Genomic DNA, 61,398 nt, shown 5'->3' on the forward strand with positions numbered 1-61,398 from the left:
AGCCTTAGTGTCTTGGAGTCAGAATCTGGTGATGGCTTCCAGACCACCTGTGTGGGAGGAACAACGGTAAAACCTCACGGTGGCCGGTCGTTTTCCGCGAAGTGCGGGGAGAAGTAAACACAAAAATAATGAGCCATTCGATCGCAGAGGAAGTTTCCACTTTACACCTCCCACCACAAGAGTGTGACAGGGCATTTTTGTTCTGACACAATCAAAACTACTTCCTGTGCGACTCTCTCTAGTGACAATGACGACATACATAATGCACGAATTATGAAAAAGCGAACCAGCATATACAGAGAAGACCACTTGCAGAAATTCGGGGTCCAACAAACATGCACAATATAAAAGACCGCCTCACACTAACCTAGAGAGCGCGTCGTCTTCATTTGCGTGTTTTTCTCCCCTCCGGTTCATAACGGTAGGGTTGTCACTTTTTGCTTTCCACCGTTTCCTACGGCGGTGTTGGGACCTCGGCAGTACTTCTATACTGCTGTGTGGGCTCCGCTCCACCATGGGCATTTCTCTCTCGGAATGTTCGAGTAGGGCGTCCGATACCCAAGTATCAGTGCTTTGTTTCTCCGCCCGCCCTTTTATGACGGCCTGCAGAGGTACAGGCCGCCGCCTGCTCTCCCTGCAGCCCACCCCGCCGTCTGTCACTTCTAAGTTATGACTTTTGTGTCTCTCGTGCCCCCTCATGGCTGTGGTTTTAGAGTTGTTTCCCTTTGTTTGTCCGAACAACCCGTATTTGACCGTGCGTGGTTTTGCTTCCGTCGCCTCCTGTGTGGCTACGTCCGACTCTGCGACCTTTATCCCTACTTTGAAGCATGTTTTGTCCCCTTGGACATTAGGAGTATCAGCGTCTATTGCTGTGCTGGCTCCTGCTTCAGTCATCGTACCTGAGGTCAGGAGTTCCCATGCTCCTCCTGAAAGAAGGCAGTCCGTACCCGCGGCTAGTTCATCTGTAAAAGCGCAGAGTATGGATCCTGATCCTTCGGCGCCGCGGTGGCTGTTTTCCTTTCTGGGTATGCTAAGCGACAATGTTCCTGATTTCGCTTTGACCTTTTGACCGAATGCCGACACAAGCGTTACAGTTTCCGTGGCTTCCGCGCTTTCATTTGGAAACAAACTGGACCTCATTACTGTTAGCTCGGTTCCTGTATCCACGACAGCTTGTACTATTGTGCTCCCACTACGCAGTTCGACAGTCTGCAATGCAGATACCTGTGCCGCCCCTTTCGCGGTTGCGTAGTTAGCCCTGTATTCATTAATTTCATGGTTCAACGTATCGCCAGCTACGTTAAATCCAGCGTGATCCGGCGCGGCCGGCACGGTAGCCACATTCACGGCAGCCTGTACGAGCCTGTCCTCTGACTGTCTCTGAGTGCAGTCTCGCGCAAAATGTGGCCCTCCACGAATAAAGCATCGTACGGCATTTTGGCTTCGATTGCCATCCGTTTTCTCTGCGCGTTGCGGTGGTCGTCCCGCCGCCTGTAACGTACGGTCTCTACTCGCCGTACCAATACCCCTCGCTTCTTCGAAGGCGTCCACCATTTCTGCAATTTCTGCCGCGTTGACCCATTCGCTCCCCTCCTGAATCTTGACGTATTCGTACGCCGCGGGAGAGATCACGGTTTTCAACTGATCGGCTACTACCAGCTCGATTAAGTCACCGAAGTTGTCGACGTCACGCGACCTAGCGTAGTACATGAGGTAACTCTTGAGTCTAGACGCGAAGTGTGACCACCCCTCATCCCTCAATTTCGTCGACGTCAGAAACTGTTTCCGGTACTCCGCCGGTGCCAACCTCAGTTCTTTTAGTACGGCGTCCTTTACCGCCTTGTAACTGTCTAGCTCTCCAGTAGAGAGCTTGGAATAGAGGTGCTTTACTCGCTTAGTGACCAAAGGAAGCACTAGATGGCTTTGGATTTCGTCCGGTACTTTATAGGATCGAAAAATCCCCTCTATCCCCTCAAACCACACCGGCACTTCAAGATCGGATGGCAACGGCAAAAGCACGCTTTTCAGTTTTTTAGCGTAGCGCTCAAGTGTATCCTCCAGGGATACCGGTGGGGGTGATGAGCTTCCGGACAACCTCTCGCTGTTTGCGCGTGATATTTCTAACTCAATGCGCCGCGCCCGTTGCTTTTCAAGTTCAGTTTCAAGTCTCAGCCGCTCGAGTGATACGTCCGAAAGATCGCTCCCCGCCGGCGTGATACCATCCTGACTGTCTGTTGGTGTGTCACCCTGACCCCATGCCATGTTAGCCGCTACCAACCCCCCGTCGTTAACAGTGTAAACCGTACCACTGCGCGTGGGCATGCGCCAGCTAACTCTATTCTTGTCACTGACCACACTGGACCCTGAGGAGTGCAAGTAATCTCCTACCTGTTAGCTGCGCTCCAACGCTGTCCACTCCCAGTTGGCTGTCCGAAGTTCCTGTTGCTGCCCGTTGCGTGTACGGTGACTCTCGCTGCAGTCCGTCGCAGTTGTGCCTTGAGTGTCGCTGTCCGTCGCGATGATGCCGTATCTTCGGCGCTGACCGTTGCCTGTAGAATCTTGCTCACTGCAGTCCGTCGCAGTTGCTTGGGTGCCGCTGTGCGTTGCGGCGGTCCCGTGCGCCGTTGTCTACGCTGGCCGTCGCGGAGAAATCTCACTTACTGCAGTCCGTCGCAGTCGTGCTTCTGATTCCGCTGTCCGTCGCGGTGGTTTGGGACCTTCCTGTGTTGTTGAACGTTGTCGATTGGGAGTATCGCACTATACTGCAGTCCGTCGCAGACGTGCTTCCGATTCCGCTGTCCGTCGCGGTATTTGGGGACGTCGCCGTGCTGCTGAATGTTGTCGGGAGAATCGCACTTACTGCAGTCCGTCGCAGGTGCGCTTCCGAATCCGCTAGCCGTCGCGGTGCTTCTTCCTACTCAGCTGTCACGGCTCGTCGTCACCAGCAGCCCATACTGCTGTCCTTGGCTGCGGTTATGAGTGACTTGCCTGTCCGTTTCCTGTTGATACTCGCTGCTGCTCCTCTGGCCAACATGGGGATCCTGTCGACTGCGCCAGTAAAGGTGGTTCTTTTCTCCTCTCACTTGAATCCCCGAGGCTGGCCAGTTGTCGGTGATGATGACGGTTGAGTTGCAGGTACTCGACAGCAGACGATCTTCAATGCTTGGTAACAGGTTTATTTACAGCAATGGATTTTAAGTGGACAAAAGTTACATCATATGGCAAAGTCACTCCGAGCCTCCGAGCAGGTCCGTTTGCTGCGGAGTCCGCAGCCCAAGTCCCTCTCATTTCCCAAACCCCCCCCCCGCTCTCTGGGTTGTTTTTCGTCCCCCAGATGTCCTCCTTTCGCGCTATTCAAACGAAACACTCAGCAAAAATATCACAAGACAACACCCCTCGCACAACCGTTAGCTCGACTGACCCAATGTCTTCGAACTCAAAATTTATTACCTCTTCTCGTCGGCTACGGACATGTGCGAGGCGCGGCTCACAGAAACCCGATCCTTAGTGTCTTGGAGTCAGAATCTGGCGATGGCTTCCAGACCACGTGTGTGGGAGGAACAACGGTAAAACCTCACGGTGGCCGGTCGTTTTCCGCGAAGTGCGGGGAGAAGTAAACACAAAAATAATGAGCCATTCGATCGAAGAGGAAGTTTCCACTTTACAGTGCTTCTTGGTGTTTTGTTGTCCAGGAGAATTCGGCGTCCCTGTGTGTCAGGCTTCTCAGGGACTCTACGAGTTCGGTCAGGCGAGGGATGAATCTGCCGCAGTAGTTAACCATTCCGAGAAGGCTCCTGACTTCTGTCGGGTTTCTCGGCGGTGTCATTTCAGCTACTGCTGCTACTTTGTCTGGGTCTACACTCACTCCCTCGGCCGAAAACACGTGTCCGAAGAATTTGAGGACTCGAGCACCGATGACACATTTTTTCTTGTTGAGTGTGAGTCCTGCATCTTCAAAACGTTTCAGCACTAAGCGCAGACGGCGGTCGTGCTCTTGAATTGTGCGCCCTGACATTAGGATGTCGTCGCTTACGTTGATGACGCCATCTTCATCTGGCAGGACTTGTCTGAATGCGTCCTGGAATATTTCTGCTGCGGCATTCACGCCAAAGAGTAATCGTTTATATCTTCTGAGACCGCAGTGTGTGGCGAAAGTGGTTATGACTCTTGTCTCTTCGTTTAATTCAAGCTGGTGGTAGCCCTCATTGAGGTCAAGCTTCGAGAAGTATGCAGCTCCGTTTAGTATGTTTACTATGTCTTCTGCGGTAGGCATAACATGACGAACGCGCGTGATTGTTGTGTTGGGTTCTCGCATGTCGATGCACATTCTCACCGCTCCGTCGTTCCGAGGCTTGGGAACTAGGACGACAGGGGAAACCCATGGTGTCGGTCCTGTCATTGACTCGATGATGTCGAGTTCCTCCAGCCGTGACAGCTCAGCTTCTAGCGCTTTTCTTAACCGAAAGGGAATCCGCCGGTGCTGACGGGCGACGGACTGCACGTCTTTCGAAATCTCTAGTTTCACTTGGAAGTCCTTGAGCTTACCGAGTCCATCAAACAGCTTTGGAAATTCCTTTACGGCGTCGACGGAAGACTTCTCGGCAATGTTCTGCACAACGCTGACGAGTTGTAGTTCTGTGGCTGTCTGGTAGCTCAAAAGGGATGTCTGTGACCCTTTTACAACGTACACTGGTGTTCTCGTTTTCGTTTCTCGGGCACTGAACTCAGCAACGAATGTTCCCAGCACAGGTATCTCGGTAACACCGTATGGTACGAGACGCGTTGCTGTAGCGTCTAACGGTGTTCGGAGCTGTTTACGCCAGGTTTGCTCTCCTACAACGTTGACCCCAGCTCCAGTGCCCAGGTAAAAGTCTATTGACGTATCGTTAACCTTGACGGTGACAACTGGAAGCTTGCTCGTGTTGGTTCGCACATGAAACAGTGACTCATCTGAGCCCGGGGCTTGCAGAGGGTCTGCTGTGGCGGTCGATGCAGCTAGGGATCGCACTGTTTCCTTTGTCTCTCTAGGGCCTCTGCACCATTTAGCGAAGTGGTTTTTCTTCTGACACTTATGACAGGTCTGTCCCCAGGCTGGGCAGTTTGTCTTGCCACCTTTGTGGGGCCAGGTCCTTCCACATGCTGAGCACTTCTCTGCTTGGATGTCTTCAGTGTGGTTTTGTTTCGGACGATTTCGTTGGTGATTTTTCTTCGGAGGCGGACCCTCATGCGGCTGCTTCTTTGGTGTGATCTTCTGCACAGGTTGGGCTGACGTTGGGCTCTCTTTGCTGCTAGCTTGCACTTCGGAGATCTCGATGCTACGTCCCGTGCTAAGAAGTTTCTCCAGCGTGATGTCCGTCTCGCGAAGTGCAGCCCTGCGCAGTTTCTGCGACGATGTGCCTTCTATGATCTGCGAGACTATCTCGCCCTCAATGGCGGTGAACTCACACGTTGCACCCAATCTTCTGAGTCGGACTCGAAACTGGTCCAACGTCTCTCCAGGCTCTTGTCTGGCCTGTCGAAACACATGTCGCTCGAGAACTGTATTCTTCTTAGGGGCCAAGTGCTCTGTCAGGCATTTGACGGCAGTCTTGTAATCCGTTCCCGTGTTAGAGAGCGATAGGAATATGTCGTACACTGCTTCGCCGGCATAGTGGAGCAGCATTGCACGTTTGCGCTCTGCATCTTTGACATCGGCCGCCAAAATGAAGTTCTCGAACCGAGCTAACCACTTGGTCCAACGCCGAGCGAGCGAGGACACTTCTGAGTGCGGGTCGAACGGTGGAAGGGCTGGTAGGGAGCTCGTCATATCGGTTACTTGACGCGGCTCCGCGGCGTCTGTCGAACCTGCTTCTTGGCTTTGTTGTCCCGTTGCTTCGGACATGGGCTTCTCCGACGGTGGATTAACATCCCATCCTCGTCGCCAGTTTTTTGTAGTGTCTTGCCAGGATTTTCTGTATCGTGCCCAACGTTGAATAGAACAACGACAGAGGCTCCTTTCCGTCCGTACACTTCAATGCCTTATTTTCGACCCCCTCATACATCTAGGTACATTTTGTCCCATCGTATCTGTTTACAGACATCGTGTGGGATCGACGCGCCTACGTGGCGGTGTGTATCACGTTACTTCGATGCCATCCGTGCATGTGATATTATATGTTCGGTTATACGAACACTACAGTTAGGTTCCTCTGGCTGCCTGGCACTTTCTCGTGCGTATTTGCTACTGTGCTTCACGTGTGCATTAGTTTGTTATAATCTGTGTCAATATAGAGCATTGAGCGCAGTTAATTTGTGAGTTGCTCTCCAATGTTGGTAAGACTGCGTACTTCTTTCGCACACTTTCAGTTCTTTGTTTTGCTTAACGTTAGATAGCTTTGTCTTGCCGCTACTTTCTCATCCACATATGTTACGATGCTTCTTGTGTGCATTGTTTGTCTATAATGTATGAAAATAATGTGTATAGCGCAGTTAATTTACAGGTTGCTGGTAGAATGTTGGTAAGAGTGCGTACTTCTTTCACCGACTTTCAATTCTTTGTTTTGCTGAGCGTTAGATAACTTTGGCTTACTGGTACTTTCTCATAGGTGGTTATTACTGTGCTTCAGTGTGCATTGGCTGCTTAATATGTGTACCAGTAGATCGTTGAACACTGTTAATTTACAGGTCGCTCACGAATGTTGGTAAGAGTGCGTACTTCTTTCACACACTTTCAGTTCCTTGTCTTGCTTAGCGTTAGATAGCTTTGCCTCGCTGGTACTTTCTCATCCATATATGTTATGGTGCTTCTTGTGTGCATTGTTTGTCTATAATGTATGAAAATAACGTGTATAGCGCAGTTAATTTACAGGTTGCTGGTAGAATGTTGGTAAGAGTGCGTACTTCTTTCACCGACTTTCAATTCTTTGTTTTGCTGAGCGTTAGATAACTTTGGCGTACTGGTACTTTCTCATAGGTGGTTATTACTGTGCTTCAGTGTGCATTGGCTGCTTAATATGTGTACCAGTAGATCGTTGAACACTGTTAATTTACAGGTCGCTCACGATTGTTGGTAAGAGTGCGTACTTCTTTCACACACTTTCAGTTCCTTGTCTTGCTTAGCGTTAGATAGCTTTGTCTCGCTGGTACTTTCTGATCCATATATGTTATGATGCTTCTTGTGTGCATTGGTTGTCTATGATGTATGAAAATAGTGTATATAACACAGTTAATTTTCACGTTGGTCTAGAATGTTGGTAAGAGATCGTCGTACTTCTTTCGTCCACGTTCTATGCTTTGTTTTACTTAGCGTTAAATTGCTTGGTGTGCTGCTACTTTCTCACGTATATTTATTACTGTGCTTCTGGATTTACGTTCATTGGTCAATATGTGTGCCTAATATATATATATATATGTTTGTAACTCAAACGTCGCCATGCCAGTACTGGACAGCTGCTTCGGCCTTGTTGGGCCTCATCAACAGTACGCAGGCAGGCAACGTTTGAGTGGATGGCGTCAGAAGGTCACGTAACACGTGATTCCTCCTGTCAGGGTGAGAGGTGAGAGTTACAAACATATATATATATATATACGTTTGTTTGTTTGACACGAGAAACAGACACTGCGTGCAGCCATAGAAGCCATGTTAATCTGTAAGTTTGAATTTCAAACACGTCTAGTATCATTTCTTTCTTTCTTTAATGTTTTTTTCCTGCATTATATATATATATATATATATATAAGTGAAATAATAAGACTTGGACTACAGATTACAGGAACGTTAACAAAAACTAATTTATTTAATGGGGAATTTAACACATAGATTAAAAAAAGAATGGTCGACGTTTCGACAGTGGCACTGTCTTCGTCAGGACAAAAGAGGTACAAGGGTTGCATATTGCTTAAATAGGTTTCCTGAGTGACGTCACAATCGGTGCAAGTATGCCACGTGGCAGTTGTCTGAGTCATATTCTGGAATATTCCACAAGGTCACGTCCGTGTGGTGATGTCATCTTTCTTGGGCAGCCAGCTCAGGGTGAGCTGTACTGAGGCCATAGCTGAAAAGAAAAAAAAGGAAAATAAAAGGAAAAAAATGGGAAAGTATATCCCATCTAGACGATCAGATTCCTTACTGTTGAAAGTACAGGGGATCTTCGTTAATGATTGATTGGAATTTGTATATGAGGTAAGACTCGCGTTGTTCCCTGCCTCTATCGGAGCTAAAGTCTGATTGAAGAATAAAAAGGGCGACGTCATTTATTGAATGACCAGGCTGGTTGAAATGACGACAAACAGAAAGATTTGGCTTTTTATTAACGTCCGACCGGTGGTTGTTGAACCTGATCCGAAAAGATGTTTTGGCTTGACCTACGTATTGTGCTTGACACGCGTTGCACTGAATGGCATAAATGACGTTGGATGAATTGCAGTCCAAGTCACCATGAATTTTGACGAAGAAATTAGAATTTGTGCTGTTAAGGACGTGGGCACTTCGCATTAGTTTGCATATTTGACATCTGCGACCATTGCACGGATGGCAGCCTGCCGTCGGACTTGTTGGTCAGGACAAAAGACCTCTTTTGTCCTGACGAAGACAGTGCCACTGTCGAAACGTCGACCCCGTTTCTCATTCAACTTTTAATTTCTGCCCATTAAATGAACTAGTGTTTCTAACTTCCCTAAAATCTGTTGTCCGCGTCTTTTTCCTTCCACAACTGTAAAACTTGGTGGCCGTTTGACTTTTGTACTTCCCTCGACCTATATATATATATATACATATGTATATATGTTTGTAACTCAAACGTCGCCATGCCAGTACTGGACAGCTGTTTCGGCCTTGTTGGGCCTCATCAACAGTACGCAGGCAGGCAACGTTTGAGTGGATGGCGTCAGAAGGTCACGTAACACGTGATTCCTCCCGTCAGGGTGAGATAACTCACTCACTGAAAGTCCAGTGCAAAGCCAGTGAAGTATAAAATGAAAAAAAAATAGCCGGAGCTCTTTGGCTGCACGTATAGCGTGTGTTTGTAACTCAAATGTCGCCATGCCAGTACTGGACAGCTGTTGGCATGGCGACGTTTGAGTTACAAACATACGCTATACGTGCAGCCAAAGAGCTCCGGCTATTTTTTCATTATATATATATATATATATATAGGGTGAGGTAAAAGGATTATCAAACGGCCACGAAGTTTTACAGAAGTTCAAAAAAAGACGCGGAAACAGATTTTAGGGAAGTTAAAAACACTAGTTTATTACATGGGGAGACGTTAAAAAGAAAAATGGGCAAGGGGTCGACGTTTCGACAGTGGCACTGTCTTCGTCAGGACAAAAGGTCCTTTTGTCCTGACGAAGACAGTGCCACTGTCGAAACGTCGACCCCTTGCCCATTTTTCTTTTTAACGTCTCCCCATGTAATAAACTAGTGTTTTTAACTTCCCTAAAATCTGTTTCCGCGTCTATATATATATATATATATAAAAGGCAATTGAATTGGAAGAATCAGACGGCCACGAATATGTATATATGAATAGATGAATAAATCAACGAACCTTAAGACGGAAACGAATAGGAATAAGTTAAGATTAAGATTTATTATTATACAAAATAGGGATAAAATTTAGCTATTACAAAATCGACGTTTCGGCGGAAACTCCGCCTGCTTCAGGAATGAAGGGGACGACCAGCGTCTGTCCATTTTAAAGCGATGGGACTGTTCGTGACGTCAGACGCGCCTGAGGCGGATGTGGCGGTACTAAAGCATGGAAACTTTCAGTAGGTGTGTCCCAGGGTCTCTGATTTCGGTGTCTGTAGTGTTGGAGTAGGTCATCGTCGGTCGGGAGTCTGGCTTTTGTGTTCGTCGGCGGTTGCCTTCTATGTCCGTGGGGATATTCCGGGAATGACCTTTTTTAGGGATCTAAAAAAGGTCATTCCTGGGCCTGGGTCAAAAGGGCCTGGCCGAAAAGCCCAGGTTCATACATGCGCTTTTTGTCAAATTAAGGCAGGCCCCGAGCTAGCGCCATACGTGACAAAGTCTTCTAAGACAGCGTCAAGCTCCTCAGGTCGCTCAAGGAACAACGTAAGATCGTCCGCATACGCAGAGATCTTCCATCGACTTGTGCCGGGCAACGGTAGACACTGAACTAAAGGGTCATTCTCCACCATACGAAGAAAGGGATCTATATGGCTAGCGTGAAAAGAATCGGTGAGAGCGGGCAGCCTTGCCTCACACCCTTTAGAATGGGGAACGCCGGTCCAACTTCTCCATTAAATATGAGGCAACTCGACTGGGCTTTGTAGATGTTGCACAACAAAGCAATGACATTATGAGGTACACAATAATGCCGAAGTAGGGAGAACAGAAAATCGTGACGCACATGGTCAAACGCCTGCTTCTGGTCCAGAGAAACGACATAACCTGAGGCACGCCGTTTGGTTGTGTAGGCAATAAGCTGGGTGATGCCCAGAAGTGTTGAATACATGTTTCGGTCAGGTACTGCGTAACACTGGCCGGGGTGCACCAACGTAGGGAGGCAGTCGCGTAAGCGGATTGCAATGACAGAGGTCAAATGCTTGTAGTCGTAATTAAGCAAGGTAATGGGGCGCCATGAATCAGGGCGTTGTAGATCTGACCGTGGTTTGGGTATCAGTACTACATGCCCATTGTAAATTCTGGCTCAACTGCACCACCGAGCAGCAGATTGTTAAAAAGGCTCACAAAGTACGAATGTAACTGTGGCCAAAACGTCGCATAAAATTCGGCTGGAAGACCGTCCGGACCAGGGGGGTGGTGGTGGTGGTGATGGTGAAAGGGCTTGCCGTTGTCGGCCTCACGTATGTGGGCAACGTCACGACCGACGCCCTGGGGAAATGTGCGTCCTGGACCGACTTCTAGGGGAACTGTGCCGACATATGTCTGAAAGCGTCTGAGGAAAACCCAGGAAAAACCCCAGACAGCACAGGCGGCACGGGGATTCGAACCCGGGTACCTCCCGGACCAGGGCATTTACCCGGATCAAGTTCTTCGGGTATAAAATCCCTTTGAAGGGCGGAAATCTCAGGTGTGCTGAGCATTGGACAGTGGTTAAAAGCAGTGAAACTGGACGGTGGAACCGCACGCGTGTCCTCCTGGATGAAAACATGCTGCTGCATTATCTGGCGAATGGTTCTGGCGAATGGCGCGCCGGTTCTGACGTTAAAGTCGCATCTGGTAAAAAACAGCGGGACATCATTTGCTGATTTTGGCGAACTTGTGAGCTGTGTAGGTAACGCAGTGTTTCTGGCCCAGCTACTGCATTAGAATGCGAAAATACGATTTGAGACGCGAAAGACGAACGACGCATAAGTTCAAGGTGTCTGGTTTCTAACCAACCAAGATACTCTGTCATAAGAGGAGTCAAAGGAACACCGCGCCTTACCACCAGGGCTTTCTCGGCGAGGTAGTTAAGTTGTGTAGTACGTTCTCGAGCATGTACTTTGCCCCAGTGAATGAAGAGTCTTTGTAGCTCAAGTTTTAAGCGCAGCCAATGCGATAGTGACGCCTTACTTCCGTCAAGATGGACTTTGAGGAAATCAGCTATCACCTGTCTCACACCTGGTGAGGCCAGGAATGTAGTGTCCAGCCGCCAGCGTGGGGTGGACTTCTGAATGTTACCAGGGACTTCAAGTGTCAGGAGCACGGGGGGAACGATCACAGAGACGAGGAAGCGGCAAGCTGAGCACTTCACATCGCGAAAGCTGAGGTCTGAGCACTGAACTCAGGTAAAAACGGTCTAGTCGCGATGCCGAAGTAGACCTATGCCATGTCATGCCGCACATACAAGGATGCAGAGTAGGCCAGGCATCAATTAAATCATACTGCCGAACTAAATTGGACAGACTTGTGACAGCACGAGACGAGTTCGCGCGGCGATCAGGCCTCGCGGAATTTTCCCCACGTAACCACTAACCTCCTTATCTTTTGCTATGCTTGACAATTCTTGCCTGTTGTCCCGTTTCGTCCACGTGTTCGTGAACCTTCCATTTTTCTGTAACCGGTCTGTAGCCTAGATCACTACGTTCACATAATCCCCTCCACACTCTAACAAAGCAGCCATTCACTCCGGCCGTAGAAGCCCGTACGGGCCCTTTCTTCCCTCTGGGCTGTTGACCCACAATTCGCATGAACCTTTAAACACGTCACACCTAACCCTTTAAATAACATGCCAATGATGAGGACGGTGCCCAGAAGAAGAACAGTCTCTGTTCGAAATATCGGCGGCTTCTGTCCTGAGGCAACTCCCTTCCTACATCTCTACCGGTTCGCTGGATTTCTACCCATCTAATTTTTAACGTACACATACAAGAAAGCCTCCAGGAGATATATCTGAATCATTGCATTTGCGTCAGGATTCTATTTTCTGATCACACCAGCTACTGTCGCTGATGCTGAAAGAAGCCTCAGCACAATGAAACTGACCGATCAAGAAAATCCTGCGCTCAACCATAAGAGATGTCAGGCTTTCTGAGTTCGTAGTCAAACGAAAACATGATTATCATATCTCTAGACTATGACGCATTGATTAACCAACTTGCTAAGAACATGGCTCGAAAGAAGGGTTTTGCGCAAAAGTTCACTGCAGGCCTATGTATGCATAATATAAACCCTATATAAATATTGTATTCCAGCTTCTGCATTGTAAGTGAACCCGGACATATGATGATGATGATGATGATACAAAGAAAAAAACCCGGACATATGTTCGGAGGGGACCACGCTCTTTGTTGCTACAGCCCGGGGAGCCGAGTGCCTTTCGAGCTAGAATCAAGTCTTTTGTCCTAGGCTGCCTCCATGTCTATGAAAATAAAGCTCAAATTGAATTCCATAAACGAGAAGGTGCTATTCGTTCTGGCTACATACAAGCAGGACCAAGCTGTTACATACACTTTTAACTGACACATTAAGCGGCCTTGGTAGTCGCCATTCATTCCACCTTTCTCACCCAATGACCTTGTTCCAAATGCGGGAGAGGAAGACCCGGCCTTTGTGGTCGCCCGCCTTTCGGTGCATATGAGCATTCGGATGTTCTGGAGTCGACGTTTGGTGCTTATGAGCAGCTTCTCCCCTCCTGCTCATTTCCACCAAACGCTCAAAACCACCAACTTTTTTTCGGTGCATATGAGCGTTTGGAGGTTATGAGCATTTGGTGCATATGAGGCACAACCACGACTTTCATGTGCCTTTATGAAACTTTTAAGATGCACTTTAAGAAAAGAAATGGGTTGTATACGCCTCCGACTAACGGCTCCTTCCAGGTAGATGGTAGTGTGTTACCATGACGTAATATAAACATGAAGAACAGCTTGGAGTGACCGGCCGTCAAGGTTTCGCAGTGGAGCATAAGTGATGTTATCTGGTCCCAGAGATCAGCCCACATTCACAAGTTTCAAAGCCGTCTTTAGCTCGGTTAGAGTGCAGTTGTAGTCCATAACCTTCGGTGGATGGGGCTAGTCTTGGTGAATTTCGGCCGTCAAGCTTTGGACGAAGTGCTGTATACCGCAGTCGTCGAGGCAGCTGCCAGATGGATGTCGTTCGGACGACGGAAAAATCTGTCGCTCGCGTGTTTTCATCCACACCCTTAACGATAGCCAATGTTGAGAGAGGATTCTTTTGTGGGGACACGCCCTTCAGAGCTCGACGGAATTTGAGGAAATCGTATGTGCCATCCGATTCCGTATCGCTGTCATCAGCAACGTGGTGTCACCCACTGCGAAGGAATCATGCAGTTGGGTTATAATATGTTTTGTGGAAACGTTATGGTGAAACTTCTACGTTTTCCTGAAACTCTCCATTAGGCCGGTTTCATACTAACGTTCTTTTCTTTTTTTTCTTAGGCAGAACGCACCCATTGGAACCTACAATGTTGCCCTTAGGTTCTATGTTTGAAGCAAACGGACTAAAAGCACCGTAGTATGAAATGGGCCTAAGAGCGAGTTTTAGTACATCGGAAGGCGTTCACGATATCAGTTATAGAAACATGATAAGTCAGTTACCCTGTTCCTTTGAAGCACCTCGCAGCTGCCAGGTGGGTGTCGTTCGGACGACGGAAAAATCTGTCGCTAGCGTGTTTTCATCCACACCCTTAACGATAGCCAATGTTGAGAAAGGATTCTTTTGTGGGGACACGCCCTTCAGAGCTCGACGGAATTTGAGGAAATCGTATCCTAAGCAGCACAATGTACTGAAAGTCGAGTGCAATAGGGGTGGACGGTATGTGTCTTATCAATGTTCTTTAGCTCCACGACTCTGTTCTAGACCTCCCATCTACCCGTCCAGCCCCATTGCACTCGACTTTTAGTACATTGTGCTGCTAGGGATGTGCCATCCGATTTTGTATCGCTGTCATCAGCAACGTGGTGTCACCCACTGCGAAGGAATCATGCAGTTGGGTTATCATGTTTTGTGAAAACGTTATGGTGAAACTTCTACGTTTTCCTGAAACTGTTCATTTGGCCGTTTTCATACTAACTTTATTTTTTGCTTTTTTTCCCTTTATCTGTGTTTTTCACAGAGGCAGAACGCACCCATTGGAACCTACAATGTTGCCCTTAGGTTCTATGTTTGAAGCAAACGGACTAAAAGCACCGTAGTATGAAATGGGCCTAAGAGCGAGTTTTAGTACATCGGAAGGCGTTCACGATATCAGTTATAGAAACATGATAAGTCAGTTACCCTGTTCCTTTGAAGCACCTCGCAGCTGCCAGGTGGGTGTCGTTCGGACGACGGAAAAATCTGTCGCTAGCGTGTTTTCATCCACACCCTTAACGATAGCCAATGTTGAGAAAGGATTCTTTTGTGGGGACACGCCCTTCAGAGCTCGACGGAATTTGAGGAAATCGTATCCTAAGCAGCACAATGTACTGAAAGTCGAGTGCAATAGGGGTGGACGGTATGTGTCTTATCAATGTTCTTTAGCTCCACGACTCTGTTCTAGACCTCCCATCTACCCGTCCAGCCCCATTGCACTCGACTTTTAGTACATTGTGCTGCTAGGGATGTGCCATCCGATTTCGTATCGCTGTCATCAGCAACGTGGTGTCACCCACTGCGAAGGAATCATGCAGTTGGGTTATCATGTTTTGTGAAAACGTTATGGTGAAACTTCTACGTTTTCCTGAAACTGTTCATTTGGCCGTTTTCATACTAACTTTATTTTTTGCTTTTTTTCCCTTTATCTGTGTTTTTCACAGAGGCAGAACGCACCCATTGGAACCTACGATGTTGCCCTTAGGTTCTATGTTTGAAGCAAACGGACTAAAAACACGGTAATATGAAATGGGCCTAAGAACGAGTTTTAGTACATCGGAAGGCGTTCACGATATCAGTTATAGAAACATGATAAGTCAGTTACCCTGGTTCTTTGAAGCACCTCGCAGGGGGCGCTGCCTCAGTCCGGTGTTTGGTGAGTATCGCCACCACGGTTCCCAGCTCCCAGTCCCGAGGTGTTATCCGTACCGTGCCGAGGGGATGAAAGGTGAAGTGTAGAAGCCTTGAACAGTATGGTCAGGTATGGTCGAGGTATTGGTCAAGCCCCGGCCGACGCGCGGGACCATCCCACATGTAGAGGTCGTTAGACAGCTCTGGGTGGACGACACTCGCTGGCTAACACGGAGGCTACGCAGCTGCAGCGGGGGCGACAGGGGACAACTGTTTCCCGCAACACTAAATCAGAGAAAAGACTCCCGTGTCTTGCACTGCTCAAAACTACGATGTGCACGACTTGACAGCCGGGACCGTTACTCGTAAATTGGGAATGAAGGCCGGAGAATTCCGAGGAACTGCTGCTGTCAAAATTTAAACCAGTCCAACCACGGGCTGATGCATTATGAACCAGGGCTGCCCGATTGGCTACCCCAAGTTAAGGCTGTGGCCCAAGTTGTCACCCTTTTCAGGGGAGGGAGATCTGACCCAGACAACAAAGTCGGAAAGTCAGGTTACTCGACTTTCCTCCGTCATGTGTTATATTTGACTCTTGTAAATATAGGTTGTAAATAAATCCCTCGTACATCACGGGAACTTCAGTCTCGGCTCCAGTGCAGTGAAGACAGGTAACGGGTCCAGTATCAACCGGACCCGGGAACGACGATTGGGAAGAGATCATCAACGACTCCTCCAGGTTTATCATCGTCGGCCGGACTCCTGCTGGCGAACATCTTAAGGTCTTCATCATCATCATCGCATTTCTACTGACGCAGTCGGCAGGATCCCGTTAGGAGGTCTTCACTGGGGGATGCGCTCGAATTCCGTTCTTCAAGTGTCCCTTATGGAAAAAAACTATTCACTGAGTAGTATAAATATATGTCCTATAGCCAAGAGTTTTCTCTAATCCAATTCCAATCCAATTCCAATCCAATTCCAATCCAATTCTAAGCCAAAATCCACTGCTAAGCCAACACAATCCAGTTCTAAGCCAACACAAGCCAAATCCAAAGCCATCTGATTGGCCGCCATTAGCTCCGCCCACTTCACGTTGATTGGCCCATGCTAAGCCTACTGATCTTTGATTGGCTGACCGTAGCTCCGCTCCTTCATGCTAATTAGTTGGCTTGGCTCCGCCCAGTTCACGCTGAATGGCCCGTGCTAAGCCTTCTGATCATTGATTGGTTGACTGTAGCTCCGCCCCTTTATGCTAATTACTCGTCTCTGCCCACTTCACACTGATTGGTGCATGTGTATCGCTGAGCACAGCTCCGCCCCTTTATGCTAATTAACTGGCTCCGCTGATTGGTCCATTCGAAGCCTACTGATCACTCTCCATATTTTCCAGGACTAAGGCAGGACTAAGAACGGCGCTTGGAATACCCAGCTTTTCTGGAATTACCCAGACCTACCTGGAAGCCAAGGAAAAGCCTGTCAGTATCCACTCCGAGCTTAGGGGGCTCCGCCACTTAGACAACTTGGCCACGTCCAGAAGCAAGCACTCTCTTTTTTCTGCCCTCGTAAAAAGGTCACACACGTCTCTCGGCCGCTTGGCCAGCGTATATGCTACTAGCGCCCTGGCCCACAGTGAGCGATCGCCTCAACATCCTGCTGGGTTACCTTCAGTGCCATGGCGAGAGTTTGTACCGGGTGTAACGCTTGACGTTTCGGGCATTCATAAAAAGAGGGAATGTAGCCCCCTGGTTGCTAGAACGGCGGCTGAGAACCTCATAACTGTCGTCTACCACTCACATACTCTGGTATTCACTGATGGCTCTATTGACGATCGTACCAAAAGTGCCACGTGTGCCTTCCACATCCCGTCAGTGAACGTGTCCTGGCAAGGGAGATCATCGCGTTACCCGATATCCTCCACGACTGCTGAGCTCCTGGCTCTCCTGTATGCGGCTGCTGCGGTCCAGGTACGAGGGTTTGCCAGAGCAGTCCTACTCACAGACTCGAGAAGCGCTCTATGGGACGTGATGAACCCCATGTGTGACAACATCTTAGCGCGAAGCATCAGAAGATCGTGCGCCCAACATAAACAAGCTGGAGGCGATATCGCCTTCCAATGGATACCGTCCCACGTCGGTGTCGGCGGCAACGAAAGGGCGGACCAGCTGGCATCCTCGGCACACTTCGGCTGCAGCAATGTTTTGCCAACTCCGGACGATGCCGACAGACAGATGTCTGTTCAGCTCCTTGTTGAACTGCGCCACCCTGGAATACGGGACATCATGCATCATAATCGCCCTCCTCTTCCCACGAAAAATCTTCCTCGAAGCATCCAGACCATGCTCCATAGGCTCCGCACAGGGTGCGCGTTCACCAACTCTCAGCTGTTCAAGATTGGCTCTAGGGGTGACGCCTGCTGTGGCCACTGTCAACAACCCGAAACAATCGAACACATTCTGTGAGACTGCCGAGCATACCATTCTGCGCGCGAAACACATCTCCCTCGCTCCACCTCGGGCTCGCTAGCAGACATCCTCTACCCCGCTGGTTCTTCTGCCGAACGTTCCGCCAAAGCAAGAAACCTCATTCTCTTCCTGCTGAAGACAGGCCTTGCTGATCGACCCATCTAATACTGTACTCTCCCCGATGAACTCGTGCACCTCACCGCATCCCCATCCTTCAACCTCCTCTATCCTCCATCCGTCCGTCCTTCCTTTGTGTTTTGTTTTGCTATGCGTCTTCCTTTTCTTTTTTTTGGCTATAGTCGTGACGACGGCCACTTCTGTGTGGCCAACAACGGCGAGCCTATCCTGCCATCACCACCCCCTCCATATTTTCCAGACTTTCTAAGCCCTCTGATTGGCCGTCCCCCGTTTAAGCCTACCGATTGGCCCATTCTAAGCCCACTGATTGGCTGACTAAGCCCGCTGAACATAGCCTTCATTAGCCCCCGCCAGATGGCGCGCTCGGCAGCGACCCTGCTGCGGCTTTATCTCAGACGTCCAAACTTACCTCATGCCACCAGATGGCGCGACTCAGGTGCATCAACTCCACGCTGTTCCACTTTGAGGCGTCACACGAGCGTGAGAACTTTGTCGAGATGTGCCGCCACATATTGCGCTCCCGTATCACCGCAAACAAGTTGCGGGAAATCATACGCGAAATCTTGGACGAGTACCTGTCGGCTTACAGGGAGCAATCACTGTGCGAGCTTCAGGAACTATGTCAGGAAGAAATAAGAGTCCTTGAGACGATCATCAATCGCGCTAGGAGCTATGGATGAAAATAAAGATGCATCACACCTCGCTACACAGTCTGCTCGAGTTATTCCACGATGCGCATGCAGTTCCAGTACCCCGCTCGAATTCTCATCTCCGGCGCGTCCATGTGTGGGAAGACGGTGCTCACGCAGAATATAATGAGACACCCCAAGTTATTTAGCGTTCCACCGTAGAAGATACTCTACGTACGAAAGTATGCAGCCGGCTGGGAAAAGGATTTCGGCGGTGTGGAGTTTATGGACAGGATATCCGCAGATTGGGATGAGCGATATCCCACTCTCATAATTATTGACGATCAAATCACGGAAAAGGGGGTTCTATCGGAGGTAGAGTCGTTGTTTGTATGTGGTAGCCATCATAAGAATGCGTCCGTGATCCTGATCACACAAGCCTTGTTCTATCACAATGCCGCTTTTCGAACCATATCGCTGAACGCCAGTTATATCGTATTGTTCCGGAACGCTCGGTCCGTACAACAGATCGAAACCTTCGCACGTCAGGTGTTCGGGAAACGGGCTCTCCTATTTTCTCGACGCATATAACCAGGCGGCGGAGAATGTGCACGGTTATTTAGTTGTGGATCTGCACGCGCAAACACCTCCCTCTCGTAGCCTGCGAACGGGTATTTTACCGCACGACCGGCAGTTCCTGTTTACGCCCGCGAAATGACGGCCGATCTTAGAAGACATCTCACGCTCCTCAAAGTATTGGCCGCCAGCAAACCGACGCACCGCGCGGAGTTACTTAAAGAGCTCAGCTGCGACGACATTCGAATCCTTTCGGAAATCTGTCTGAATATTCTACGCGGAAATATCCCACTTTCGACGGAACTTCATAAAAACCTGAAGAAACACAAAAAAATCCTCCGCTTCCTCGCTTACAAGTCACTTCATAAGTGCCCCCGGCAGTTGAAGAAATATATTAGGGGACAACGAGGTGGTCTCATTCCCATACTTCCCTGCTCCTCTGAGGGCTATCAAGTCTCGTGGCGGGAGTCGCCGGGCGAGCGATATCCAAAGCCATCGGTCATGGCTCATAGAATAGAAATAGGTGAAGTTCTGAAATCTAACGATTCGGACGATGTAAAAGTGGGCAAAATACTGGAAGCCCTCTATTACCTGCTGAAGCGCGCTCACTATCATCCTCCTCCTCCTCCTCCTCTGGAACCTGTCCATTCGGAGCCCGAACCGGAACCCAATCAATTTGATTTTAATCTTCTGCCCTCCGGCGTCGATAAAGCACGTGCGAAATCTGTGCTAAAAGAATTGAAGAAAGTTTTCACCTGGCAGGCGGATAATGTGCTAGTATATAGAGGGAAGCGAATCAATCGCTCAAACATTGTGGCTCTCGTGAGCTACTTAGCACGTCGAAGCGCACTCATCAAGAAACCCAGCTGGTACAAAAAGGTATAAAAAATTATAAGCGCTCTGAAAATACACCGCATTGCTCGCTGGAGCAAATATGGGGCCCTATAGAAAGATCAAGGAGAAAGGGTTAGGTGGAGTGGATCGGTACCGACGTTATCACAAGCTCACGCGCTCAGAAGCCGTGGAACAGCTGAAAAAAGATGCTTACACCCTTCACAAGCCAGTGAAGAAAAAATTTAAACGGCGCTCCATCATCGCAAATCACGTGCGGGATTTATCTCAGGCAGACCTTCTGGATATGCGTAAATATCATAAATTTAACAAGGGCTTCAGGTACATCTTAACGGTCATAGATACGCTATCGAGGTACCTGTACATGGTCCCCATTCGCACAAAGCGCCCGCAAGACGTAAAGAAAGCCTTCCAACGAGTTTTCCGTCACGGAATTCCGAAGAATTTGCTCACGGATCGCGGAAGCGAATTTTGGGGTTCCCCCGTTCATCAGTACTTTCAGTCGCTACTAAATCACTATAGCATGCAAAGCGGAATGAAAGCGGCCTCCTGTGAACGCGTGCAGAGAACAATTAGAGAAAGAATAGCCAGGCATTTCACTAGTACGGGAAAGTTTAATTATATCAACGCGCTGCCGAAGATAGTGGCCGACTATAACGACTCGGTACACTCCGTCACGGGCGAAAAGCCGAAAAACGTGAACGCCGGAAATGAAGTAGCTCTGTTCAACAGATTGAATCGTAAGACGACCCCACGCGAGAGCAAGTATAAAGCAGGGGACCAGGTGAGGCTCGCGTTAGATAGCGGCGTATTCGCCAAAGGCTACGATCAAAGGTGAACGGCCGAAGTGTTCGAGGTGTCGTGAATGAGAAAGATCGATCCGCCCGTAGTGTACGTGAAAGATTCGACGGGAAAAGAAATACTGGGATCATTCTATGAGCAGGAGCTGCAGCCCGTCCTCCATCTTTCCTCGTACGATAAGAGACTCATATCCGCGGTGATTAGAAAGAAGAAAATTAACGGGGTATTGCACTACTTGGTTCATTGGTTCGGATACGCCAAAGATCACGATTCTTGGGTGCCCGCCAGCGATGTCAAAAAATGAATTTTACGTGCATCTGCTCTCGAACGCCAGCATGGACCAGTACCCGTCCAACACGCTGAATGACTTCACGATCGCGTTAGATAAGCCGCTACACCTGGATGATTCGTACGTTGTCGGTCTAGAGGGATTTTCCATTCCCAACAGCTTCCTGAACCAAGCGCCTGATAACCTGATAACGCTATCAACGGAGAAGTGGCAAACAAAACAGCTCACGTTCGAAGACACGGACACGCTATTGAATAAGATATTCCCCGAATATGGGATAGAGTGGACTTACGAGGAAGATCACTACGTGTTTAAGCTACCGTCTCTGTGAAATTAATCGACAGACCGCTGCATCTCGCCTTTGGAATCGTCGACACCGATGGAGATCATCCGGAGGGCGGTAAAGTACGCGCCGTCCCAAACGTGTTACCGCTCGCGGAGGAAAGAGCCGTTATGATGCGAGTTCGCCGGGTGATAGTGATCAATAACGATCTAATTTTAGAACCCCGATCGCTAATTACCGACACATTCAACGAATTCTTCAGAGCGACGAATGATACAGAATCAAGGGTGGAATACAAAGACAAAACTTACTCGCTCTCTCTCCCGGCGAATTTCAACTTGTCGACCGAGTTCCTGGACCTCATTCAGGTGAAGCACGTCCGTGTTGAAGGATCCCGAAAGCGCATCACGTGTAATCCCATAGTGAAGACGTACCGCATCCACATAAACACTCGAGAGACGGAAAGTCGGCGAATTTCACTTCCACCGAATTACTACGAAACACCCGAAGCTCTTGTGAGCGCCATCCATGAGCGTCTGCAGCCGGAGGCTTCCCTCACGAACGATGCATGGGCGAGGAAGTGTTTGTTGAGCTTGCGGGAAAACATGTCGCTTACATTATCCGATTACTTTGCGTACCTACTGGGTTTCGGCGCGAAAACCGTTTTTACCGAAAACGATACGGGCGTGGACGAAGTGACCATAGATCTTCCCATTAACTGTATTATGATATGCACGGATCTCGTCGCACCCTCCGTAGTGGGAAACGGGCGGCATCCGATACTGAAATTAATTCCATTCGTATACGATAGAACAAAAGAACAACTGAGTTTCAGCTTTCTTCCCGTTCAGTATTTTAAGTTAGTGCAGCGCGAAATTTCCTCAATCACCGTCTCTATACGCGACGACACGGGTCGCAAGCTACCACTACAAAATTGCGGTAGATCGACGCTGACGCTGCACTTTAAGCATGTACACTAAAGCGGTACCAATCTACGGATTTGGCGTTCCGACGGTATACAGGTCGCACCAGTACCAGAGGGGAGGCAATTTCTTTTCTCAGCTCGGGCGTTTCGCTATTCCACTCTTTAAACGCGTATCGCCCTACTTAAAAAAGACGGCTGTTGCGGCCGCTAAACGCGTGGCCAAAAATCTGTTGGAGGGAGACTTTTCCGAAGTGCGCTTAAAAGATCAGCGAAAGATACGGGCCGTGAAATTCTCCGCGACCTCGGAGGGGCTGGCGGGCGAAGAAAGAAGAGAAAACCGGACGTTTTCGACGGCATAAATCACGCCGGTTGCGCGGTCACAATTTAGTTGCGAGATGGACGCGATTAACGTCGTACATCCCGACACTCCTCTGTTGGATAAGTCGGAAACACAGTTATTTTCCGTGCCGGGAACGCAGTGGCGTATACTGAAGGGGGAATATGAAGTATTCTACCCGGTCGCTGACATATCCTCCATCATAGAGTTCCAGCTTTCGAATTTGGAGCATCACTATCTCGATTTGAACTCCGCGTACATAGTGACGAAAGTCCGCATCGTACGTGACGATGGTTCGCTACCGGAAACACAGGCTGGCGATCGGACGACCTACGACGAGGTCTACTCCGTCAACGCGTTCGCCAGCTCGCTTTTCAAGAACGTAGCCGTCTTCTTGAATCAGACCATGATTACGAATAATGATTTGTATAGCTATAGAAGCTACCTGGATATTTTGCTTCACGCCAGCACCACGGAGCAAAATACCGTGCATAAAGCAGGTCTGTACACGCAAGAAGAAGCGCGTCAATCGGAAAACAACATTCGCGCTCGTGGACCGACCGAACGATACAACGTCACACGTGGCGGTAAGACCATCGACCTGGTTTCCAAGATCAACTCGGACATTTTCCTGCAGCCTAAGCTACTCATATCGGGAGTGGAAATAAGGCTTGTTTTTTATCAAGGCTCCGACGCGTTCCGTATTATGAAGACCGATCAGGAGCAGCACACGCATAAAGTTGAAATCATGAGTGCCACCTTGTACATAAAGAAAATCACCGTGTCTCCCAGCCTATTCCTCGGACACGAAACGGAATTGCAGCAGCGCAAGGCTCTCTACACACTGGCCGGAAGTGAATCGCGTATTCGTTCGCTACCAGTTGGCAACCTGGATGCATGCCTGGAAGATTTATTTCCAGAGAAGATACCGTCTAAGGTGGTGCCCACCCTAGCCTACCAGGGAGCATTCAATCGGGACCCGTACCGATTCGTGAACTGCGACATTGAGTCGGCGACGCTCACCATGAACGGGACGCAGCGAATAGACATGTTCGACTTCAACAATAACCTGAACCACCGAAGCTACTTCAACCTCCTGGAGCAACTGTGTGAGAAGCACGTCTCCTACGAATACGACCACTACGTTGGAAACAAGTTCCTACTGTACTACGACCTGGATCCCGATCAATCCTCCGTCCACCTGTCACCGATCAGGCGTGGAAACGTTCGTCTGCAACTCAAGTTCCGACGTGCCTTGGCCGAACCCACGACCGTATTGATACTGTCCGAGAGTGTGCGAATTATGTCCATCGATAAGAACAGGAACGTCACACTGGATTAGCGATGTTCGAGCAAGATATCGAGAGACTCCTGAAGTACAACGATTACACTTCGGCACTCTTCCGTGGTGTATACGCTCTAGACGACCGTCTGCCCGCGCTGGATAGACCGGATATAATAGATATAATCGTGGTGAACACCGATCGGCGACAGCAAGCTGGGGAGCACTTGATTGTGTACGCGAAAATGAAGGATGACCTCATCTACTTTGATTCCTTCGGATTGCCACCCATCGAACCTGAGTTGAAACGCCTCGCCGTCGACGAATATAATGATGTCTGTATTCAAAGCCTGTATTCTCCAATGTGGGGTGTGTACTGTTGTATCGTGGCGACATTGTTGGCGAAAGGGAAATCACTGAAGAGCATTGTATCTCTGTTTTCCGATAATCTTGCCGCTAATGACCTAAAATCAATAAAGCTGCTAGAAAAGTTGTTTGTCGCTTAAAAACTCCTGGTGTCCTTTATTCTCTATAGCTCCCCACAAACTATACTTGCTTAGTCAATGAATACGCGCTATAGCTCCCTATCATATCATTCTATCAATACAGCTTCCCACCATATCAGCCTATCTTCCTAATCCATCACAACAACGCAACACTTTTTTCTCTTAAAATCAGAAATACATGTATTTTTATTTTACTGCTGATTACATATGGGACGCGGACTTTGGCTGGTCTCGCGGTCACTTCTTCTTCGCGTGAGTAAAGATGATGTCGGGCGATGCGACTCTTTTACCATCCCTGAATCTCTCCTTCTTCTCTAGTTTCAGATCTGGTAATTCTCACATTTCTTGCAAATCTTCAACTGTGAGTCGCTTAAAACGACTGGGCAGGTGCACCTTTACGCGTTTATCGTTGTCCATCAGGAGTTCCACGTACACGGACTCCCCATACATAGTATCCACTTTGCGCAAGAGTCCAACACGTCGAGCTTTTCGTTGTTCGGAACAGTGCTCATTTTCTGAATGTCCCCATCACCGGGTTTCTTTAGTTTATCCAGCTTCTCGAAAATAGATTACATATCTCTCAGTGCAAGTTTCTACGCACGCCAAATGAACTGAAAATGAGGACAACTATTACCTAACTTTCCTCATCTTGAAGACAATAGTGAAACATACCTTTCTCGTTGTGCGCTTCACCGGGAGTAGACCGACGGAAGTAGCTTCACAGACCTCAAATGAGTTGTATATATCGCAACTTTTATATAAAGCACCCCTGGAGGAGCGCAAGGGTGGTGCGATTCTGTTTACACAATCACGCAGGAACAGCATCTGATTTATGATGCGCGCGCGCGCGCGAAGGACATTTGGAACTTCTTGGAAACCAAAGTGCATAAGCGAACCCTTTGTTTTTGGTTACAGAAAGCTTGCTGATATAAAACAGATGGCCCAACTTGTTGAGACATGCAGCGCCGCGGCCGAGGCTCCATGACCTCATTTCTTGACAAACGTGATTTACGACCTCCAAAGCATGGCAGTACGCGAGCTTTGATATAAAACAGATGGCCTCAACGTGTTGGGATGGCCGATGGAGGTCCGTGACCTCATTTCCCCTCCGTGACCTCATTTCTCAGAACACATGATTTACGACCACCAAAGCATGGGAATATGCGAGCTTAGGTTATAAAACACATGGCCCCAACGTGTTGACACGTGCACCGCGACCGCGGAGGCCCCTTGACCTCATTTCTTGGAACACCTGATATACGACTACCAAAGCATGGGAGTGCCCGAGCTTTGATATAAAACAGATGGCCCCAACGTGTTCTGACGTGCAGAGTGGCCGATGAAGCTCCGTGACCTCATTTCTCGGAGAACGTGATTTACGACCTTCAAAGCATGGGAGTACACGAGCTTTGATATAAAACAGATGGCCCCAACGTGTTCTGACATGCAGCATGGCCGATGAAGCTCCGTGACCTCATTTCTTGGAACACATGATTTACGACCGCCAAAGCATGGAAGTATGCAAGCTTTGATATAAAACAGATGACCCCAACGTGTTCTGACATGCAGCATGGCTGCTGGTTTATAAGCCGCGCGATCGCCTCAGGGGAGAACAGTCTGCTTTCACTCGCTTCAAAAGTAAGTTATTCGCCTCACTTGTTGCACGTTTCTTACGGATCCGCGTTTATTTTCAGTGCCTCGGTGTGTGTTCTGCTTTTTTTATCCTCACGATATCGAGGATGAATCAGACGACGACTCTCGGGACGGCGCACCTCCTACACTGTCTGCTCACGTGATGCGATCGCACCCCGACGTGGATACATCCTTCCTGCCCTTCTTCCAGACTGACTCCGCATTTAGAGGTATCGTCAAAAGATTCATGCTATTGGCATCTGTTCACGATCAGGGAGTAGAGGATTTGCGACAATATTTAATGAGTCACTTTCACGATATGGTCGCTATATTGAGAGCGCAAAGAATACCCTTTAGGTTTTGCATTTTTTCGGATGTTTTAATGGTAAAGGAGACTCGTGGGGAGATAATCGCGCACATTGCCCACTTTATGGCGTTTGCTCGCGAAGTCCACAGCGACGGAGCCATCGCGAATACCCTGATGGATGTGATTCAGGAGTCCATGGGACGAGTAGAAAATTATCAGCGGGAAGGGAGCGGGTTCGTGGCCACCGACGTCCAAAACGTTCAAATGTGCATTTCCACCGTGAAAACGAAAAAATTCGGATGCAATGGGACACTTCCCGATCATTTGGCTAAGCGCAGGAACGTGCTAACAAATATTCATTTACCGGCACGTAAGGAGGGTGAGTGTTTTAAATACAACACGCTCGCCCTCCTGCATCCACAGAGTTGGAATACATGGTCAAAAAAATATGAAAATTACGCAGCGGAGTACTGGTGGCCTAGTCGCTTCCCCGTTTCCTACTCTGACCTGGACGAATTCGAAGACAAAAACATGATATCCGTGTACGTATACGAGTACGTCGATCAGGGAGTACACGTGTCGCGACCCCCAAAACTCGAGTATGAAAAGAAAATTCACTTATTGGCTATAGACCAGCATTTTTTTGGAATCAAGTCCCTCGAGCGGTTACTGATTAGGAAAGACAAGCGTTTCGTCTGCGAGCGTTGCACGCGCTCTTTCCTGAAGGAAGAGAGCATGGCGAAACATCGTCGCCTGTGCGCGGACGTAAACGAAATCATATTGGAATTTTCCGAACTAGGGCAAAAACTTTGTAGAATTTACTAAAATACAGTACAAGCAGCAGTACAACTACGTTGTCGCGTTGGACATGGAGAGCGTACTCGCGCCCAGTGGTGTTGGCATGCAGCGTCACGTCACCTCGAGCTTCTGTGCCGTGCTCGTGCGCACCCAGGACTCGAAGGTGATGTGCATCAGGACGCACCACGGTGAAGATTCTGCGAGGCAGTGCGTCAGAGCTTTGCGGAGCTTTGGAAATGCGGGACGAGATGATCGCCCTGAACGCCTGCCCCGCGGAAATGGTGCTGAATGATGAGCAACGAGCACGGCACAGAGCTGCCACGCACTGCGCGTACCGCGGGCAGGAGTTCGCGCAAGATCTACCCCGTGTCCGGCACCACGACCATTCCAAGCGTTGTACTGCCGGCGAGACAAATTACATCGCGACGCTGTGCAAACCCTGTAACGTGGCGTGCACGACGCGGGAAAAACTGCCCATCATGGTGCACAATCTGGCCTACGATTTGGCCGGACTACTGCGGGAATTTCACCTTCTCGGGTGGAAGCGAGCTCCCTTCATCGTGGCCAGTTCCATGGAAAAAATCCGCTCGTTCGAAATTGGCACCTTCCTATTCAGAGATATCATGCAGTACCTAAATTCGTCGCTGGGAGAGCTCGTGGAAACCGTCAAATCCATGGGGGGGCGCAGAGGCGTTCCAATGCCTGAAGCAGGTATTTGGAAACGACTACAAAATTTTGCTTCGTAAAGGTGTATTCCCGTACAGCCACGTTAGCTCGTTCGCGGTCTACAACGAATTGGCTCTGCCGGCAAAATCCGCCTTCCGAAACGATCTGACGGGGGAGGATATAAGCGATGAAGACTATCAGTACGCCCTGCACGTATTTGAACGTTTTGGACGCTCGAATCTGAGGGATTATAATGCACTGTACCTGAAAACGGATGCCCTGTTACATGCTGACGTAATGCAGCACTTCCGACGCCTGTGCTACGACGCACGTGGTTTGGAATTGCTTCACTGCGTTTCTCTGGCATCCTATTCGTGTCAGTGCGCTCTAAATTACACGCGGGTAAAATTGGAGCTGATCATCGACGAGGACATGTACCATCGAATCGGGTGTTAGAGGCGGACTCTGTCAGGCGAGCAGGCGTCATTTACGGGCTAACAACCCGCTGTGCAGTGGCTATGATCCCGATAAAGAGGAGGTGTACATATCGTACATAGATTGCAACAATCTTTACAGATTCAGTATGATAAAGCACCTCCCCGTCGGCGATTTCGAATGGGTCGAGGATTTTAGCTCCGTGGATTTTATGCGTCATCCCACAGATTCGGATGTGGGATACGTGTACGTGTGCGATTTGGAGTATCCAAAATCTATCCACGCGCTGACGCGGTACTTCCCCCTGGCTCCCGAGAAGGTGGTCGTTCCGAAGGAATGGCTCTCACCATTCCAGCAAGGGCTCCTCGAAGAGTTAATGTATCAGCTGGTGAACAGCAAAAAGCTGCTGCTCACGTGCAAGGACAAGGTCGAGTACGTTGTTCATCGCGCTCTATTGTAGACTGGGCATGCGGGTGACAAAAATTCACCGAATTCTAAAATTTCGTCAGGCACCATTCCTGCGTCCCTACATCGAGGACAATGTTGCCAGACGCTTCGCCTCGAGCACGACGTTCGAGAAAAATTTCTATAAAATCTCAAATAATGCAGTCTTCGGGCGTACGTTGCTAAATAAATTTAATATGCGGAACATTCGAGTAGCCTTCGATGAGGAGACGGCGAGTCGCCTCGGGAGTCGGGCGGAATGTGTACGAATGGAAATTTTGTCCCCCGATTGTGTCATGTACGAAATGCGCAAAAGAAAAGTGCGATGCGATTTCCCCCTGCAGATTGGCTTCACGATTTTAGAACTGAGTAAGTTAACCATGTACTCGTTCTACTATGAAACCCTGTTGAGTAAGCTCACTTGTCCGGTGATTACCTGCTACTTTGGCACGGACTCTCTGATCCTCGGCCTATTCTGTAAGGAGTACGAAGATCAGTTACGTGCGATCGCCGACGACCATTTAGATTTGTCTTCCTTCGATCGTGATTATCCACTGTATAGCGAGAGGAATCGCGGTAGACTTGGCGCGTTCAAAAGTGAAACGGGTAGCGTACCCATTGAGGAAGTAATATGCTTGAAAGCCAAAATGTATTCCATCAAATTAGCCGGGGGAAAACAAATTGCAAGAGCTAAAGGGGTCAAAAAGAACATTGTGTGCGTACGACGACAAACGATACCTCTACAATGACGTAGACTCCTACCCGTACGGAAGCTGCGAATATGGTAAGCTCGAGTGGATGACGTAGATAGCAAGATTTCACCTGGCGTTCTTTCCCCCCCGCCGCACAGATAATGCAGTGGATGAGTAGGAGTAGCATCATTTGACCTGCCTCACTGGAAGGATGTGGCACCTCGTTCTCTTCTCGCTCGTCTCGTGCGCGCTGGCGCTGGACGCTGGCAACTGTACTGCGAGCATCAAGCTGGAGAAGGATAAGCACACGTACGCGCACGAATGCCCTGGCGACATCTTGGCCATCAGAGAGTGGCACGTGGTACCTATGCGATCCGGTATTAACCTGAATAGGAACGCTACTGGATCGCTGCGTACGTGCCTTCACTCGCTGGACGTGAGCGACAGCTATGAAGATATCCAGTGGACGCGGAAGTGCCAGCTCACGGAGGACGAAACTTTTCTCAGCCCCTGTCCCGGAGACGTCTACATGATCCGTCACTTCCACGGAACCACGCCCAGCATCAAAGGAATCAATCTCTCCAAGACCGCCATGCTTTTTCTCAAACATGTACTCAATAAACGTTGAAAGGTATTTTTTCCCTGTCTGTCTGAGATAAAGCCGCAGCAGGGTCGCTGCCGAGCGCGCCATCTGGCGGGCGCTAACGAAGGCTATGTTCAGCGGGCTTAGTCAGCTAATCAGTGGGCTTAGAATGGGCCAATCGGTAGGCTTAAACGGGGGACGGCCAATCAGAGGGCTTAGAAAGTCTGGAAAATATGGAGAGTGATCAGTAGGCTTCGAATGGACCAATCAGCGGAGCCAGTTAATTAGCATAAAGGGGCGGAGCTGTGCTCAGCGCTAGTAGCGTATACGCTGGCCAAGCGGCCGAGAGACGTGTGTGACCTTTTTACGAGGGCAGAAAAAAGAGAGTGCTTGCTTCTGGACGTGGCCAAGTTGTCTAAGTGGCGGAGCCCCCTAAGCTCGGAGTGGATACTGACAGGCTTTTCCTTGGCTTCCAGGTAGGTCTGGGTAATTCCAGAAAAGCTGGGTATTCCAAGCGCCGTTCTTAGTCCTGCCTTAGTCCTGGAAAATATGGAGAGTGATCAGTAGGCTTCGAATGGACCAATCAGCGGAGCCAGTTAATTAGCATAAAGGGGCGGAGCTGTGCTCAGCGATACGCATGCACCAATCAGCGTGAAGCGGGCAGAGACGAGTAATTAGCATAAAGGGGCGGAGCTACAGTCAACCAATCAATGATCAGAAGGCTTATCACGGGCCATTCAGCGTGAACTGGGCGGAGCCAAGCCAACTAATTAGCATGAAGGAACGGAGGTCAGCCAATCAAAGATCAGTAGGCTTAGCATGGGCCAATCAACGTGAAGTGGGCGGAGCTAATGGCGGCCAATCAGATGGCTTTGGATTTGGCTTGTGTTGGCTTAGAACTGGATTGTGTTGGCTTAGCAGTGGATTTTGGCTTAGAATTGGATTGGAATTGGATTGGAATTGGATTAGAGAAAACTCTTGGCTATAGGACATATATTTATACTACTTGACTGTCTGTAAAAACTCTGTTGACAAATGTCAATAAGAGTATAAAGAAACACGGTTGGTTGTCTATAGAAATTCTATTGACTTCCTATTCCAAATTGGCCACCGTGTATGTATTAAGAAGTGTCAATAGACATTATGTAATAGAGACTCCATACAAAGATGCTAAAAAGTGGTTCAAATAGCTGCCATTCGCTACACCCTGGCATGCAAGACATTTCTCCATTGTTCTGATCATCGGACATCCCATTTCCTTTTCTGTTTCTCTACACTTGTTGCCGGCACTTCCCGTATCGAACACTAAGCACGGTAGCTGAAAAACGAGACAGAGAAATATAGAGACAACCGAGAAGTGCAAAGTGCTCACTACGAAGGGTTAAGAAAATTCTTTCCAGGACCACTAGTACAAGCAGTACTGCTCCGCGACTTCGAAAGGCACTGGCATTGCCTTCTTATTAGAAAAGAGGTAGTATATAATGTTTTTTTCCCGCAAGCTTCTGCAAATTCGAAAGTCCTACTCGCCTATGACTCATAAAGAAGGGTGAGCTGTCTACTTGCCACGATAGGTCCACAGTTCGATTCGAGACATTCACGTGTTTTTGCTTGTCTCCTATTGCTATATGAGTACTTTATTTTTATTTTGTTGTTATATATTTATGCTACAATTATTATTTTCACAAGTCACTGGCGCCTGTACTTACTGATTATGGAATTTTTAGTTGCTCTTCGTATTGTTTTACTAGTCCATACTTACTGTATGCCGACGTACAAGTGTGATCGGATAGTACGGATGCCGGTATCTCGGAGGCTCTCAACTGATCCTACCAGCGGCTGTAAATTAGGCTATAAACATTGCCTACACATAGCGCTTACAATGCAGGTCTGGAAAATCTAGTGGAAAATCTAGAAGATATGGAAAGGTCGAGCCGCAAGGCATCACAACGGCAGTCGCGATATTCCCAACACAGTCTTTTTTTTTTTCAGGACGCCAAGAGGAACGATTCGACAAAACATAGAAGAACACAGAGTAGAAAAATAATAACAATGGTCACCTGACATAATAACAGGTTCTTGTTTGAGTGTTGCAAAAAAGTGCAGTTCGGCCTCCTTATTATGTGGGACAGGATAATTATGGATTCTTTTCTTTTTTTAGAAGAACTTCTCAAGCGTAAATTTTTACTCCAGATTTCGTTGTGTTGGATGCTGAACAACAACAACAACAAATAAGTTAATGATAATGAATGGGGAAATTCGCCACGTTGGATGCTGAGGTCTCAGTTTATTCAATCCAAACATGAAAACGTGAAATTCTGTCGTTGAAAAGCCGAAGAACTGGACACCATATGAGCCAAATTATGCGTATTTTAGAAAAATCACTATTCTTGAAGTGCACACAGATGCAATTACAAAATTGGGGTTTCCAGAGATGAATATGAGCGCTAGTTGCCAAATGAGGGAATGATGACGGAGATGTCGTTTCGTATTATCAAAGCTCGCCCGAGAAGCAGGATTTCGCTAAAAAAAAATCCCCAGGAGGAACCGTCCCCAGGGAAAAAAATCCCCCGGAGAAATCATCTCCACAAGAACGAAAGCCGTTTGATCGAACGCGGGAAATTTGGTCGAAAGCCATTTGATCGAACACCGTTTGATCGAAACGGCAGCGGTCGTTTGATTGATATTTTTTTATTGTTTCGTTTGGAGCAGATGCATACCGTAAACAAGATTGAGCTAAAGTTTTATATGGCTGTTAATACAATATCTGTATTTTATACTATGGCGAAACTTCCTTCTTAGCATTCAGACTTAGAGTGCCTTTCGTGCACATATCACTATCCCATTTCGGATCCCAGCAATGAAAAGGGTGCCCAGAAGAAGCACAGACTATTGGCTGCTCCCAACTTGACACATTTTCTTCGGTATGTGTCCTACTGCTACGCGGGATACTTCCGCATTGTTCTATTCAATTCAATTCAATTTTATTTCCTTTCGGATGGGAGAGAGTAAAAAGCCAGCAGGCTGTGCACTCAGAGAAAAATCTATACCTTTAGAGGTATAGATCGCCTGCTCAATAACTTAGCCCTTCTTAGGTATTATTTTATACCTCGGTTACAGGTATAAAAAATAGTCCTCAACAAAGGACTATATGCCATACCTTTAGGGGTATAGCTCTATACCCCTGTGAAGGTCTGCACGAGTACCATGATGGTGTTACATCACACCTAGGCATAGGTATTTTTAGAGGAAGGAACTAGAAAAATCACCTTTGGAGGGAAGAAACGTTTTTGACATACACACACACACGTACTACAACCACACGCAAACGCATATGGTTGTGAAGTAGGACGAAAACCTCGTGCACATTACTCGGCATCTAAAAAAAATGTGGAGTTGAAAACTAAAGAAAATTTTCAAGGAGCAAGACGCTCTCCGCAGTCATCATGTGTGTATCACGATGTATCGTGAGACAGACATTTACAGAGCAACATATACTGATATACTTGTGGCGACTTGACAAACGGTGGAGCAGCTTTCGTCTGGTACGCAACCCTAAGGGTGAGGACATCTAGATTCAACATTCCAGCAATGAAGATTTTATGCAGTCATAAACTAACCATGTGGATTTAGATAGTAGTGTACTGATGTGTATGTTTCTTAGTTAAATATCCGTTTAACTTAGCTGATACCGTCTCAAGAAAAAATAATGATGATGTGATACAGCACGTTGCGGAAGTAAAGGTATAAAAAAACATAAAGGTATAAAACAGAAGGTATAAGCAGCCTCATCGTATATCCGTGAAAGGCACAGCCTGGTGATCTATTGCTGGTACTGGATATGAACGCATGGTGATGAGGTATAAATATGGTACGTTAGCTCTCCTTTATACCTCTTTCATACCCTGGAGAAGGGTTGGAGGTATAAATAGGAAATGTGTACCTCTTCTATACCCTCCAAAGGTATATATGTGAAGCAGAAGGTATAAAAGAGGTATAAGAGCACATTATTATACCTTATTAATACCTTTTTTTCTAACAGTGTGCTGTTCGTGAATGACAAAGGTCTGCAAATAACCAGTGGTCTCCCCCCTTTAACTGAAAAAAAAAGCAAGAAACAAACAAACAAACAAACAAAAAGGAAAGGACACTGATTGCCTCATGCTCCATATGTTCGAGTCAAAAGTTACAGAAAAAGAAGTGCTAAGGACACGCTGTGAGCTTCGAACTCCCTTCGAAAAAACGTCTTTCGAACAAACGGCGTCGATCAACCGGCTTTCGATCGAACGGCTTGCGAGCAAGCGGTCCTCGATCAAACGCCTTCTCCAAACAGCTTAGGATTTCGGAATAACTCCTTGAACCCCATCTTTATGTATAAATGAACAAGATAAAATGAAAGGAACTTGACGCGCGACAAGGTCTCGGAGCACGATTTCCCTCATAATGCGCTGATTATTACCCGGAAACTTAAGTACTATATTTTTAGACACTCCTTGGTCTTCACATGGTACTTCACATTACACCAGACCTTTCGTTCAGCGTAGACACTAGTTCAGCGGAGAATCCCCAGTGACCCGGAGCTTTCACCTTCCTCAGAAGGCCTCCCTTTGTCCGCCATGCAAAGACAGACGGGTACAGGTTTTGGGTCATCCAACGTGCAACTAGCAAGGATTGTCGAAAGATGGAAAATCCAGGGAACCGGTATCGAAAAATTGGCCGTATCTCAAAATAGTGTGATCGAAGTCCCCGTTGAAAAATAAATTACTGTAAATCAATCTTATCTGGATATTTCTGTGCGGAAACTGCCAAAGCCCACTTAGACTAACCTGAACAGGAAAATGCAAACACCGAACTTTTACTAACCTCATAACCAACTAACTAACGTGCTGTTCCGTCGCGTCCGTTTCATTTATCTCTTCTTTCTTAATCTTATTTATATATTTATTTATGTGCTTCCGGAATAGCAAGCCAAAGTCCCGTTTGGCTGACCTTTAGCCAGTTTCTTTTTTTTTTTTCTTTTCGTCTAATAAATAAATCCCCCTCCCCCGTCGCTGTCGTTGGTTGTCCTTGGTTTTCCTTGCTTCGCGAACGTGAATTTGGGTTCCCGAAAATACTTGCTCAAACTGCCAACAGCGAACTTAGACTAACCTGGACATAGCGGTGCAAGCACTGAACTTGGACCAACCTAATAATAAACTAACCACCGTGCTGTTCAGTAGTCTCCGCCCTACTTAGCCTAACGGCCGCTAAACTGTGGCTTTCGTTCGCTAAACCGAGTTGGACAGATATAGAAAATTCGTTAATTTTAGTGGTTAAATAATGATGTGATTTTAAATCTGTTCCGTCTCGTGTCTTGAAAGATCCTGGTGACGCAGGCATGAGCGTACCGAAAGGGGGACAAGGTCACTTTGTAGAACTGCGCACTCATGATTTTTTTCTCAGAGTCATCATAATATGAACCTATGAACACCCGCACAGTCCGCAGCGTCCGTCTCCACAGAGGAGGAGATGAGGTGGTTGCACACTTTGCCCCCCTGGAAGCACTTTGCTGCCCCCCCCCTTGGAACAGGGAACCTCTAGGAACGCCCCATGGACACAGGTCCTGACAAAGACGCTTTAGGTGTGCATTCAAGTGGACGACCTCTCGCCTCACCCTCTTCACTGGTGGATTCCTAGATCTATTTGGAGCAACTTACACAGCTAAAAAAGAAGTTCAGGTAACATAAAAAAATCAAGCGCCATAAACGCGAAATAAAGTCACAATATAAGTGTGATGAAACAGGCGGTGAGCAGTTGTCCGGCCACAGCAGTTTTTGGTGAGCGATTGTCCGCTTTGCACCGAAATGTCCGTGCACCGGAATGTCCGTGCACCGAAATGTCCGTACACTGAAATGTCATAGACCCCTTGTTTATCGTGAGTAAGGAAATGAGCTTTGACACACACACATAGAGAGAGAGGGAGAACGTGGTGGTGGAATATACAGGGTGTCCCAGAAAACGTGTCATTGAATAATAATAATAATAATAATAATAATAATAAAAACTACGCCGCCTAGAACCATGCGGTCCACGGCATTTGTTCTTATTTTTTTTAGCCAACTGCTGGTGTGAATGTCATGTATGCTAAGTTTAATTATGTAAATATTTGCGAACTGAACTCGGAAATTTCTCAAGTAAGTGTCACTTTTTTACCCCACCAATATGAAGAGCGTGCCGAGTTCACTGAAGTTAAGTCATATTCGGGAGATATCCAATCAGAAAAAATAGCCGAACGTGATCAAGCATTATTCGTTCTCAAGATTCTAAGAAGAAAAAAAAGAAATAGTGATACATCATGAAACAACGGAGCACTTCAATCGTGGGTGGTTCATTCGCGCGCGCAGAAAGCTTTGCTTTATCAATAAGAAAAAAAAGGAAAAGAAAGCAGCGACATTCGTCACAGGCCACAATACGTGATAACGCGGACAGATGAAGCGCTTTTATAGAGACAAATGTGGAATATTTGAGTGTGCCGAATTAATGGTATGCAAGAACAAGCTGGCGAAGTGCTGAATTGCAGGTAGAGATGTGAAGTGTCCTAACGAGGTCTCAAGTACTGCAACTCACGTGAATCTGTCTCCAAATTTAGGGAGTCTTTACTATACTTATGTTCCTGATATTTCTATATTATACTTGGAGTACTTTCTTTTTTATGACCTTTCCGTTGTTCGCTGTAGATTTTTGGCGGTAAAGTGTCAGGTAAGTACACTTCACAACCGTCGCTCAAAATATCCTGGCTCTTCCCATGACAGTACATGAGCAATACTTAATCTAGTCACCACAGTCTGCAGTTCCAACTAACTCATGGTTCATGCTAGTCCTTATGTAATGTTGCGACGCTTTCAGTGCCATTTGGATACTCTCACTTGAGAAAAAGTTTGGCCGATGGACGTCTGGGTTTGTTCAAGTGCCCTTGGCAGTTGGCACCCATCAGGTTGCTCGTGTGAATGCCATCGCGCAACTGTGATAACAACAACAACATATATATTGTGATGATGAAGTGGGGAGTTTTTCCACACTCTAGGAGTGGAACGCTACCCCATAGCTAGGGGTCTAATATGAGTGGTGACAATGATGAGTGATGATGATGAGAGATGACGGGAATGATCGAAGTGGCGATGACGATGCTGGACGTTATCGTGATGGTGGGAATGTCCGAGGGCGCTGCTGGGGTCATAATGACTCCTTTAGACCTGTCGCCTCAAAGAAGTCAACCACGTGACGTAAGGCCGCCCTGGAGTCGGTCGCGGTGTCCCAAGGGCCGAGGATGGTCGACAAGTTGAAGGGGCGGCAGCCAAGGGTGGCAAGCTGTGACTGCAGTGTACGCCTCTCGTTGACATAGGTCCGGCAGCGGAGGAGTATGTGCTCAACGTTGGCAAGTACGCCACACTCGTTGCACATAGGGCTAGCCTCACAGCCTAGCTGGTATCGATAGGACGGAGTAAAGGCCACATTCAGACGTAGCCTGTGGATGAGTGACTTCAGAGGACAAGGAAGCTTTGCAGGCAGCGGGTATGACAGCGTTGGGTCTACATTTCCCAAAGAGGACATAGTTGGAATGTCGTGTTGCCACTGTAGGGTAGACCAAGAATCAGACAAATGCCTGAGGAGGGATCTTCTGTCTCCTCTCGAGAGCTTAATGGGCATAGAAGGTCGTTGTTGGTGCGCAGCGGCAGCGTCGGCCTCGTGGTTCCCAGTTATTCCGCAATGCCCTGGAACCCACTGAAAGGCTACGTAGTGGGAGCGATCTTGTAGGGACTTCAGGGCGCACAGGATGTCTATCACCACTGAGGCAAGGGAACCGCGGTTGCCCATGTTTTTAATGCACAGGAGAGCTGCTTTGGAGTCTGTGTAAATTACCCAGTGCCGCGGTTCACAGTCTTCCGCATATGTCAAGAATAAGAAGATAGCATAAAGTTCAGCGGATGTCGATGAGGTACGGTGAGATAGACGACACCCACGTGTAACAGACTCTGATGGAATGGCAAAAGCTGAAGATGAAGTGTCCCTGGTCGACGATCCATCCGTGTATACAGCGGTACTGTTGCGGTATTGAGCCTCGATGAAGTCAAGGGTAAATTGCCTAAGAATAAAATCAGGATAGTTCTTCTTGTTGTTCTTGAGGCCGGGGATGGAGACAGTGACAGGCGGCGATGGCAACGTCGATGGAGGCACTTTGGGTGCCGTCTGGTCGACTATGAATTTGGGGATATGCGGTCTGAATGATGTCACAGCAGCATGAACCGTCGCGTTCCGTCTAGCGTGAAGCTTGCGAATCGGAGTGCGACGGTCATGATGGGCACGTAGACGCAGACGCAACTGTGATAAGTAATTACTGTAGGATGTCATTTTCGATGCGCAACCATATACTGTACGCAGCTCTAGTTTTCTGTAACAAGCGCTTTTGTCCAGTTCGTGTACGGTACCGGTAGATCGAACGAACTTCTGGAAAAGCAATGTACCGGCAGCGGACGGGTCCCATCATCATCCCATGTATGCGTGTGCACGGTGTGCATGCGGTTGCAACTAGCGTGCAATGGACCTTTTCCATATTCGCGCCGCCCTTGGCAGTAGAATGTCGAACGTCGTGTCTTTCCCCTCAATAATGGTGACGCTTTACGAACTGGCACGTACGTTGCGTTGCAGCCGGTTTGCGTAAACGGGAGCTTCCGGCGGAAGATGCTGCGGGGCTACGGCCACGGTGCTCACGTGCTGCCAGGAACGCAGCCCAGGTCAGTCCAGTTGAATCCTGGCTGTCGACGGATGCATACGCACCGTCACCGTGGAGGAAAGGTGAGTGATTTACCGTCGCGGTTAGGCCTCGTTCCCGATGTGTCTGGTCTTGGTGCGTTTTTACTTTTTACCTAGCTCTGCGCTCGTCTTAAGCATTTTCGCCGTATGACTGGACTTGTTTAGCAGTAACTTCCTTGCCGTCATCCCCGTTGAGTTTCGTAGCGTCGTGCGTCTTAAAGGTCACCTCCAGGGAAAATTCTCACAGATCACAACAAAAGCGAGCAGGCACAAAGGGTGGTGCCTACTGAATGTACCTCCAAAATAGATTGGTCAAATACCCTGTATTTACGGGGAAATCAATTTTTTGGTTTGCCGTCGGATCGACCGCTCAAATCAGTGACGTCACGGCCAACTTTCATTTTGCCTCTTCTTGGTTTGTTAACTTGGGGCCCTATCCTGGTCAAAGTAATCTACCTCGATTACTTTAAATTTCTTCTGTCATTCGTGGGCAATCGAAAAAGGCGTGAATATTAAAAGTGGTTGACACACTTCTATCAACCATTTGCCCCACGTATTATCTTGAAATGCGACCCGCCTTATCGCTATTTTCTCCTGAGAATCCAAAGGTCACACCTGTGATCTGCCCGCCTGCCTTGTTGCTTCGGTTCTTTGGTGTCGGAAATAGAAAACTACCGGCGTAAAACTGAATTTCGTGGAAAATGTACGGAAAAGCAAGCTCGTAATTTCCTTTTTTGCTGTTTGTCATTTTTCTTGACGTACAGGTGTGCAAGATGGCAATGTTTGAGTGGCACCGTAATTGTACTTGGCATTTATAATTCGGTATGTGCCCGTAAGATGGCGCTGACGTCAAGCAACGAAACGATAAAAGCGCGAAGGATCATTGCAAAGGGTCGAACGCAGGGGTGCCAGATTTGGCTACTTTTCGTTTCGTCTGGCGGGAAATTTTCAAGCTTGCCTATTTTTGGGCTATTTCAATACTTTCCCGGCATAGTTTGCATTTTTCTGTTTCCACAAAGCTGCTCTCTGCTGAAGACCACAATTCGTAGAGAGATACAGAAAGAAAGGGTCCCGACCAAGTTATATTCCGCGACGACGATTAAAAGTTGCACAAAGAAGGCCGTACCAGAAAGGCAACGAACTCAAAGGATCAAATACACGTTACGACCAGTGTACGGTGTGTGGCCAATAACTTCGAAAGCCCGGAGCAGCCCCTCGCTCTTTCTGGAAGATGTACTGAGGCGTGTGGACAGCTGCCCTCTTTTTTTTCTTGGTACTCACGTTTCGGACACCGGCAAGTGGCCAATTCGTAATGGGGAAGTGCGGAAAGTACCCACGGCGATACAGAAAGGAATGGGAGGAAGATGCAGACTCTAACGGTAAATTAAACTGATACTATTCTGATATGCCACAGTGGTTTTGCTATGTTACGTATGGGCTTTTGAGACCTGCAGCCGATTTTGCCTTCGCTACAGGGGCGTCCCTCTCGATATTCCTGCAGGATGGCTTGCCGCCTTAGCAACATCGAGCTACAGTGCCCTAGAAGACTGTAGTGGAAAGAGTGGAACCGGTTTCAGCCCGATAGCTGAAGGAAGGACGAGCGGATGGCCGCTGCTGTCGAATTCCCGGGGAGAAACTGCGAAGCGCCTATGACCGCTGCAGCGTTTTTGCTGTGTTTGCGTGGTTTGCGTGATGCTTTGGTGACTCCGAAAGAAGACAATCTGTGACGCATGAAAATAGTGAAGCTTCCTGTAAATTTTGCGGGTATTTGAGTGGGCTAATCCTCGATAGAGAAGAAAAAAAGAAGGTAGAGACACATTGCTTCGCGCCCCGCTGCAAGACTGGCTGCCCGGGTGGCTTTCTGTCGAGCTCAACAGCTGTGGGCTTAAAGGGACCATGAAAAGATATTTGACAAACCCACGATCATTGTTAATTAGTTCCGCTGTACTAAACTATTCACTCTGTGAAATATGAAGTTGAAAATCGTACAAATAGCGAAAATACTGTATATTTACCACAGGCGTGAATGGCAGCTGCTACGGCCCGCCTCCGAGGCGACCTGGCCGTGACATCATACACAGAACATGTTGCCGTTTCGCGGACGGGCTTTTGCGAGCAAAGTGTAAAATTTTCCAACAAGCTTGCATACTTTGTCATGAAATATGTTTTAATTTGACTTGGAGACGAGATTGTAACTAACCGTTGACACAGAATCCTACGAGAAATGTAATATAGCCGTTGACTGTCAGCATGGTTACCGGAGCAAGTTTTCCTCTTTGAACTTCTTCGTCAGGACATACCTTCGTCGGTGACATTCTACGAGCTGCTGCGTACCGAACGATCCATAGACGCTGTATGTGTCACATAACCTCTCCCTCCATTGCTGATAATTTGCCTTTCGCCATATTTCAAGTGATTTCGACGAGGGAGGTGTACAACGTCGTTGTTGTCCAAACCGAAACCATGCACCCACGTGGTCTGGCGGGGTGTGTCCTCCTCGTAGTTCACAGTTGGCTGAGAGGATTGGATGGCGATGACGTAAGCCCACTTCGAAGGCATATATCCAGCGGTCACGCCCTGCTATTTTTGTCTGATAACTGCGGCCCCGTTGTACTGAATACGTCGATGTGTGTACGATAGTGATGGATCATGAGAACGGTTTCCTGCAGAGTACTCGAAATTCTCGAAAATCATTTCATTGTCCCTTTAAGGGTCACCATTGCCAGCACGCTATCCTTGATGGACTACTTAACAAGGCACGTCGGGTATAAGTTCATCGTGACATCACGAAGTTAAGATCCGCTTGAGAACATTTTTGGCATTTTGAGGCAATCCTCAGGCTGTCACATCCAACACCACAACAGTTTTTGATAACTGTTTCTTGCCTTAGCTTTTATAGTATGGCAAAATCTGTTGCAAATGGAAATGCGGAGCCTGGTGTGTTAGATGCTCTGCTCAGTACAAATGGCATAGAGGAATATAAATGCGCAATGCAGACTCTGATGGACAAGTTCATTGGAAATCTCAGCAGTGCCGACCTTGTAATTGAAAAGTCAACAGACCATGTCGAATGCGTATCATCAAGAAGCGACCAGAGACTTTTTATATAGCTGGCTATCTTGCTCGAAAATTCCTGTCTAAATCAAAGTGTGAGATGTGTAGAAAGTTGATGCTTAGTGTCCCCTGAAGTCGCTCATCCACAGACTACGTCTGAATGTGGCCTTCACTCCGTTCTGTCGCTACCAGCTAGGTTGTGAGGCTAGCCCTATGTGCAACGAGTGTGGTGTACTTGCCAACGTAGAACATATACTCCTCCGCTGCCGGACCTATATCAACGAGAGGAGTACACTGCAGTCATAGCTTGCCACTCTTGGCTGCCGCCCCTTCAACTTGTCGAGCATCCTCGGCCATTGGGACACCGCGGCCTTACGTCATGTAGTTGGCTTTTTTTGAGGCGACAGGCCTAAAGGATGCATTGTGACCCCAACAGCGCTCTCGGACATTCCCACCATCACGATCAGGATCGCCATCGCCGCTCCGATCATTCGCGTCATCTCTCATCGTCATCGCTCATCATTGTCACTACTCATATTAGACCCCCTAGCTATGGGGTAGCGTTCCATTCCTAGAGTGGAAAACCTCCCCACTTCATCATCAGAATATATCTGTTGTTGTTGTCGTTGTTGCTTAGTAACAAGAATGATGTACAGAACCTGCAGGCAGCTCAGCTGAAATATAAGGGGGGCCTGTTGTATCCATCAAGCTTTATGCTTTGGTTCGTGGGAAATTTGGAAAACGTGTTTACGAGCTGCTTCAGTACGCAGGAACTTCACCATGAAAGCATGACTGTGCAAAATATCTGAAGCTCAGTCGCTGCACATAACTTGTCATTTTTACCTGCCAGTAATTAATTTTGTTCTTTACATTATGTGTATCCAGTGTTTCATTAATTTGCAGTTTTATTGTGTTTTTTATATTCATACTGTGTGGACGTTATAAGCAAACTTTACAGCGTCATAGCCTGCGATCATTCCATAACTGAAAGCATAAACCTGCCTCCCTCATTGCGTGTGCTTCCTGTTTTATGTGGCATATGCCGGTAGACTATGGCGTGTAGTAAACGTTTTTGAAAAAAGTAACAAGAAATAATTCACAAAGAGACACCGCACACACAAATAACAATCCTAGTGCGATGACCCGGTACGCCGGCGTCAGTTTCTGCTCGGAGTGTCTACGCTAGCGCCCCCCAGCGGCATCCGCCTCAAGAGCCTCACAGAGGGATCGTCGCATTTTCCACTACAATCTTCTAGGGCGCTGTAATCGAGCTCTGCTTTCTGCAAGGCATGGAAGACTGACCTGCGACCGCACCTAATATAAATACACCAATAAATTGTCTGTAAGGTGTTTGGCTATTTTGGCTATATTCAAATTATCCGAGTTGGCTATTTTTTGGCGACTTTCTGGCTTTCACTGGGCGGGCCAGGGCTTTGGGGTCTGGTAACCCTGGTTGAACGGACAGTGTGGCGCGAGCCGTAAACGCGTTTATGAGAAATAGGTCCGTGCTTTAAACCTTGAGCTTTATTTATGAGCTTTTCTTTATACTTTTCTGTGTGTTCGTGTGCTCGATATGCGAAATGGTAATTCGCATTTCAATATGCGTCTTTTGCTCGTGAGCAATGGGGTTGTAATGATACCGCAAATGAGCGTTGATAGTTTCACTCAGCAAACGGCGAACTTTGATCCATGCGTTTTCTTTGTGTGTGTGTGTGTGCACACCTCTATGTTGCAATAACATTGATTGTACGACGGCTGTGAGAAGGCGGAGCTTCGGCCGAAACGTAGACTTCCCCAGACCCTTAGTTTAAATGCCAGCTTAATAAATACCTTTCCCCGACTTCCTACTTGAGTCTCAGGTGTCTTTTTTCCCCTATATCTCAAGTAGGGACATATCCCCCCCTCTTTATATATATATATATATATATATAAAGAGGGGGGGAAAGCCATTCAAAAAATAGGTAAATGATGCTAGACGTGTTTGAAATTCAAACTTACAGTTAAGATGGCTTCTATGGCTGCACGTAGAGAAACAGATACTCATTGAACGATGCGACAGCACCAGAGGACACGTGTTTCGCCGTGTTTGCGGCTCGTCGGCCCTGGGTAGCTGCGCATCGTTCGGGATTGGCAAACCAGGGGTCACTCAGCGAGCGATATACACCTGGGAGGGTGACCGAGCACTCCTCAATGCCACAGTGCAAGCCAGTGGATTATAAAGAGGGGGGAAAAGCCATTAAAAAAATAGGTAAATGATGCTGACAGGACACGTGTGTCCTCTGGTGCTGTCGCATCGTTCAATGAGTATCTGTTTCTCTACGTGCAGCCATAGAAGCCACCTTAACTGTAAGTTTGAATTTCAAACACGTCTAGCGTCATTTACCTATTTTTTTAATGGCTTTCCCCCCCCTCTTTATAATTCACTGGCTGGCACTGTGGCATTGAGGAGTGCTCGGTCACCCTCCCAGGTGTATATCGCTCGCTGAGTGAGCCGCAAACACGGCGAAACACGTGTCCTCTGGTGCTGTCGCTTCGTTCAATGAGTATATATATATATATATATGTATATATTTGTAAGCACAACAAACTTTGTCCGATGGTTGACTTAGCACCCCGCCTTTTTGTTACGTTCGGCTGTCCGGCTGCACACAAACTTTACCTTCATCGGGGTCGAAATGACAGATGTGAACCCGAACCTTACTGCAAGGAAGATATAGGGTATCCACAATTAGTAGGATGCTGACCTGTCTGTAATGACGCACTGGTTGACGTATTTCGCTTTTCTTACCATCTCCAATTTTGATAACCCTTGCCATTCCTGGGTTATGCATTAGCTTTACTGTTGAGATAATGATGAGTAAATTTGTTGTTATTGTTCTAACTCAGTACGGATCAATATACTTGGAGATGACTGTCAACTTCATTCGACAGAAACAATGAGCTGTTCCTGTGGCTGCTTCGTTGCCCTGTCGATCCTGCTGCACCTTCTGACTGTTTCCAGTGGCCTATCCACGAGCCCGTTATCGAGTGCAGGAAACCAGACCACGAGCTTGATGTCCCCAGACAACGTCCGCAATCGTCGTTCACCCATTGACATAGCCGGCATTGTCACGTTCGTTGGACAACTAAGTGGTATGTGTTTCCTGAGTAGGAATTGCAGCTTCTCCTTCCTGCTTATTGTATAACCACTGCTTCTACTATATGGAAGTTATAGGAAAATTAATTTAAAGAGCAACTGTAGTAGTAACTAAACAAGCAGCTAGCTTATCAAAGTAGCAACTGCCACGAAAATGACTTGGCAAGCCGTTACTTCCCGTAACAGCTCCCATTCCAATCTGATAAAGTCGGGCATTGTGGCCTCGCTCATTCGGTCTGCGTTCAGTAACCGCTGAATCCATGAGCAAGCCTCGACTCGACGCTCCGCTTCGACTCCAACTAGTGGAGGAAAGTGTCGCTCCTCCACTCGAAGATCCCATGCGTTTCATGAACCCATTTCGGGGATTCCTGCTCCAAGGCGCTCCTCGAGAAGCCATCCTCGAATAAAGCTGTGCTCTCGTCCCCAGCCGTCTTTCGGGACACCTCGGAAATGTTGATTTTCGTGCTTAAAACACACTTTTAGGATGAAAAATAAGTATATTTCTTTACTTTATTTCGGCCAACGTGCATTACTAATACAAACAAAAATTGCAAGTGTTTGACATGGTGCACGTGTTTCGAACAGGGAAACAGACAGATAGGTTTTCTAGTTTTCTGGTCCTGCAACTACAACCACAACGGCAGGAGCTAGCTTAATTAGCTTAATGGCATGGTAACCTCGTATCAAATAATATGAAAGATGACGTCACTGTTTGTCACAGTGCATGTTACAATATGTAGCGTGAACGCTATTTGCTAGCGGATATCTACTTTTGCCCAACGCTTAGAGGGCATCTATTAACAAGCAAACATATAAACATATTTGACAGCAACTTTCGGAGAGTTGCTCGAAGGAATCGGGGAGACCTTTCTTGGGGAGGCAACGCAAGCATGTCGTACGAACTTTTATGGTCCATGGCTTTTATGGTCATTCGCGTCCTGCCTAAACCGCGGACCCTGTTATCCCACCCAACGAAAGGAATTCGCACTATGTGGACATCTCCCGACAGAACTCCTGCGAAAAAACGAAGAGAAAGAAACATGAATGAAATATTTGTTGAGCCGTTTTGGTCATAGATGGAGCAGGGGTCGGCCCAGCTTGATACAATGGAAAGATTCCGGAGAAACAGAAGCATTCAGTGGTCAGATCAGATATTTATTTATTTTTAGATGTCCAATAAATGCGAAGTTATTTTTTGCACCGCTTTTTCCGTGAAAATATCCTTCGAACATACCGTCTTTGTGCTGAGTAGCACGACAGAAAATTGACTACACCTTGTCTTGAAAAGTGTGCTTGTGATGTAGCGTGGGATTTTGTCCACAACGCGGCACACCGTCGGGTGGCTCTGGCACGTCCACAGGGTCTCCCGCGGCAGTGCAAAAAGTCCTAACGTCATAAAATGACATGTCGACGTGCAGCTGTAACACAGGTGGTAGCGGCAGCTGCCCATGATTGCACACACTTTCCTCCAGCGTCAACGTAGCCGAAAGGCTTCGTACTGTTGTCTTCATGAAGAAGTACCGTATACCATCAAAATGTCCAAAGGGAGTCTCTTATGGAACGTCGTCGTACAGCGGTCGATGAACGCATTGAACAACCTCTCTTCCGCCATGACCCCTGCTAAACAAACTCGAGTTGAAGAACGTTTTCGAGGTATCACCCAAGCTGCCTCGAGGTTTTCGAGGAATGCGCGGGGGAATTCCTCCACTCGAAAAGCTCCTCGAGTGGAGGAATTCCCCCGCGCATTCCTCGAAAATCTCGAGGTAGCATCGGTGCTACCTCGAGAACGCTCTTCAACTCGGGTTTGGCTGGCGTCATGGCGGAAGACAGGTCTTTGGCTGCGTTCATCGACTGCGTTTTGTGCCACGGTGGCCTTTAACTGGGTGCTGACGACACTACCACTGTGCGACGAACTCCATTTGAACACTCTGATGACCACGAGTTTCTGATATTGTATGCGGTACCTGTTCATGAAGACAACAACCATATGAAGCCTTTTCGATGCATTGCCGGTGGAGGAAAGTGTGTGCAATCGTTGGCTTCCGCTACCTCCTGTGCTACAGCCGTCGACATGTGATTTTATGGCGTTAGGACATTTCGGACTGCCGCGGGAGGCCTTGTGAATGTGTCAGAGCCTATACAGTATGCCGCGTTGTCGAAAAAACCTCAATCTGTCTGCTCAATGCTGCTGTTTCTAGGTGATCTTTATACTGTATTAAGAAGCTGGACCAACCCCTGCTCCAGCTATGATCAAAATGGCTTAACAAATCTTTCATTCATTTTTTTTTTCTTTTTGGTGTCGAAGAAGAAATGTACACCTTTCGTCTCAAACGGTCGCCAGAGTTCGTCGCATCCCTCCCCTTTTTTTAGGGTAATTGGGAGATGTCCCGAAAGTGGAAATTCCGTTTGTTGGGTGGGATACCGTGCAGAGCGCGAATGAGGGTCGTAAAATAAGTCGACGACGGTCGAACTGAACCGCGGTCGAGAGTGCTACACGGCAGTGCCAACATTGGTTGACTGTACAACCACGGTTGAGTTTCGACTGAGCTCCTCAACCACGGTCGGGTCAACTGGAAAACAAGATGGCAGACTCCATGAAACGCATGGGCTCTTCGAGTGGAGGAGCGGCACTTTCCTCCACTGTTTGGTGTCGAGGAGGAGCGTCGAGTCGAGGTTTGCTCATGAATTCGGCGGTTAGTGCTCCCTCTGTTTCACCCCTCCCCACCAATCAGGAGGTTATTGGGAGTGTAGGTTGTGTCATTAAATGGGTTGCTGAGTTTGAGAACGTGTCGTATTATTTTTTCTATTCCCTGTCTCAGGTCTCATCGTCATTTCTCAGGTTTCGTCAGGTTTCATCGTAGTTACCAAATGTACCGACTTATAATTACAAGCTACTTATAACTTGTTTGTTACCGAAGTCCGGTGGCACGGTGACAGGTGTTTGACATAGCACTAAACCTGCCGGTTGGTACATATAATTTAGTTGGCGGTACAGAGAAAAACCCGGACGTGCACACTTGATGCCGCAACTGAGCGACCCCTTTAAAAGCTTTTTCCCAACAGCCTTCTGTCTACTGCTATTTCTTTTTTGTTGTTGTTTTTTCTTCTTCTTCTTCATTCTTGTATAGGCCAGGGGCGCCGAACTCATTCGTGTTCCCTGGCCGCATCGAGAAGATCTTGGAGTAGCCTGTTTCTGATATAGATGACACAGCACAGAACTTAAAACGATATAAAACGTATACATTTGAGTTACATAGCGTTGCTCGATCACACGGTCAGCAATCCACTTTATCTGCTGTGTCATGAGGAAACTTGGCACATCTTGTGTTTAACAATTGCGTCAGCTGCGTGTGAAAGTGATTACGCAATCGCAATCTGAAGGTCTGTGTTGAGATGTTCGTTTAAGTTGTTTGTTGAGATGTTCGTTCGATGTAAACGGCCGCTCGCAGCGATTGGCTACCAGCCTTTGCACGACGCCCCCGCTTCCCGATGTAGTGCCGACGTCCCATCGCGGTCTCTATCCCCCTGCACTGTACCGCCAGTCCACACCTGGTCGTGCCGCGCTACACTGGCGCGCGCGCAGAGCGATTCTTGCACTGATCTCTATAGTAATAGGCTGGATAGCGGATTGAGGGTGCAACCGTACCCAGTCACGTCGAGACTGGGAGATACCCGGGTTCGAATCCCGGTGCCGGCTGTGCTGTCTAGGGTTTTTCCTGGGTTTTCCTCAGACGCTTTCAGACATATGTCGGCACAGTTCCCCTAGAAGTCGGCCCAGGACGCACATTTCCCCAGGGCGTCAGTCGTGACGTTGCCCACATACGTGAGGCCGACAACGGCAAGCCCTTTCACCATCACCACCACCACCACCACCACGGTCGCCGGCCGCCATCTTGGGAAGCTCAAAACATTGCCGTCCGCCACTCAGCTGCATTATGTGCATGCACCTTTGCGTAGCACTTTTGTGGTGTCATGCCCGCCTGCTGTGGTTATGGGTGTGCTGACCGTACTGGCAAGGCACCGGGGACGACATTTCACAAGTAAGTGACATGGTTTTACAAATAAATGTGATTTATTAGTACACGAGCGGAGTGACAAAACGTTGCTGTTGATGCATGTGCGCGGCACTTTGTGAATCGTATCTCAAGATTTAAGCGTTAAACTTTAAGCCGTACGTTATCTGTATAGAGTCATTGTGATAGTATAGCCTTCCTGCAGTTCACGGGTATGGTCTCGGCACTCAGCAAGCGTTGAAGTGCGCTTGTCAGCTGTGATATCTACGGCTCAGTTTGTTGGTCACGGTATCGACGATTGCTTGCTTGGATTAGCCTTGTCATCCCTTCCGTAATTGATGGCATAAATTGTTCAATGCAGGTTCCCTCACGGCCGCCCAGAACATTTAAACAAAGTGTGCGGTAAACGTCAGGCGAAAGGACTGGACGCCGTCGACGACATCACTGGTCTGCAGCAAACATTTTAAAAACAAATGCTTCGACAGAACGGGCCAAACCGTTCGACTGAGGCCTGACGCTGTACCCAACAAGTTCGACTTCCCAGAACACCTCCAGAAAGTAATAATGCATGCGACATATGTAGAGGCCAGATTTATATCCACTAAAAGCTAGTTGAACACACATGCATGAAAAACTCATTTATCTTGCTCAAAATATGTACCTCTAGGAATTCACTTGCATGCATTTAAAATACGCAACAAACTCACTGGGGCAAAAGTATCTTACTTTATGTAGTGTACAAAAAGCATGCAGAGTTGAAAGCATAGATCGAGAAGTTGCCCGTCAAAAGGAACTCGTGACAAAGTTACCGTGTGAAAAATGCAACTAAGTTATTCAGCCCGAAACGTAGCTTGAAACATTACAGAGTTACTTAAAAAAAAGAACGAGTTGCTCCCAAGTTACTTTGGACACAAAATAACACTACACAGGTGCAGCTGAGTTCGACCCTGAGTTGCCTGCGTTGAGTTTTCGTTTATGTCCAACAATTCGAACGTGTTACATTGACTGGACATCATGTTTTATGACATAAAATGCTGTGGAGGAACCGTAAAGAAAGCAAGGAAATAAGTGGACGTGAGTGAAAAGCGAATTAGTGACTTGGAACGTAGCTTAAGTTACTTTGGCAAAGTTACCTGAAAAAGGGGTTCCTCTGAAATAAACACGGCGCAAAAGTTGCGAGTTAAGTTATATAGTTACCAAGAAAAGGAACTTAGTTACAGTAACGAGTTACCTCGAACTCTGGTTGAAAGTGTGTATTTGCATGAAAATCTAGCCTCTAGAATCATGTTCCCTAGTTAAGAGTTCCAAGCGATGGTTGATGATTGGAATCAGTACTGCACGAAGAGCACCTTAAAGCTGCAGATAGTCCAATATATGAAAACACTCCTGAATTATGCATTCATATGCAGTTAAAAGCCACTCCATATTGGATAGGACAATACTAGGACGGGCAAAAGCATATAAAGAAAAAAGTATTGCATGAACATGTTGACTAACGTACAAACTCGTATTAGTGGGACATACAAACACACCAGCCACATGTCTCTTTGGTGCATTCCAGCATGTTTACTTTACTTAGAGACAATAAATAATTTTTCAACCTCGAATGTCTACTCTTTATTCTCGCTGCCTAAGCTTGCGACAACACATGTTTGAATGCAGCCCAAATGAAAACAATGTGATCCGTCTGATCAAAGAAGTTTCCCAGTGCTACAGCAGTATCGGACTGTACCACCTTGCCAAAGAATATACAGAGAAGGTGACAGCCAGGCCTCAGCTGCGAAAGAAATTGTCAAGGTTAATCATATTCAACAACCAGTAATGCACTCTGCCCACTTACCTGCTTGACTGCTTCAAACTTGCTGTTGCAACTGGACTTGTGATACTTTGATGTTGGAACTTTCACCACAAGACCTTGCTACTTAGCCTTTTTATGACTTATTCACTCTACCTCTAGTCATTTTGAACTGTCTTTACCGCCATTTATTTCCCCAGTGCACATATTTCTAGTCGGTATGTTTTTACCGTCATATAGCCTTCATATCACATATCATTCTAGTCCTTTGGAAGTGCTTTAGTGCCGTTCGGCATTTCGTGTCTTAACCAGACATATCTAAACTTCCTGTGCAAAGCATAATGTTTATACCCAAGCATATTAAGGTAGTTACATAAACAAACGTGCCAAACATTCCCTGGCATTCCGCACCCCCGAGCAGAAAGTAAATGGGAGAAACACGGGAAGCAACACGCTGACGGACGACAAAGGAAACGTAACACAACAAATACAACACCACACAAAACCAGCAAATCACATAATCGTAGTTCAAAGTACAAGATTGGAACGACACGCGCTCACACGAGTACAAAATAGACAGGAAATAACATGTATGTGACGCGATTTCACACAAAAAACGTAAGGAATTCAATCACGAGGGATTTCTGCAGCGATCCGTGGCAAAATTTTAGCGAAGCAGCAAGGGAAGCGCTCACAAACAGCAAAACTTGTCACAGCTTACATGCATTCCTATGGGCTGTAATCGCTCTTTTGAGCACCGCAATATGGCGGCCGGTGGTCGTACCCTTTCCCGCGATACCCTCACCCATCCGCTATCCAGCCTTTATACATAGAGATCAGTGGATTCTTGTGTGGGGTGCGGGATCAAGTGTTTGGCTTATGTTGTCACTGACTATAGTAATGTTAATCGAATAAATATCAGACGCAGGGACAAGTTTAGAGGCCCATCAGCGAACACGACAAAAGTAGCACAGAAAGATAGGGAACGTCGAGCTTTCAACCTTTTATCATACCATTAAAAGTTGAAAGTTGGACGCTGGTACTCTTTGTGTTATTTTTGTCTTCTTTGCTGTGGTCATATGTGTCAACCGGCCCCTCTCGATCGTCTCTTAGTTGGAGAGTCATGGGCTGTTGCAGGTCAGCGGCAACTTTTTTCTAGCACTAATGAACGTAAGGAAGACTGTAGTGAACGTACTTGACGCGCCGTCAATGAGATTCTCCTATGCTCGAGCGTGACCGCCCCTTGCGCAGCCATCCATGGTCATGGACAGCCAAGCGCGTATTAGTGGACGAATTTCTGCCCCCTAACAACAGCTGAGCTTCTCCGTTTGTTGCCAACCTTGTGCAGTCACGTGGGATAACAAACGGGGAAACGAGTCCGTGGAGGGAACAACGTCCAGCGTAGGAAGCAAGGAAGCCGTGTAATTGCGAATAGCACGTACGAACATTCGGGATACGTTCAGAATTGAGTACAGCTATCGGAATAACAAGGTAAGCGTTGTCATATCAAACGTGAATTATATTTTATCTATGAGATTAGATGGATATGCTATAGCAATGGGACTGATTTCCGCCATCTTTAGTCAGGCACAGTCTGATGCCCGCACCCACCTAGTGCGTGCCTGGTGGGGGGGGGCGCCCTTCAGACCCCCTCAGTCTGTGTAACCTAGCCCGAACTAACCTAACTAAAATGCGCTTACCTGACCTAACCCAACGCTCATACCTTTCGCTACATTACCCATCTGCAGCCGTTAGGCTTAGCGTGGCCGTGTCTTTCTGTGCTTCAGATGGTGTTAATAAAATGGATATCAAAAAAGGTTCCAGACAACATCATTTTATAATTATATTTTTAGACTCGGTATATGGTCTTCTCTCACTTCCATGCATTATTTCACTTTTAAACACACTCACCAACTTTTAAAAGCCACCAGTCCCACTGCTATAGTACAGTCGATTAGGATTACCTAAGACACCGCCAACCCTTTGCTTTCCACCAACACAGATGAACGTGATGTTTACCGCCATGACGTGTTGAAGTGGCGTATGTATCCTTTGCGAGCTAAATCAATAAATCGTCACCCATCGTAGCAAATTTTGGCATGTATTTCCGAAGACAATAATAATCCAAAGATGAATACTGATGAATACACACAGTAAACCGTCATCTGTTCATGCTGCTCTGCGAACCAACGGGAACCGGAAATGACAAAAACGAAACCACCTGCCATTCCATGCTCTGGTGACGGATGGCAGCTCGCTTGTGGTCACGCCTTTTTGAGCGAGTCCGACCCCCTGGGAACCAGGAGTGGCATCTAATGTATTGCTCCGTAGACGAAAGCGTGCTGGGCTAACGCAATGAATCCTGGACAGGTCCTGGTCGCATGTCGCAGCAAACGTCAGGGAACACGTGACCTTAAAGATGGCGACGCCCGTGATCGGCGGCCAAACCGTGTGTAAACAATGCAGTTGTTTCTGCGCGACTCTTTGGATCACGGTAATTATTTTATCCGATAATCTTGCAGTAAAACGTGCAGTTTTGCACATAGGGCCTCGTACTGTTGACTTCCAAAGATGCGATGTCGACCGCAAGTTAAGAACCACTGAACCAATGCGATGTGCTTAAACTAACGAAAAATGAGCTACCATGTCGCGGAAGAAGTACTGTAGGAATGAGAGGGTATTCCAAGTTGGGGACAACAGTTTCTTGTCCGAAGGCTGGACTGGACTGAACGTCCGTGAGGATGAGAAGCTCCGAGCCAGAATGTTAAGCTCGCGCCGGGTGACGCTGCTGTCTCGTCGGTTTCTTCGTCCGGCGGCTGGAAGCACCGCTACGTGAACCGGTCAATGGCCGGTGAGAAGGTACGGGTATCCGCGCAAGATGGGAAGAGTATGTCAAGATGGACAGAACCGAAGCGGTCGTCGGGCGGCGCGAACTTGCCAAGCGGGGTGATGGTATATGACGCTGGATCTTTGAGCGCTGACAAGCGACGCAGCACCTCACCCAAGCTCGAATGTCCGCATTCATGGATGGCTACACGTAGCGCTCGGCGATGAGTTTCTGAGTAGGTCGGGCGCCGGGGGAATGGAAGCGAAGATAGCGCGCCGGAGCTCTGCTAGTACGAAAGGTCTTGCACGGTCGGTCGAAGTGTCGCAGCACAGCGTGATGTCCGTGCCGGGCAGCGGAATGTCTTCCAGCATTAGGGAAGACGACTGTGTTTCACGGAGTCGGAGGAGCTCTTGGTCGGAGGGTTGAGCGGATGCGAGGTCTTCCGGCGAGACGGATGTGGCACGTACAGAGAACGGCGCGATGCGGCTGACGGCATCGGCTGGACCGTTGGCACTTTCCTGCACATACTGGATCTGCGTGCAGAATGCCGCCAGGTAGGACAACTGCCGCATCTCACGAGGCGAGTAGCGGCCACTAGCAGAACGAAAAGCATAGGAGAGAGGCTTGTGGTCCGAGAAGACGGTGAAGTCTCGGCCCTCCAAAAAGCGGCGAAATTGCCTGACTGCAAGATAAGCAGGAAGGAGCTCCCGGCTGAACGTGCTGTATTTCTGTTCAGCGGGTTTCAACTTCTTACTGAAGTGCGCTATAGGGCGCCAGCTGTCGTCAAACTTCTGATGCAAGGCCGCGCCCACGGCCACGTTGGAGGCATCCACCATTAGCGCGGTCGGAGCGCCATGCTTCAACCATGATGGTACAGCTGTATCTGCGCGCTGAGGTCCACCTTTATCTTCGAAAAGGCGGCTTCGGCTTCACCTGACCAGGGGAGGGGCTTCGATCCGTCGCGAAAACTGAGGAGAGCTTCTAGTGGGCGCAAAGTGGTGGCACAGTGAGGGATGAATCGCCGGTAAAAGTTAATTAAACCGAGGAAACGTCTCAACTGGCGGAGAGACTGAGGCTGCGGAAAGCTGGTGAATCGCGTCGACCTCGCTTGCGAGAGGAGCGATGATGGCGGAAGGGACCATGTGACCAAGGAATTCGGTGGACTCAACGCCAAATTCGCACTTCTGACCGTTGATGACGATGCCATGAGCGGCCAGTCGCGCGAAAAGTTGACGGAAGTGGTCGGAATGCTCCTCAGGGGTAGAACTTGCAACAAGCAGGTCGTCGATATAGGCAAAGACGAAAAGAAGGCCTCTGGTGACGGAGTGAATGAACCGCTTGAAGGTCTGTGCTGCGTTGCGCATCCCGAAAGGCATCCGTTGGAATTCAAACAGACCGAATGGGGTGGTAATGGCGGTCATCTCGATGTCTTCGGGGGCAACGGGAATCTGATGGTATGCTTTTATTAGGTCGATTTTAGAAAAGATGGTAGCGCCGTGCAAGTTGACGGTGAAATGCAGGCGAGGCAAGGGGTAGCGGTTTGGAACTGTGGCGAGGTTGAGGGCAATGTAATCTCCGCAAGGTCGCCACTCCCCGGTCTTTTTGGGGACCATATGCAGCGGAGATGACCAATCGCTGGAGGAAGGTCGGGCAACACCAATAGCGAGCATGTGCTCGAACTCCGTGCGGACGATTTTGAGTTTTTCCGGGGCGAGACGTCGAGGTCGAGCAAAAACAAGTGGTCCAGTGGTACAGATGTGATGCACAATAACGTGCGCGACGGGTCTCATCCAGACCGGTGGTTGGGTGAGAGAAGGGTGAGAGGAACTCTCGAAAGATTGCGGCGTACGGCGATGTCAATGCAGAAAGCGTGACGGTATCGGCACAGGGAGGTCGGTTGCCGGTCATGACGTGTACGGAAAGCTTCGTGCAGGTGTCGAGAAGTAGCTTATTCCGGACATTAACCGTGAGGCCGAAATGCTGCAGAAAATCTGCCCCCAATATGGGTTGGCCGACACTGGCTACGAGGAAAAGTTCCTGCGTAGGCCTATGTTAAGGCTGAGAATCTGCTGGCGGAAAACTGGGATGGTGGTATTGTTGGCCGCCGTAAGGTGGAATAAGGGCGGGCGACGCCGGTCAGAAGGTGTAGCAAGTAGGACGCTGACTTCTGCTCCTGTGTCCACCAGAAGGCGTAACTTGGTGGCACGGTCTGTGACACAGAAGACGCGACCTGCGGGAGTAGTCAGGGTGCTGGTGGTCGCTGTCAGTGCTCCTCTTGGGAGTTTCCCGACCATCCGCAGGGGCGGGCACAGCGTTCGGCCCTGTCGCCGAAACGATGGTGGTACCAGCACCACCAAGTGAATGTGGAATCTCCAGAGCGTGGGGAAGGCGAGCGTCGGCGAGATTGGGAATTGCGGTTTCCTGAGCGGGGGCGATGGAGGGGTTTTCGTCGACGGTCTGCATGGGCATTGGGACGGGCGTCAATGCTTGCGCGCAGGCGGGAGACGTCGGCAGAAAGAGTGCCCAGACGCGCGTGGACGTCGTCTTGTGGTGCACAGGCGGGGCTTTGACGTCGGGGGCCGAAAGATCTGGGGATGGCTGCGTGACCGTAGAGACACCGGGGCCGACAACTTTGTTTTTGTTAGCCTGTTCTACTAGGTTGGCAAGCGGCAGGCTTGATGCGGCAGCCAGAATCATTTGAACCTGAGATGGAAGGCGCTGTATGAAGAGCTCGCGAAGAAGCTGTGCGTCGAAACTGGGGGCGCGGTCCCCGAGCGAAGCTATCATGGAACGTAACAGCTGGGATGGGCGGCGGTCGCAGCAGTTGGGGGTAGCAGTTTATTGTCTGAAGGCTGGACTGGACTCGCGGGCTGCACTGGACGTTAAGCTCGCGTCGGGTGACGCTGCTGTCTCGTCGGGTTCTTCGTCTGGCGGATGAAAGCGCCGCTACAGTACCGCATGGTTTACGCTGGCAAAACACGTTCATCTCGTGGCTTTGTAACCACGGAAATATGTCGGTAAGCAGCAAAACGACGTGTAAACAAAGTCACATGTCCTCAAAATGACGTTTTCTATGACGTGCAACCAGGACAAGATGGCAGTTTTGCCAAAACCGCCCGCTTGAGGGTAGTTACAGCCGCAGGGGTGACACAAACACGCCATTGTTATAACTGCCCTCAAGCGGGTGCTCTTGTCAAAACTGCCATGCTGTCCTGGTCGCACGTCATAGAAGACGTCGTTTTGAGGCGGTGGCGTCGGAACTATTTTTCCACTGGGGAAGCCGAACAAAAAGCTACTATAACCTTAATCATTTATTTTCATTTGAAAGCTCATGCAGGCAATACAAGGGTGGTACACTAATTGAAAACGTGCTCAAGGCAAATTACGACATGTGCATCCTTGTACGGCAGGCCATAATTAACATTTCAGAAGTAATATATATGAATACGTTAGTGAGAAGATAATGTTAATGTAATTACAAACATAATTTACATATCTTTTATACATACTTTACAAACAAGGAAAAATAAACGAACGCTACTTGCCGCGAGAACGCGGGCTTTTTGTGTGGATTTTTCCAATCAAGGATATTTGTGCAGCTTGTTGCAGATGCGGCAGCCCAAACAATGGAACACGCAACAGAAGGAAATGCATGTATACGTTGGAGCCGCGGCACGGAACGAAGATAGCCTTACCAACAGTCTCACAGCACGACTGCAGGACGCCAACTCCAACGAATATTTGCAACTATATTATCCAGAGCTGGAAGCGAATATCGTCTGATCCTCGATCCTTTTGCCTTCTGAGATTAAACCAGGCTTTCTTGGCGCGGTCTGGGGCTCAGCAAGAGCATACAGGTGCCGGTCACGGGCTCGGTCGGGACGATACTGAGTAAAGTCTGGAGCTTCGTGCTAATCAAGATTGGGACTCAGCGGGTGGAGAGGATTACGAGCAGTGGCCTCGCGATGAATACACGGCTCCCGTTCACGCTCGGCAAATCTTCACCTATCGCTGAAATTCCACACAGGCTGCACAACAAATTACCGAAAGACACTGTATTCTCAAGAAACTTAAAATCAAACTCGCCACACGGGCTTCTCGACATCTCTGTTCCTCACAACAAGGATCGCCACACAGGCTACCCGACAAATTGCACAAAAGTGATATCTGCTTCTTAAGATCACAATCGCAAGGCTACACAACAAGTTGCACAAATCCTTAAACACAAAATTGCCGCACAGGCTACCTAACTAAACAATTTTTACGTTAGTCTCGTCAGCTCAGTGTAGAGGTGAGGAAGTCCAAAGATTCTTCGAAGCCTGGGACGTCTTCTTGTCGGCATGGTGCCTTTTGGCATTTTCCTCGACATCACATCGTGGCACGCAACACTTGCACACGTCACAAAAATAATCTAACTGCACTGTGCAGCAACCTGCACTTGATACTTCAAACCGATCGTGGAGCCATACCGCTACTATTGCCGCCGTCGCTATTTCCAAACTTCTCCGGCGGGAAAACCGCTGATGTCCCCCTTGCGTTTACATTCTTTAGTTCTCCAGATCAACCACGTGGCGAGTCTCCCAAACTCATCCAATAATCCCTTATAAAACCTCGTTAAACGGGGCTCTCACAGGTCACTCCAGGAACATCCCTCTTTTCTTGGTCGGGAAAGAGTGACGACGCCACTGTCACAAAACCCGACTACGGCCGCATTACGTAAAAAAATATATAATAATAATAATTTACTTCATTTCCAAATGTCAGGGTGCGAAGACAATTCCCAAGTCTCGGGGACCAAAAGATTCTGGGCGAAAACACTTGGCATCAGATTACCGTAGACGGTCCGAACTACAGTCACTATAGACTATATAGTAACTGTACTCCGAACGGCCCGAGAATGCCATGCCTGGTCTTGACGATTGTATCTCATTACGGCCGATGTCTCAGTACGGCCGAAAGTCTCAATAGGGCCGATAATGCTTTAATCCCTAAGTGTCTCATTACGGCCAAAGTCTCAATACGGCCGAAGGTAGTCTTACCGCCGAAGATGTCTCATAACGGCCAAAAGTCAAAATGTGTATTGTAACGTGCATTGATATGCAATGTTGCAGCCAGGTATGGATATAGATTCCAGAGGGTATAAGCCATGCAGTGTGCCCTTAGGGCCCTTATCATATATATATACGCATATTGTGAGACAATCTGAATGTTATCATACCACAGCACATGCAGCATATTGTGTAATGTGTACACCCCAAAGGTGGTGTTGATGTTGCTACTATGCGAAGTTAGCTACTTGTGGAGAGCTAGTTGAACAACGCCTTTGTTGTGACGTTTTTTGGAGTCATCCTACAGTCACTGGCCAAGAAGGAACACCTATCTCAGTCGACGTCAGTTTATTTCCATTCGCTTTACGATGGTACAGTTCTTGCTTCTGGAATGAGTAGACCTGCAAGAAGCAAAGAGCAACCGTGAATAGGCTAGAATATAAAAAAAACACAAAAACACAAGCATTTGACTCAACATGGCTGGTTTTAATGTGCACAAGCTGCATACATGTTGATATGTATCCGTTATTTCATACAAGGCTATCATAAATCTTCATCAAGACAAAAAATGACAAACCTTAAGAATGTGACTTCCAGGTAAACACAATGCAGGACCATGAGATGAATTTAGTTGCATTATAGTTCATTCACATAATGGAAACATGTGAATATGAAACAGTGATACATTACAATTCATGAAATGATGCATGCATGACTTTCCTTTTCTCGTTTCTTATAAAAGTAGTGCACGAATTCACATTCATGCAGTAATTGTGCATGAACATACATGTCCATGGCGCGAGTTATTTTCACTGATCAAAAAGAGGTCACGTGGGATTGCGTGACGCTTGCGAAATGTGCAGCATGGCGAAACAAAACTTGTAAATAGTGCATTGCACTTCATGGTAGCTGCCAGAAACGAAGCGAAGTTATGAGACAATGGATTACAGGCATGTTGGCATCTTTTTGATTCCTGCGTATCATTTCACATTACACTGTGACACTGAATACATGCGTGTCGTGTCTCAAGATGCTGGGGAAGTAGTTGCATGGGAAGTGTGCATGGTTCTAGACTTTTAATTTTTGATCGTATGATCGGAATATCGGCACCTCTCGCGTTGCGCCTTGCATGTGACCAACCAAGTGCTGTTCCCTTACTAGCGCTCCTTACAAACGACAAAACGAAACACGTGGGAAGGTATATTTTTGATTACTCATATATAACGCGAAAATGTATCGTTTTCAGGTTGCTGCCACTACTCCATATGCCCGCAATTGTCCTGCGTGTATGATTACACTAACGACGTCGCCCTCCACGGCGGAAGTGGTTTGCGCACACGCGTTTCAGCATGAAGCCTGCAGGTAACATCTGATGCTTACCCTTCGGATATGCTGATTCTGAATTTACATATTGTAGCTTAGAGGAATTCCGAATGCCCAGAGTGACACACGCTTATAACATTGTGACATCAGCGCAGTGGCATAAGCACTAATGTAGTGCCCCACAAAAATGAACGAGGGGCAGTGGTTTATCCAGAATCCCAAGCACGAGAGGGGTGTTGGAAAAAATTGGGGATGGAGGTCATCACTATAGTTGCGTTATTACAGCTCAACATATCATTACAGACGTGTCTGAAGCTGGAATTGCAAGGGCACCCCCTGTAGGGGGTGCACAGTCAAAAAAAGTTAGGGGGTGTCACTGAACATTTGGGGGGTGTAGGGGGGGTCTGGATAAAGCACTGACGAGGGGGACTCCTCCACCACATGTAAAGCCTCATAAAACACCTCCTGAAATATTTTCCTGGCTATGCAGCTGCATCATTATGATGTAATTGTCATTGTTGTCCATAATTCTTGAATATGTTTTGAATATATGAAAAAAAAGTCTGCTTGACAGCATATGTCTTGCGGTCATCATCAAACAAGAGCATATGTCGTTTTGTTCAGCATCTTATATACTTTTTTTTTAATTTCAGGTGGACGTAAATTGTGGAAGGCAGCAAGCGGGGGAAAAGATCACGGTCATAGGTCATGTGGCTCCTGGAGCTCCCAGTGGGCTCCCTTGTGGAGTAACTTTTCAGAACACACAGACTCACAGTTTGCTCACAGAACCAACGAGTAGGATGTTGCTCGAATACTGAGACAAAATGGCGTAACACATACAAATATCATGTGACACAGTATGACAATAAAAACATTTTTCATGAGGGATGCATGAAACACTGTCGCAATATTATGTGCATGAACCATTGTGTGTGACACAAGCCGTGGGGACACACCGCCTCGGACACACTTTGGGAAGCATAAAACACAGCGATTGCTAATATAGTGGATGCTTCTTTTTTTCTTTTTGGCCGTGATGAAACATCTTCGACCGAAATGAGACTACCTTCGGCCGTAATGAGACTTTGGCCGTAATGAGATGTTACCGGGAGATCAGTGAACATGTTTCTCTGAGTGTGTGCGTGCGTGTTATTGTGTTCTTCTCATGGAAATAGTCCACAAAATTCGAGAATGTGAGTCAATATTGCGTTTAATGCGTGCACATGTAATGCAAAAGAATGTAAGCTTTGTCGCCTCTTTCACCTTGACAAAAACTGTCCTGCTATTGAAATTCGTGTTCCTTGGTATCCGCCCTTGTTCAGGTCGCAATGACAGCATGCTTACAAGTCAACTCTTTAATTTCAAGTTGTGTTAATATCCCTCTGAC

General features: G+C 47.8%; 1 protein-coding gene and 1 long non-coding RNA gene across 2 annotated transcripts; one reads left to right on the forward strand and one right to left on the reverse strand.

Annotated features, from left to right (window-relative positions):
* Positions 1-3,661: 3,661 nt before the first annotated feature.
* On the reverse strand, positions 3,662-5,992 carry LOC135376768 (uncharacterized protein K02A2.6-like). The gene has a single exon (XM_064609243.1). The coding sequence runs from the start codon at positions 5,879-5,881 to the stop codon at positions 3,662-3,664; it is 2,220 nt and encodes a 739-aa protein (XP_064465313.1). The 5' UTR covers positions 5,882-5,992.
* A 32,795-nt stretch (positions 5,993-38,787) lies between these two features.
* Positions 38,788-59,951, forward strand: LOC135376769 (uncharacterized). The gene is made up of 3 exons (XR_010417838.1): positions 38,788-38,857; positions 44,801-45,001; positions 59,935-59,951. It is a non-coding gene; the product is annotated as an uncharacterized LOC135376769 (long non-coding RNA).
* The last annotated feature ends 1,447 nt before the right edge of the window (positions 59,952-61,398 follow it).

The sequence above is a fragment of the Ornithodoros turicata genome, unplaced genomic scaffold, assembly GCF_037126465.1.
Source record: "Ornithodoros turicata isolate Travis unplaced genomic scaffold, ASM3712646v1 ctg00001285.1, whole genome shotgun sequence".
NCBI classification, from domain to species: domain Eukaryota; kingdom Metazoa; phylum Arthropoda; class Arachnida; order Ixodida; family Argasidae; genus Ornithodoros; species Ornithodoros turicata.

Excerpts from the sequence above, each read along its gene's own strand:
- LOC135376768 (XM_064609243.1), bottom strand. The coding sequence starts at position 5,881 with ATGTCCGAAGCAACGGGACAACAAAGCCAAGAAGCAGGTTCGACAGAC.